The sequence below is a fragment of the Pelobates fuscus genome, chromosome 11, assembly GCF_036172605.1.
Source record: "Pelobates fuscus isolate aPelFus1 chromosome 11, aPelFus1.pri, whole genome shotgun sequence".
NCBI classification, from domain to species: Eukaryota; Metazoa; Chordata; class Amphibia; order Anura; family Pelobatidae; genus Pelobates; species Pelobates fuscus.
The window spans coordinates 29,187,908-29,259,996 of record NC_086327.1 but is presented as its reverse complement, the minus strand read 5'-3'; the positions used below and the strand labels follow the sequence as shown (position 1 = coordinate 29,259,996).

The window sequence follows — 72,089 nt, the reverse complement described above, 5'->3', positions numbered from 1 at the left end:
AGTCCCTGGCCTTATCTTATAGTTAGGATAGCCTTATGCCTATCCCATGCATTCTTAAACTCCTTTACTGTGTTAACCTCTACCACTTCAGCTGGAAGGCTATTCCATGCATCAACTACCCTCTCAGTAAAGTAATACTTCCTGATATTATTTTTAAACCTTTGTCCCTCTAATTTAAGACTATGTCCTCTTGTTGTGGTATTTTTTCTTCTTTTAAATGTAGTCTCCTCCTTTACTGTGTTGATTCCCTTTATGTATTTAAATGTTTCTATCATATCTCCCCTGTCTCGTCTTTCCTCCAAGCTATACATGTTAAGATCCTTTAACCTTTCCTGGTAGGTTTTATCCTGCAATCCATGAACCATTTAGTAGCCCTTCTTTGAACTCTCTCTAAGGTATCAATATCCTTCTGAAGATAGGGTCTCCAGTACTGTGTACAGTACTCCAAGTGAGGTGTCACCAGTGTTCTGTACAATGGCATGAGCACTTCCCTCTTTCTACTGCTAATACCTCTCCCTATACAACCAAGCATTCTGCTAGCATTTCCTGCTGCTCTATTACATTGTCTGCCTACCTTTAAGTCACCACAATAATCACCCCTAAATTCCTTTCCTCAGATGTTGAGGTTAGGACTCTACCAAATATTCTGTACTCTGCCCTTGGGTTTTTACGTCCAAGATGCATTATCTTGCACTTATCCACATTAAATGTCAGTTGCCACAACTCTGACCATTTTTCTAGTTTACCTAAATCATTTGCCATTTGGCTTATCCCTCCTGGAACATCAACCCTGTTACATATCTTAGTATCATCCGCAAAAAGAAACACCTTACCACCAAGACCTTCTGCAATATCACTAACAAAAATATTAAAGAGAATGGGTCCAAGTACAGATCCCTGAGGTACCCCACTGGTGACAAGCCATAGCTTCGAATATACTCCATTGACTACAACCCTCGGTTGCCTGTCACTCAGCCACTGCCTTACCCATTCAACAATATTGGAATCCAAACTAAATGATTGCAGTTTATTAATAAGCCTTCTATGTGCAACAGTGTCAAAAACTGAAATCTAGGTAAGCAATGTCTACTGCACCACCCTGATCAATTATTTTAGTTACCCAATCAAAAAAATCCATAAGATTAGTTTGGCATGATCTCCCTGAAGTAAACCCATGTTGTCTCTGAATCCATGTGTTTTTAGATGTTCAACAATCCTATCCTTTAACATGGTTTCCATCACTTTCCCCACTACTGAAGTAAGGCTTACTGGCCTATAGTTGCCCGACTCCTCCCTATTACCTTTCTTGTGAATGGGCACAACATTTGCTAACTTCCAATCTTCTGGGACTACTCCTGTTAACAATGATTGGCTAAATAAATCTGTTAATGGTTTTGCTAGTACACTACTAAGCTCTTTTAATAGCTTTGGGTGTATTCCATCAGGTCCCATTGACTTATTTGACCTTACTTTTGACAGTTGAAATAGAACCTCTTCCTCTGTAAACTCGTGTAATAAATTACTCATTTATCCATTTTCTTAACTGAGGTCCCTTTCCTTCATTTTCATCTGTACATACTGAACACAAATATTCATTGAGGCAATCAGCTAGACCTTTATCCTCATCTACATACCTTCCTTCTTTTGTTTTTAATCTAACTAATCCTTGTTTTATTTTTATTTTCTCATTTATGTATCTAAAAAAAAGTTTTGTCCCCCTTTTTTACTGACTGTGCTATTTTCTCTTCTGTGTGTGATTTGGAAGCTCTTATAACTTGCTTAGCCTCTTTCTGCCTAATCTTATAGGTCATTCTATCTTCCTCACTCTGGGTTTTTTTATAATTACTAAATACTAACTTTTTGTTTTTTACTATTTTGGCCACATCTGCGGAGTACCACCGTGGTTTCTTGAATTTTTTGCTTTTACTGACAAGCCTAATGCAATTTTCTGTTGCCTTCCGTAGTGCAACTTTTAAATAATCCCATTTCTGTTGGACTCCATTTAAATTGATCCAGTCTGATAATGACTCCTTTACACATATTCTAATTTTAGAAAAGTCTGTTTTTCTAAAGTCTAAAACTTTTGTTTTTGTGTGGTGTGACTCAGTCACTGTTCTTATATTAAACCAAACTGACTGATGATCAGTGGATGCTAAACTTTCACCTACAGTAATATCTGATACCAAATCTCCATTTGTTAACACTAAATCTAGTATGGCCTCTTTACGAGTTGGCTCCTCAACGACTTGTTTTAGAGACAATCCTAGTAGGGAGTTTAGAATATGTGTGCTCTTGGCACAAGTAGCTATTTTTGTTTTCCAATTCACATCAGGAAGATTAAAGTCACCCGTGATGATAACTTCCCCCTTCATTGTCATTTTAGCTATTTCTTCAACTAGTAGATTATCTAACTCTTCAATTTGTCCTGGGGGCCTATAAATCACACCTACACGAGTTACTGTGTGATTACCAAATTTTAACGTTACCCAAACGGACTCTATGTTCGCCTCACTAACCTTTATTAGGCTAGATTTTATGCTATCCTTCACATACAGGACCACCCCTCCCCCTTTCTTGCCTTCGCTGTCTTTTCTATATAAAGAGTACCCTGGTATTGCTATGTCATTTTTCTCATTATACCATGTCTCAGTAACAGCGACAAAATCTACACTATCAGTTGCCAACATTTGTTCCCTTTTGAGAAAGATGCAAACCATCTTTTTTGTACAGTTTATTTCCATTCCAAACAGAGCTACCATGAGAAATAAAGCCAAATCCTTGCTCCCGACAGCATTCACCAAGCCACAAGTTAAAGTCCCTAATACGCATCCGCCTGTCATTCTGAGTGTTATGCACAGGCAGAACTTCAGAGAATGACAGTGTGGAAGCAACCTGCCGTATATCATTGGCAAAAACACTAAAAACTTCCTTAACCTCTGAAACCTCATTGTAAGCCAAGTCATTTATCCCTAAATGGACAAGTACATCCAATTCCCCTTCCTGCTTTGCTTGCTTAACAATATTACAGATACGTCTCCTGTCTCTGTGAGCAGTATCTCCGGGAAGACACCTCACAAGATCACCATTGTCCATCTCCACACCTCTTATGATGGAATCCCCTAACAACAACTGCTTTCTATTAGGCCTCACCATAGTCTTCAAGCCTCTCTGCACAACACCACTAGCCTCAGTGCCTCTCTGCACAACACCACTAGCCTCAGTGCCTCTCTGCACAACACCACTACCCTCAGTGCCTCTCTGCACAACACCACTAGCCTCAGTGCCTCTCTGCACAACACCACTAGCCTCAGTGCCTCTCTGCACAACACCACTGGCCTCAGTGCCTCTCTCCACAACACCACTACCCATAGTGCCTGTCTCCATGACACCATTACACTCTGAAAGTGCAGAAAATGAATTAAGTAGAGCAACAGACTGTGCAATATGCCTTTTATCCACAACTCTAAGTCTACCAGATCCTAAAGTAATCCATCTGCCATTCCTAGTATGTCTCTGCGGCAGTAGCTTTGCAGAGGGTGGTAGGAGGGCCCGACGTCCACAGGTAGGGGTTGTGCTTACAGCCCAACACCGTGCAGGACATTTGGCATTTGCCAGAGAACACCAAGATTGACAAATTCGCCACTGGCACCCTGTGCTCTTCACAGATGAAAGCAGGTTCACACTGAGCACATTTGAGAGACGTGACAGAGTCTGGAGACGCCATGGAGAACGTTCTGCTGCCTGCAACATCCTCCAGCATGAACGGTTTGGCAGTGGGTCAGTAATGGTGTGGGGTGGCATTTCTTAGGGGGCCAAGCAGCCCTCCATGTGCTCGCCAGAGGTAGCCTGACTACCATTAGGTACCGAGATGAGATCCTCAGACCCCTCGTGAGACTATATGCTGGTGCGGTTGGTCCTGGGTTCCTCCTAATGCAAGACAATGCTAGACCTCATGTGGCTGGAGTGTGTCAGCAGTTCCTGCAAGATGAAGGCATTGATGCTATGGGCTGGCCCGCCCGTTCCCCAGACCTGAATCCAATTGAGCACATCTGGGACATCATGTCTCGCTCCATCCAGCAACATCACGTTGCACCACAGATTGTCCAGGAGTTGGCAGATGCTTTAGTCCAGGTCTGGGAGGAGATCCCTCAGGAGACCATCCGCAACCTCATCAGGAGCATGCACAGGCGTTGTAGGGAGGTCATACAGTCATGTAGAGGCCACACACACTACTGAGCCTCATTTTGACTTGTTTTTTTTTTTTTTAATTCTTTATTTTAGTCGTGCATACGAGATGACATCACGCATGAGGTACCCCAAAGGCAATCCTCACGCTTTTTCATAAACATTTGAAAACAGAGTGGGGTATGATAATGCATGCACATTTTTATAGTTAATATTACATGCTGAAGTGGTATAGCATTAAGACAACGATTAGCATTTCAAAGACATGCTGTGAGCAGGATTAGGTCACGTGTGTGTTGAGAGGATCACAATTAGCGTATGACCAAGGTGTTGCAGGTTTATAATGCTGGGTACTTTGCTCATCTAGTGTGTATTGATTAAAAAGAAAAAGAAAAAAAAAAAAAAAGAAGAAGAAAAAGAAAAGGCAAGAACAATTGCATAACAAATTAGTCAGTCAGAATGAAAGTATAATCGCCTATTACAGTGCTGATGGTGGAAGGCTATGGGTGGAATAGCATCTAGCAGAATGGCTTAGCTGCCTCAGAAGCGTTATGTTAGGAAAGAGGTGTTGGTATTCTAAGATGAGGCAACATTGTACATCTTTCAATACACTAATAATTATAATACAGATCTATGTAGCATTCACAAGTACATAACGATTCTTTTCAAACCTTGAGAATATAAAAAGCAAGGGTAGATTTAGAGAGGGTTATGTGTCCGCAAGTCAGTCTCATTTAGCCCATGCCCGTTCGGGGTAGGTAGACCTCAAGGGCACGCAGGCAGAGTGGGTCAAGGCATCGCCGTGGGATCAGTCCAGAGCCATTGCCCATGCTTAACCAATCCCTTCTGGGTGCTGCCCGGCATCCTGGGGAGCCCTTGGCGGTATGTCGCAGTCCCGTTTAGGATCGTCTGCCTCATTTCCACTGTTTGGGTAGAGGCTTGGTAGGTGAGCTCGGCCCTTGGGACCCTTTGAAGTAGCAGTTTCGTTCCTCTCCCGTTGTGGCCCCGGCATTGTGCTGGCGTGGCGGACCCCTGAACCTCTTATCTGGGCCGGGTGCCGGTACTTGTAGGGGGTCATAAGGCGTTGTGGTGATGGGTGGTCCCCTCTGCCCCGGGACTGTATTGGAGCTAGCGCCCTCTTGCCACTGACCTGGGATCCGTAGTGGCCCATGGTCGTCCCTGTCGGGAAATGGCGGAGAGTTGTGGTACCTTTCCGCCGGTGTGGTCGGCGCTTGCGGGGTTTACCCCTGGTTGCTCCCAGCCCGGGAGGGTCTCTTTTGTGGAGCATCGCTTTTGTCCATTCTTCTGTGCCCTGAGGTGGAGGCCCCATTTTCCTCCCGCCATATGCCTTCTCCTGTGGGGACGGTGTGGATGGAACTGACCCTGCTTGTAACCGTGGTAGCCATTTCGCCCAGAAGCGGTCGAATAGTACATCGATGGGGTCATCAGCAGTGTCATTGGTGCTTGGGGTTGGATCTGGTCGTCGTTGGTCTCGAATATTTGGTGCTGGCAGTGCCGCCATCTTGGGGGCCCTCACCACCGCGTTGCTTGGAAGGCTGACAGGAACCAATGTTTGGTGCGGCGCGTGGGGTCTCCCTTCAGGCGGGGACCGGGATGACCCCCACCGATCCATAGGGGGGGGGGGAAGCGAATTTCGTACGCTTGGGGGCCTTTGAGTCGGGCGGGAAGGCGGCCGTCCTTCCCCCTCACCTCCTCCGGTAGGCCCAAGCCAGCTGTAGCGTTTCCCGGGCACGTCGGGGTTCGATACGGGTATCGTTGGTTGCACCGGCATTATGTGAGTCCAATAGTTTTGGTTGCTTGCCTCTGTCATCGCTGTGTCCCGATTTGGCAACGTTATTGAGCGCTGAGAGCCGGAGCCCATGCGAAATGCGACCAGCCGGCTTGCTTGCTCGGCTCCGCCCCCCATTTTGACTTGTTTTAAGGACATTATATCAAAGTTGGATCAGCCTGTAGTGTGTTTTTCCACTTTATTTTGAGTGTTACTCCAAATCCAGACCTGCATGGGTTGAAAATTTTGATTTCTAATTTTTTCATTTTTGTGTGATTTTGTTGTCAGCACATTCATCTATGTAAAGAACAAAGTATTTCAGAAGAAGATTTAATTCATTCAGATCTAGGATGTGTTATTTTTGTGTTCCCTTTATTTTTTTGAGCAGTGTATATATAATTTCATTCTAAGTGTATTTTAAAATAAATATATATATATTAATATCAAAATACAGTTAGAATAAAATTACATATATATATATTTTTTTTTTTGTAAAAAATTTTTTGGCCCAGACAATCCCCCCTAAGAAGAAGACCGATCGCCGGCGGATGAATGGCGGAAATCAGTAAGTACATGGGAGGGAGAGGGAGGGTAGGGGTTAATTTTTGTTTTAAATTATTATTTTTTTTTTAATTATTATTTTTTTTTACATAATGGCCTCCGATGCTCTGCCTCACTGCCCGGGCTCCACGTTTGCTCCTAGATTTTTGTGCCTTCTTTTGGATCAACAGTAAAAACAGATATGAGAAAGGCTGAACTTGATGGACACATGTCTCTTTTTTAGCCTTTGTAACTATGTAACTATGTAACCAGGTAAATAAGAATGGCATATTTAACAAAAAATAGCCCATGACGTGTTTGTTCACTTATACAAAGGACTGAGGCAAATAGATGACAACATTTTAAAAGCAAAATTAACATAAATGAAACATAACTAACTAACTAACAGGGTTATTTATTAGACTAGCAATAGATGTGGATTGATATGTTTCTGTCAAAATAAAGCTAAATTGAAGATAAATTTTTTTTATTAAAGTTTAATCTAAAATCTTTCTCTATTTGCCCAACTTTGCTGTTTTTCTGCCTAAATATCTAAGGAACATTCAGGAAGATTTCTTCAGAAATGTATGCTTAGACATTATGTTGAATTAATAGAAAGTACGGTATGATGCCATTTGATTTGGGGAACGTGCATTTAGAAAAAAAATTTTAATAATAAAATTTTTTTATATTTTTTTGCAACTATAAAAACTAGAATTGTGGTGATTTTCACGTACTTCCCAATAATAGCGTTGCTTGATAAATGTCCAAGAAAATATGGTGGTTTATTATAAAAAGGCCAACGTACTAAATAAGGCGTAATAGACACAGAAACAAATAAAATGCCCTCTCTATCTTTACCCCAGAATAGCACTGGCTTTGCCATGATACACATGGTCCATTGTTATTGAAGGTTTACTAAGGTAACATGTTGGATACAGAATGTCCCATTTCACAGTGACTCTCCCGTTTCCATCCTTCCACATAAGAATGGCTGGTGTGATGGACTAGGAAGCCTGCTCCTGCTGCTTTGTATGCATTCTGAAAAGATAGGAAATGCATTTCTCGCTGCTTTCTGGGGAGAGAGGAATTCTATAGGAGGGGACATTAAAACTGCATCCCAATGCACAATCCATAGCGACACGATTTTATTCCAGAGCTTCGCATTGTCCTGTTCGGGGTCTGATCGTGACATGGGATACATGTTAAAACCTAGACTAACTGTGTTATTAGCTAAAGTGAGCGTTGCCGTAAATTCACAGTGAGTTTAAAGTGAATTTTAAATTTAAGACCAAACTAGCCGAACTGGAAATATTTTTTTTAGTAAGCCGTGCTATAAGTTTGGCTACCTTGGCCTTAAGTTTGAAATTCACTTTGAATAGCCGACAATTCTCACTTTGGTAAATAACCTTGTAAGAGACATTCCATCCCGAGAATTTTGGGTTGCTTACCCACACATCATACGAGTCTTTTTTTTTTTTTCCTGTAATGCACTTAGAGTGTTAAACCACACAAACAGCTCTAAGTGAGAATTACCCAGAAGATATAAACACCTCATTAATACCCTGCTCCGTATATTATCAGCCACAGTTGGGTGCTTTGTCAGACAGTCTGTCATGTAACTCTGGTAGAAACCAAACAAGGACAATTGACAAAGAAAAACACATTTTACATCATAACCAAACTTTGCATTGTTTTCCGATTTTGCTATTTAGACTTAGAATTTGAAAATTCCTTGCTGTTTAATACACCTGTCTCAAAAGTACTTTTTGGTACAGTTAGACTTTTTATTTTAACTTTTTGTTTTGTAACTATTTTTTTATATTCATATTGCATCTAGAGATGTATATCACTTTAAGTATTTATACTACAAGTATTGATATCACATTATATTTTTGGTATTTATGTGTGTAATGTCATGTGTTATAAGGCATCCATTTTGAATAGTACCCCATTGATTTTGGGGATTTATGGATTAATTTTGTCTTAGATGTACTTTCTGCTCAACATTGTATGAACGGGACAAGGAACTGGATAAGTTTTCATTGACACTTCCTGTGAGACCCGAGCAACTTCCTGTCAGGCATAAAACACGTTAGCATCCTCTACATAGTGCACCAAACACCCTCTGCACCTAATATTTTTCTTCTATGGATTTCAGATAATCCAGTTTAGGAATTAGCATTTTTGGAAATCTATCATCATTGTTATCTACTGTCTATTGTTATCTACAAAGTGAATTTTAAATTTAAGGCCAGACTAGTTGAATGAAAAGCATAACTGACAGAAGTATTTCCAGTTCGACTATTCTGACCTCATGTTAGTAAATAGCCCTGAATACACTGTCTTTGTTTTTATTACATTTATGCAAGGAAGATCTCTATTCATTTTTCTTTATTTCAGCATTGTATGTTTCTTTTAATTACTTAGTGTTTAAATTCTGCAATTGAAATTCCATTTTATTTCTATTTGTCTTTATGCTATTCAATAACGCATTTTATTGATGTGTACTTCTGTATTTTATCTTTTTGTTTAAAAATCGTACTTGTTGTTATATTTTAGGTTATTTATCGTATGAGGCCCTGGGTAATGTATGTGCAATGTATGCAGGGTATTTAACGATTGTGTCCTCTATAATTTATATCTGGTGAAGTGGACCTTGTCAGGGTTATATTAGAGTTATACACTAAATTCGAAATTACACAATCTGAATAAAAAATGTGGGCTATAATTCCCAAACACTGATTGTAGCAGTCTTGGAGAATGGTTCCAGATCAACTACTTTATCCCAAGTTTTGCCATACAGATTTTAATTTCCTATGAGTCTGAGTTTAGTGAATGAACTCCATCATTTACAAATTGCGTACGGCTGCGAGGAGGGGACGTGTACACCTCTGAAATGCGAGCTGTTATTTTGTCGCAAGCGCTATTTTGTCGCCCGGTTTATGGACTAACCAAGCCAATCAAACCAAGACAGTCACATTGCAAAATGTATATAAGCATTTTGAAATTAATTTGTTAATTCGCAACTTTCTCTGCTGGTTAAATACAATTCTGCCTTTCGTACAAATGAGAGCAGCTTAGAAAATAAAAATGTTTAGGCCCTGTTACATTCCCTCGAGCAAAGAATACCAAAAATTTTGAATACATGGGACTTTCCTTTGGAGTTTGGTATTGTACAAAATTCTATCCTTTTGTGTGTTGAGGATGTCCAACCTGCAGTGAATACGAAGCAATGCTTTGTCTTCTAATTCCTCGTCGGGAGTCTTTAATAGATAACTTCTGAGGTTTGAGGTCACTTTGAGAATGAGTGTTGATGGGCAGTCACTCTGTGATGCACTTGTCAGATTCACAATGGGGATCTCGCTGGCAGGGGTAATCTGAGCAGCTACCACCATGGGAAATCCATTCTTTCAGATGCAAAGCATTTTGATGAATAGGGCATGCTTCCCTGGAAAAGGCAAGTGGAACTTATTAAATTAGCTCTATCTTTGTCCTAGTGTTTACCGGTAAAATTATGATCGTGTACGGAGGAAAAAGCACTATTTAATGATCTTATTATCCAATTATCCGCCAGTGTGGTCCCGTATGTTCAACAATCTTTATTTGCTCCCGGTTTTGCTTCATGCTACTCTGTTAGAAATCTCTTGTGCAAAGGAGTGCAACAGTTTTCACACCTGTTTGCAAGCATAGATTTAAGGAGACAGTACTGGATAGAGAAAATATTAATATAGCATTTTATCACGTGCAATGTAGAATAGTTCAGTGTTTTTTATTTTGTTTTAAAAAACTTTATAGTTCAAATTTCTATATTTTTGTGTGCAAATTAATCAGATTGTATCCTGCGTTGGTTCCCTGGCTGCCTAAAAATACAGCTTGATCTAATTTGGTTAGCGTTTAAACTGAGATTAAAGGGACATTCCAGGTTGGAGTTAAACCATTCTTTTTAGAATGCATTATATTTATAATGCAATAAAATAGATTAACTGTAATAATTAAATGTTAAAATATACCCATCATAGTTTTTGCAGCATATGTAATGAGCACTTAAAAAAACAGGAAGTTACTGATTGCTGAGCAAACCCTATAAGCGGTAAGTTACATGTACTGGCTTGTAGGTGGAGTTTAACTGTCAGTATTCTACTGAAGAGATTTTTCAACAGTTAAGATACAAAATATCAAGTTGTGATGTCATATATACCAGTGTTTTAGTGCAAAATTGGAAACACGGCACATTGGGAGAGAGGGGCACAATATGTGGGTTTATGAAGCTTACCTAATTATTAAAAAAAAAAAAAAAACATAACTAACTGTAAACGTACCTCCACATTCCACCTGACGTCTGTTTCCTGGAGTGTCCTTTTAATTTTAATTTTCCTGGAGTGTCCTTTTAATACTTGTGGACTCATAACCACTCTTGAAGTGTTCCTACAAGTTTTATTTAACTTGTTATAGGAACAGGAGTCTCTGTGCAACATCTTAACATTTTTGCAACAGTTTTAACTCAGAGTTCATCTCTGCTTCCTTGCTATCTTCCACCAAGGCTACCTTCTATTCTTAAAATTAATCTGTAACAAGAATGTGAGGTGTTGGAGTCCAAACGTATCTCTCGATGTAGTCTGTCCCAGTTTCACTAGTATCAGCGACCACCACAGCCATTCTTTAAGGTAGGGCCTTTCTTTTCCCCTATTCAATGGATTGGCAGAATATCATCCCCTCTGTCCAACCATTGAGCCAAACTAAAAATATTTTACCTACAAGTCCCCTCTGACTAAGGAAACAACTGCATTTTTAAAGTAGAGCCTCAGAACTGACTGGAATTCATATAAAGACCAGGCTTAGGTCATTGTTCCAAGTAGAATCTTTATTTATATTTTATTGAATAGGTAATTGCATTTCATAACTCTACATTCAACTAATGGCGAGAAAAGTTAAACAACGCAAAATATATAACAGTACAGGGAAACATGTAGGCAACAATATTGCACAATAAAATGTAACTCTATCACAAGAAAGGGGATGCAGGAGAACATAGACAATAAAAAGTCAGATCATGCTGTCTACATTGCCTGTGGTTTGCAAATCTATTCAAATATGCAAATCGTTTCAAATAGCAAATAGCTTGAACATTAGGCAATGGACATAACTGGAGCAAGGTAGCCTTCAACCAACAGATGGCGCTGCACCAAGAAAAGTCCATGTAGCAGTCAGGTTAAATTATTTAGGCTCTGGACTCTCGGAGTTCATTTAATCTCTGGACAGGAGGATAGCGCGTCTCAAGCCCATCCATACGTCGTCAAGTCTTTTCAAAGCTTGTTTAAGATTATGAGGGACGAAGACCTCGTATTAATAATGTTGGATAAGCTTTTGCATTTTTGTTATTAAAAATGGTTTAACCACTTAAGGACTGGACTGTTTTTGCGATGTTGTACATTTGCGACCAGGCCTCTTTTTACACTTTTGTGGTGTTTGTGTTTAGCTGTAAATTTCCGCTCTCTCATTTACTGTTCCCATACAAATTATATATTTTTTTTTTCAGGACAAAAAGGGCTTTCTTTACATAGCATTATTTATATAATCTCATGTAATTTAATTAAAAAAAATTAAAAAATGATGAAAAATTGAAAAAAATAAGTTTTTTGACTTTCACTTGAAACATATTTTACTCATCTACAAAAGCGAAAAAAAAAATAGATTAAAAATAGATTAAAAATGTTGTCCTGAGTTTAAAAATACCCAGTGTTTACATGCCTTTTTGCTTTTTTTTTTGCAAGTTATAGGGCTATAGGTACAAGTAGGATATTGCGGTTTCAAAACATACATTTAAAATTTATCAATAGTGACATTGTAACACTATTATCTGTCATAAATCTCTGAATAACACCCCGCATGTACATATTTTTTTTTAAAGTAGACAAGCCAGGGTATTCAATATGGGGTATGTCCAGTCTTTTTTAGTAGCCACTTAGTCGAAAACACTGGCCAAAGTTAGCATTCATATTTGTTTGTGTGTGAAAAAAGTAAAAAACTAAATTGATCGCTAATTTTGGCCAGTGTTTGTGACTAAGTAACTACTAAAAAAGACTGGACATACCCAATTTGCAATACTTTGGGTTGTCTTCTTTTGCAAATGTTATGCCATCATGGGGGTAATTCTCATTGCTGGGCTACCATACGCTCTCAAAGGCAACGTAACCAACCTGGCCTTTTTCAATGTAAAAATATTTGACCCATATATTTGACCCTGTAACTTTCAAAAACGCTATAAAACCTGTACATGGGGGGTACTGTTATACTCGGGAGACTTTGCTGAACACAAATATTAGTGTTTCAAAACAGGAAAACGTATCACAACAATTATATAATCAGTAAAAGTCCTGTTTGTGTGTGAAAAAGGCAAAAAAAGTCACTTTCACTGACACTATCATCACTGTGATATGTTTTACTGTTTTGAATTACTAATATTTGTGTTCAGCGAAGTTTCCCGAGTAAAACAGTACCCCCATGTACAGGTTTTAGGATGTGATAGAAAGTTACAGGGTAAAATATAGTGCTAGCAAATTAAATTCTCTGGACTTTCGGCCTGGGTTGGCAGGCAGGTCCCTCAAATTGCAATCAATAAAATTACTCAATTATGTAAAAATATTACATAAATATGCACGTAGAATTTAAATATATATGCATATCTATATATTTGAAGTCTACGTGTATATTTATATAATTATTTATGTAATTTTGTATATGGACATGTATATTTCGTATTAATTTTATTTATTTATATATACATAGATATATATATCATTACATTCTAAGTGTATTTTGATATAAATATATATATATATTACTATCAAAATACAGTTAGAATAAAATTTCATATAGATATATATTTTGTAAAAAAAAATATTTTTAAGTTTTTATTAAATTTAAATCACTTATTATTTGTATTTTATAATAATATTTATATACAATATATATAGTTACTATATATATTATATATATATATATATATATACGTGTGTAATTTAATGATACGTGTATTTTTATATTAATATAAGTAACGTATATACTCGAGTATAAGTCGACCCGAATATAAGTCGAGACCCCTAATTTTACCCCCAAAAACTGGGAAAACTTATTGACTCGAGTGTAAGACTAGGGTGGGAAATGCAGCTACTACTGGTAAATTTCTAAATAAAATTATATCCCCCAAAAATTATATTAATTGAATATTTTTTTACAGTGTGTGCATATAACGAATGCAGTGTGTTTGTGTGTGTGTATATAAAATGCAGTGTGTTTGTATGAATGCGGTGTGTGTGTATGAATGCGGTGTGTGTGTGTGATGCAGAGCCTTGGTGGGGGGGTGGGCATTTTATTTTTTTATTATTATTATTTTAATATTATTATTATTTTTTATATTATTATTTTATTTTTATATTATTATTATTATTTAAATTTGTATTTATTTATATTTTTATTCGTCCCCCCTTCCTGCTTGATACATGGCAGGGAGGGGGGCTCTCACTCCCTGGTGGTCCAGTGGATGGGCTGTGTAGGAGGGGGCTGGCAGAGAGCTGTAACTTACCTTCACAGCAGCTCCTGTCAGCTCCCTTCTCTCTCCTGCGGTCAGCTCCACTGCAAGTCTTGCGGCCGCGCGGAGCGTTGCCACGGTAACCCGTGGCAATGCTCTGACCCCGCAGCTCTCGCGAGACTTGCAGAGGGAGCCGACCAGAGGAAAGAGAAGGGAGCTGACAGGAGCTGCTGTGAAGGTAAGTAACAGCTTCCTGCCAGTCCCCAACAGGACCGCCGGGCTTGTAATGAGCCCGGCGGTCCTGACTGTATTATGGCAATGTAAGTTGCCATAATACAGACATTAACTCGAGTATAAGACAAGTGGGGGTTTTCAGCACAAAAAATGTGCAGAAAAACTTGTCTTATACTTGTCTTATATATAGTATAGTATATACGGTACATATTAATATAAAAATACACTTAGTATGACATTATATATATATGATATATAGACATATGTTATGTCTATATATCATATATATATACACATATATAATTTTATTTTTTTTATTAACTTCAACTTTAATTTTTTTTATGATTTTACAGTTGCAGGGAGACTGCCTGTCAGCACAGACAGTCCCCCTGCAGACACATGGACACCTATTGTGACCATGTGATCGCTCTGTTGAGTGATCACATGGCCCCAGGGGTCCTAATCCGCCGCACGCATTCTACATGCACTACGCCGCACGCATTCTACATGCACTACATAGAAACATAGAATGTGACGGCAGATAAGAACTATTCGGCCCATCTAGTGCCCAATTTTCTAAATACTTTCATTAGTCCCTGGCCTTATCTTATATCTAGGAAAGCCTTATGCCTATCCCACGCATGCTTAAACTCCCTGTGTTAACCTTTACTACTTCAACTCGAAGGCAATTTCATGCGTCCACTACCCTCTCTGTAATGTAATACTACTTGAAATTATTTGTAAACCTTTGCCCCTCTAATTTAAAGACGATGTCCTCTTGTTGTGGTAGTTTTTCTTCTTATAAAAATAGTCTCCTCCTTTGCAGTGTTGATTCCCTTTATGTATTTAAGTGTTTCTATCATATCCCCCCTGTCTCGTCTTACAAACTGTTGTAATTCCTACACCGTTCACTTGATTTGGATGTAAATGCCCTCAAATTAAAGGTGAAAGTCTGCAGTTAAAGCACATCTTGTTTGTTTAATTTCAAACCCATTGTGTTGGTGTATACAGCCAAAAACATTAGAATTGTGTCGATGTCCCAATATTTATGGACCTGACTGTATGTGTGTATATATAATTGTTCCTTATATATATATAATTATAGATAATAGTAAATATATAATTATTATTAAAAAAATATCTTCATGTTTTCATTTGTTTTGCATTATGTTATAACTAGGGATTGATGCCATAAGCTCTATGCAGTAAGGAAACATTGAGAGCCGACGCATTCCACTCTTTTAAAATATTTCAATATATTATAATACCTCTCAGGGCACTTCCCATGCATACACCAGCCTTTCTGTAAGTCTAAGCATATTTGAATTACCTGAGTCTTCCAATTTCAGAACATGCTTTTTGTTTCGGCTCTCAGAAATTCTTCTTCCAAGAAATGTATTAAGTGCCTTAAGATATTTGAATTTTTTTCTATCATACCTCCCCCTCTCTTCTCTCTTGTCCGAGTTGTACATATAATACCAACTCTTGGAGTTTCCAGTTATTTTCTGACATCCCGAGTAAATGTGATCACTATAACCATAATATATTATTTCTCCGGGGTATAAATTCTTTAGTGAATTTCAACACGAAAAGGAGCTAGCAGGGGGCCCTCAACCTCATTTTACAGTTGAAATATACAGCTAGTTCTCTCTGCCTTACAAATTAAATCTAATGTTGTCAATTGTAGTGAAAGTAGAAAGAATTTCTTATCTTTTCACAGGCTCTTGTATTTCATTATAATATTTATCTCATTATAAGCCATGTTGTTTTACGGAGTTATTTCCCCAGACAAGGCAATAGATTCAGACAAGTCAAGAGATTTAGACAAGGCAATAGTTTTGTCTTGTTAATTGTGGTATCTCTATCTGTTTTGCTTGGTCTACTGTATGTTTTGCACGGACCATATTATTAACGTATTTTGGACAATACCGTGTATTATATGTTTTAGTGAACTCTAAACTGACTTTATTGGAACACTGGTGGTAAGAGATCTAATGTGTAACCTCTTTTTGTTTTCAGGTTTAACTAAATTACATTTAAGTGGGTTTTAAACACAGGTGAGATCATGGTTAGTTGATATCGTGTGGGTCATTGGCAATTTGGCATGGTGCTTGGTTAAAATCTCCCATTATAGAGAGGCAGGCTCCTTAAAAAAAGGTTTATTGTAAAGGAATACTCAGGGCACCTTGACAATTTTACTGCAATAAAGTTGTTATGGTGTCAGGAGGTCCCTGTTGCCAGTTTACATTTAGGGACTAAACTATCCATCCATGGCTTGATCACTTTTCCTCCTGTCATTCCGCTATTCAGAATATTGAAAGATAAAGCCTCACTCAGGGACACTGCTAGCTGGCTGAGAGAACACTCTAATGTAGTTGTTTTGGTACCCGGTGTTCTTTTAAGAGACAATTAATTTACAGAACACATGTGGGTTTGTCACTAAAGGATCAATTTTTGGGAACCCAAACTGAATTTCAAAACTGACAACAAAGCTGACATGGAGTTGGATGTTTTACATCCAGTTGTGTTTTCCTGCAGTTTGAATTCTATTCATGATTTACCGAATAAACCTGTTAAGGTTCAGCGCGCTTTGGTCATACATAAAGTAAATTTTCTTGATAGAACTATTAGAGAAATTACCTGAAACTGGTTATCCTGGACCCATTTTGTACATCCTTCGTAACCTTGGTGAGTAAAAATTTAGCCTTGACTTGTGTGTTATGTTATGAGGCTCCTCTGTATAGCCACAAAGGTGATAAAAACGGCAGCCATCAGGAGTGGGGTTCACTTTAAGAAATCAAATAGCTGCATTCTGTAGTATAAAAGAAACCCTGGACCATTAAGCTTTGCCAGTCCTGCTTACTTATCTCCTATTATTCTTATTTTATTTAGCGCCAGCAAATTCCGTAGCGCAAATGGACGCACATGAACAGAGGGGTTGAGGGCCCTACTCAATGAGCGTACATTCTAGAGGGAGGGGGGCAAAGTGACACAAAGGGTATAAGTAGGGATAATGAAAGAGGTTGCTGGAAAAGTATTCACTGAGAACTTAGTAGGTTATTTTTGGCAGTTACAGGAGAGGAGTTATGGGGGGGGGGGGAGGGCAATGAAAATCCGCTAACAGTTTAAATGATATGATTTCCTGAAGAAGTGTGTTTTCAAAGATTTTTTTTGAAGGAGTGGAGAATGGATGAAAGTCTAACGGAGAAGGGAAGGGAGTTCCACAGAAAAGGTGCAGCCTTGGAGAAGTCCAAGCATCAGATGTGGAGAACGGACAGAGGATAAACGTAGGTCTTCCTACTAACCACAATGCAGTTACTATGACAGTTCTTGATAGGAAATCATTTTTCTTCCAGTTCCTGGCAGTGCAGAGGGGCACTGGTAATTGAAACTACAGCAAAGAATGGCAAAATCTGTTGGTCAGGAACTAGCCATTACCTGACACAGACACTGTGCATGGCATACTTTAAACATTTAAAAAGAGAACATGAACAGCCTGCATTCCTCTCAGAAAGACATTTTCCCGTTATTAGATTTGCATGTGAGAGAGATCACAAGTAAGCTCCTCTCTCATTTTCCTCATATTCATATATGTAGATGTACACGAACAGCTAATAAAGATATATGTGTTAGTTGTAGTTAATGTATTTATCTCCTAACCACTTTGATTAACTTCCAGGTCACGTAACACATGATTAGAACTCTATCAATACATTATGCTAGTCCAATTTCTTGCAAATGTATAACCAAAAAAATAATGACTTTTTTTTTTCTGACTTTCTTAGTCTTCTTTGCTATGTTATAGTTAAATTTTTTTTTACAAATATGGTGTGTATAACTCTTTTGAGGACAGGCCGGCTGTGTATGGCACTGCCCTGTCCATTACAGGAAGAACTGTTAGCCTTGGCTAGCAGTATCTGACTTTAATAGGGCTTCAAATTTTTACGCTGGTATTCAGTAGCCAGGTTCTGTTATACCTCACTGTGCGCCACATCACAGGGCACATGCATTGAAAACCTGCTTCCTTTTCTTCATTAACCACTCCATTTAAACAATGCACAGGCAGCAAAGACAGTATAATGGCGCTCTGCGGGACTTCCACCGCTGTCTTTTTTGATTTACAGTAGTTCCATTAATAGGTTGGAAGAAAGGACATGCATTCTGTCTGGCTGTTAGCTCCTTTACAAATATGCAAAATATACAAAAATGACAGTGTTTAAAAAAAGTGATAATAATATTATTATATAATAAAAGTAGTAATAAGTAATAATGGACTGTATATACCTTGAAATGTTAAAAAATATATTAGTGATTAACTAAACCATTCTTATTGCCAGTGTCATAAAACATTTTATCAGGAAGTTAAAGGACCACTCTAGTGCCAGGAAAGCATACTCGTTTTCCTGGCACTAGAGTGCCCTGAGGGTGCCCCCACCCTCAGGGACCCCCTCCCGCCCGGCTCTGGAAAGGGGAAAAGGGTTAAAACTTACCTTTTTCCAGCGCTGGGCGAGGAGCTCTCCTCCTCCTCTCCGCCTCCGTTCCTCCCCGTCGGCTGAATGCGCACGCGCGGCAAGAGCTGCGCGCGCATTCAGCCGGTCGCATAGGAAAGCATTCATAATGCTTTCCTATGGACGCTTGCGTGCTCTCACTGTGATTTTCACAGTGAGAATAACGCAAGCGCCTCTAGCGGCTGTCAGTGAGACAGCCACTAGAGGGAAAAGGGGAAGGCTTAACTAATTGATAAACATAGCAGTTTCTCTGAAACTGCTATGTTTATAAAAAAATTAGTTAACCCTAGCTGGACCTGGCACCCATACCACTTCATTAAGCTGAAGTGGTCTGGGTGCCTAGAGTGGTCCTTTAAATATGATTTGTTTTAGTGTAACAGGTTCATTTAAAAGATCTAGATTTCATAACTTCTGCCAAATCCGTCTTGAGCTGTCCAACATTGGATGGCAATGATTGCCTGTGAGCCCTGGGCTAACCAATCCCCCTTGCTCTCAGCCTATGATTGTCACTCAATGTTGTATGGATAATGTGGAAGTTTTTTTGTCCAAGTTGCAGTAGATTTGTCAGATTTGTGTCAATCTGGAAATGTTTCGACACAGAACAAGGACATGTCCAAAGAAGTTCCGCACCATAACTACTACAACCAGCTGAAGTGGTCATAGTGTTTACCATTTAACAGATTCTGCAAGATATCAGAAGTTACGTTTTCATGCGGTTTTTCCTTGAAAGGCCTACATCCTACTCTAGTTAAAGTTCTCCAGCATTACAGCTTACCACACAATTTACTCCTTTAGAATCCCACACGGAGAAAGTTTGAATTAAAAGAAACGTGCTACTAGCAGGTCCTTTTTATTTAGGAATGATGAAGTGATCTTGTGATTTCAACCGTCTCTTCAGCAACAATGGAGCAGGCTTAAGGCCCATTATATCCTTGTATTCCTTCCAGTCTGTGCTTGCAGGGAACATAAGGAAAGGGAGTGACCACCAAACGCTCAATGAATGGAACGGTCCTCTATTTTCTTCCTAGGTAAAAAGACTCACATTTAATGTGATAAATGAGCCTTGTTTGAAAAAAAATTGCTGCACACAAGGAAAGCACCATGTATCAGTCTGCCCCTGCCACAGCAGACAAAGGTCTATGACTACCTCCCTAAAAAGAATTGGGATGGAAGCCTTGGCAAAAGGCTGATCTCCAGCTGTTAGCTCCTTGGGTTCTGAATGCCTCCCTAGCAACAGTAAACCTATGAGCCCAGCAGGGAGGGGAACAAAACCTCTAATTACAAGGGTCAAGGGTCCTACGTGGCGTGAAAGGAAACATTATATGTTAGTGATTTTCACAGTAAATGGAATAACTGCAATATACTTTTAATTAAGCCTTAATGTAGGACATGAGCTTTGAAATATGATAATTCTAACAAATCATATGATTCCCCAGACTCTAGGGATATAATATTTCACTGGTAATTATTTATGGATGTCGAGGCAAATAAAACACAATTGTTCATATTTTTGAGTTTCTCTGTAGGAACTTTTATACATTGTATATAAAATGGATTTTGTCACCCCTCCGGGTGGTAATTCATCATTCTCAATACTCAAATTTGCAATCATTTTACATTTTAAGAGTTTTGCTAACTTTTATTGGAGGTAAAAGCCAGGGACTATTTAAACTACGCAGAACTAACACCTAATTCCTTTTTTTTTTTTTACTTGCTAACTGTTCTACAAATTAGCATTTTTCTATCTGAGCTCCTGGCCCATCTTCCGTTGCCACCTTAAGGCTGTAATACATTAACAGGATAAAAAAGTACAAAATATTAAAAAAATTATGAACCCATGAATTTAAGCATTTTTTTTAAAAGCTACAACCTGTTAAATCTATTTGCAGGGGTAGACCTAGATATGATGATATAATAACAACTCCTCTTAGGACAACACACCGTTAGATGGAATACAGTTTTGTCTTCCTAACATTATAATGTTCCTTTAAGCAACAAACCCATAGCTAACGTCACAGAGGAAGACCTATTTACTAAGGTGAGAATTGTGAATGTGAAAGGGAATGCAACGTGAATTTTAAATTCAGGTCGAAATAGCTGTATTAGAAAAGTTCTCTTGGTCAGCTATGTTTCCAGCATGACTGTCTTGGTGTAAAATGTAAAATCCACTTTAAATTAATTTTAAATTCATGACAATTCCTTCTTTAGTAAATAATAATGAAAGAGGCTTAGCACTAGACTAGATCAATGTTTTCATTCGGAACAGTAGTTGGGAGACACGTGGGAATAAAGGTAATAGATGATCAGCTTTCTCCCAATTGCTTGAGGCACATCCTACTCAGACAGGTACAATTCTTTTGTTCTGGTACTTTAACAAAAATGTACCCTGTCTAATCACAAGAAGTGGCTAACCAAGCACATATGGTGATATTGTCTTTCGTGCTTACAAACCAGTACCATGTACACAACCTTCTCAAATTTCACGCATTGCTGTGAAACTTCTATCTGATTAAATTACATGTATTTTTAACATCTAAATCCAATAATAAACAAATAAATATATTGGACAGGACAAATTTCCCATAAGGCAGAGCAGGCACCTGCATAGAAACAACTCATCTGTATGGTTGCCTGTTTTCAGTGCTTATAAGGTGTATTCTAGGTGCTTAAGTGGACTGGTGAGTGGAGATCATTACTAGGAGCCTTTGCCAGGATCCAATGCTTGATAGCAGAGCTACAGGAACAGTTATAGTGGGTGTACTCAGGGCTGTCCCAGCTTTTCCAGTGGGTCAATCCAATACCATACACCTCACAGAGAAGCATTGGGGTCCTGTGGCACACATGTGACAATCACTGCATGACAACAGTAGAACACTTCCAGTAGAGAGGCATGTACTCCAAAGAGAGTGTGGAGAAGCACCCTCTCGTCTATCTGGTTGAAGGCTGGGAGGGCGCAAAATATAACTTCACAGAGCCAGTGTTTTATGTGTTTGGAATATCCTTTAACACCCCACCCAACTTGCTGATAGGGATTTTACTAAACAGCAAGTATCTACTTATCCTTTAATACCCCTAACCCATGATGGATGGGATGGGGCATTACAAGAATAAGGGAAAGGGGGTATTTGTCTTTGGGCCTGTCCACATATATCTTCCCACTGATCATCAGCTGTGGGGCGGGGATTAAACATAAGCATTGGGATTGTGCCTGTAATATTTCAAGGGGGTCATCCGCCACGGCTGGTCCCCTAAAGCCGTAACCCAATGGTGGTGAGATGGAGATGTGTAATCATATAAATAAGGGGGACCTACCATTTCTCCCCCCTGTGAGTGGGGACACTTGCAGATACTTCCCCCCATTTGTAAAGCCTCCTATAGGTGCCTGTAGGGGGGGTAGGCTGTAATGACAAGTCCCACCCTTAGAAGCTCCTACCTTCGAGGGACTACTGACAGGCAGGGCCTGTGCCACCTGTAAGGCGACCTAGGCAGCCGCAGGGGGCGCCGGATCCCTGCACCCGGTCATCACCGGTGCATCTCCTCATGCTGCGCCGCCTGAGCGCTTTAGCAAGCCCCAGGTGGCGCAGCAATGCTGTGTGGGGGCGGCCGGATTTGAGTGACCGGCAGGAGGGAAGCACAGAGCGCTCCCTCCTGCCGGTCTCTCAATGTAGCGTGGCCGGGCGGCGCGGAACGCGGGACAGGTACCTCTGTTTCCTGTACCTGGCCGCTGGCGGACTGACAGGAAGTGCTCACTTCCTGTCAGTCCGCCGGTGGCCGGGTACAGGAAACAGAGGTTCCTGTCCCGCGTTCCGCACCGCCCGGCCACGCTACATTGGCAGGAGGGAAGAGGAAGAGGAGGGTAAGGACCACTGGGGGAGGAGGGAGGGGGGACCCTTAGGACCACTGGGGGAGGAGGGGGGGGGGCTAAGGACCACAAGGGGTTGGAGGGGACTAAGGACCACAAGGGGGGTGGAGGGGGAGGGGACACTAAGGATCACTGGGGGAGGAGGGGGGACTAAGGACCACTGGGGGAGGAGGGAGGGGGGACACTCAGGACCACTGGGGGAGGAGGGGGGACTAAGGACCACTGGGGGAGAAGGAGGGGGGACTAAGGACCACTGGGGGAAGAGGGGGGGGACTAAGGACCACTAAGGGGGGAGGGGACTAAGGACCACTGGGGGAGGAGGGAGGGGGGACACTAAGGACCACTGGGGGAGGAGGAGGGGGCAAAGGACCACTGGGGGAGGAGGGGAGGAACTAAGGACCACTGGGGGAGGAGGAGGGGGGACTAAGGACCACTGGGGGAAAAGGGGGGACTAAGGACCACAAGGGGGGTGGAGGGGACTAAGGACCACTGGGGGAGGAAGGGGAGGGGACACTAAGGATCACTGGGGGATGGGGGGACTAAGGACCACTGGGGGAGAAGGAGGGGGGACTAAGGACCACTGGGGGAAGAGGGGGGATGACTAAGGACCACTAAGGGGGGAGGGGACTAAGGACCACTGGGGGAGGAGGGGGAGGGGACACTAAGGATCACTGGGCGAGGAGGGGGGACACTAAGGACCAGTGGGGGAGGAGGGGGGGAGTAAGGACCAATGGGGAAGAGGGAGGGGAGTAAGGACCACTGAGGGAGGAGGGGGGAAGGTCCACTAGGGGTTTGCCAGAGGGAGGACCACCAAAGGGGAGGGAGGGAGGACCCTTAAGAGGGGGAGGGGGAGTGAGAAGACCACAGAGGGGGGACTGCAGAGGGACAGGGGGCCAAGGGAGAACACTGAGGGACAGGAGGGAAGGGGAAATCACTAATTGACAGGAGGGGAGAGCACTATGACATTTAAAAAAATTAAAATAAAGAGCTGCTCCCCTCTCAGTCCCTATCCTATCCCACAAACCCTCTCTTTTACACTACACACATACACAATTCATCCCCCCACACACACACAGAAACATACAATGCATCCTTACACACAGACACACCCGAAACACACAATGCATCCCTTACGCTCACACAAACACTCATTCTCTTACACACAGAAACAAAATGCATCTCTTACACACTCAATGCAACCCTTACAGACACACACTGCATTCAATTACATACACAGAAGCTCCTACCTTCGAGGGACTACTGACAGGCAGGGCCTGTGCAACCTGTAAGGCGACCTAGGCAGCCGCAGGGGGCGCCGGATCCCTGCACCCGGTCATCACCGGTGCATCTCCTCATGCTGCGCCGCCTGAGCGCTTTAGCAAGCCCCAGGCGGCGCAGCAATGCTGTGTGGGGGCGGCCGGATTTGAGTGACCGGCAGGAGGGAAGCACAGAGCGCTCCCTCCTGCCGGTCTCTCAATGTAGCGTGGCCGGGCGGCGCGGAACGCGGGACAGGTACCTCTGTTTCCTGTACCCGGCCGCTGGCGGACTGACAGGAAGTGCTCACTTCCTGTCAGTCCGCCGGTGGCCGGGTACAGGAAACAGAGGTTCCTGTCCCGCGTTCCGCACCGCCCGGCCACGCTACATTGGCAGGAGGGAAGAGGAAGAGGAGGGTAAGGACCACTGGGGGAGGAGGGAGGGGGGACCCTTAGGACCACTGGGGGAGGAGGGGGGGGGGCTAAGGACCACAAGGGGTTGGAGGGGACTAAGGACCACAAGGGGGGTGGAGGGGGAGGGGACACTAAGGATCACTGGGGGAGGAGGGGGGACTAAGGACCACTGGGGGAGGAGGGAGGGGGGACACTAAGGACCACTGGGGGAGGAGGGGGGACTAAGGACCACTGGGGGAGAAGGAGGGGGGACTAAGGACCACTGGGGGAAGAGGGGGGGGACTAAGGACCACTAAGGGGGGAGGGGACTAAGGACCACTGGGGGAGGAGGGAGGGGGGACACTAAGGACCACTGGGGGAGGAGAAGGGGGGCAAAGGACCACTGGGGGAGGAGGGGAGGAACTAAGGACCACTGGGGGAGGAGGAGGGGGGACTAAGGACCACTGGGGGAAAAGGGGGGGACTAAGGACCACAAGGGGGGTGGAGGGGACTAAGGACCACTGGGGGAGGAAGGGGAGGGGACACTAAGGATCACTGGGGGATGGGGGGACTAAGGACCACTGGGGGAGAAGGAGGGGGGACTAAGGACCACTGGGGGAAGAGGGGGGATGACTAAGGACCACTAAGGGGGGAGGGGACTAAGGACCACTGGGGAGGAGGGGGAGGGGACACTAAGGATCACTGGGCGAGGAGGGGGGACACTAAGGACCAGTGGGGGAGGAGGGGGGGAGTAAGGACCAATGGGGAAGAGGGAGGGGAGTAAGGACCACTGAGGGAGGAGGGGGGAAGGTCCACTAGGGGTTTGCCAGAGGGAGGACCACCAAAGGGGAGGGAGGGAGGACCCTTAAGAGGGGGAGGGGGAGTGAGAAGACCACAGAGGGGGGACTGCAGAGGGACAGGGGGCCAAGGGAGAACACTGAGGGACAGGAGGGAAGGGGAAATCACTAATTGACAGGAGGGGAGAGCACTATGACATTTAAAAAAATTAAAATAAAGAGCTGCTCCCCTCTCAGTCCCTATCCTATCCCACAAACCCTCTCTTTTACACTACACACATACACAATTCATCCCCCCACACACACACAGAAACATACAATGCATCCTTACACACAGACACACCCGAAACACACAATGCATCCCTTACGCTCACACAAACACTCATTCTCTTACACACAGAAACAAAATGCATCTCTTACACACTCAATGCAACCCTTACAGACACACACTGCATTCAATTACATACACAGAAACACACCTTGCATCCCTTACACACACACACCCCCAGAAACATACAATGCATTCCTTACACGCAAACACACACTGCATCCACTATACACACACTACATCCCTTACACAAATTGGTATCCCTATACACTACATTCTATAAGAACACACACATTACATCCTCTACAATAACACATAAAACATCCCCTACACACATACACTCCACTACCTTGAGAGAACTCATGGGTGGGCCATGTAGGTGGATTTATGTGTGGGCATTGTAGGCATACTCACGGTTAAGCCCTGGGGGCCCAGACCTTGAGCTGTGTAAGGGGCCCCAAAAAATGGCGCTGCTTCCTGTTCTACACCAGACCTGTGGAGCCAGACTGAGCCCATCATCAGCCTATTGTCCTCATCTGGTGGTAAGTAGGCAATCCAATATATTATTAGTGGCACTAATCTCTAATTTACCTCACATTAAATGGATACTATAGTTACCAGAAGCACTACAGCTTAATGTAGTGGTTCTGGTGTCTATAGCCTGTGCCTGTAGGCTTTTTAATGTAAACACACTGTCTTTTCAGATAAAAGACACTTTGTGCAGACTGACTTTGGCCCATATGGCAGAGCATATGAGTGGGGCATTGTGATGTCACATGGTGGGCAGGACATATGAGGGGGGCGGCAATTCTTTTTTTGCCTAGGGTGGCAAAAATCCTTGCACCGGCCCTGCTGACAGGTGTTTAGTAGACATGCCCCCACTGCAGCTAATGGAAGTCTTTGTCTTTCAAATTTTTAAGATTGATGTCATGTTGACAACCATATACTTACCGTGGACACCATCATGTTGCCACAATTGTTAACCCTCGCACTGCCAAGGTTTGTTTTATTATTTATTTATATACAGTGGAACCTCGAACGGTACCATTCTCGAACAATTCGGAAGTCGAAAAAAAATTTTGAGTAAAAAATTTCTCTGTACGCGAACGATCTTCGGTACCCGAACATACAACAAAGAGCCAAATGTCTCGATACGCAAACGATCTTCGGTACCCGAACATACAACAACGAGCCATGTCTCATTTTCAAGTCAGACAAATATTATAAATAATTGTAATAATGGCCAACAGTAATTTTTTTAGCAATTTGGAAGGCAGAAACCACTCAAATAAATGTAAAGTGCTTATTGTTAGAGTGATCTCTGCATTTTCTAAGCATACTTATAAAAGTAAAATGCTGTAATTTTTTGGGTCTGGAACGGATTAATCAATTTTACATTAATTCTAATGGGAAATGTTGATTCGGTTCTCGAACACTTCGGGACTTGAACAGCCTTCGGGAATGGATTAAGTTCGAGTTCCGAGGTTCCACTGTGTATATATATATTTTTTGTGTTACTGTTTCTTCACTTGTAGCACAAGCAGATAGTCTGGATTTTCAATATCTAGATCTGGATTCCAGCCATCTGATAGTTTTAGGACAGGGTGAATTCAGACAGACATTTATGCCCATTAGAAACAGACAGTCATAGAGAGACAGAGAGTCTGTCAGATTACTACAACAACAACAACAACAACAACAACAACAACAACATCATTTCAAAACAAAATAAAACAAAGTTACCACACATAAAATCCCACTCTCAGCTTTTTTTGTATGAGTTTTATTTATATCATTATTATTAACAGTATACAGCATTTTTCATTCAGATTGCAACATTATACCTTATAGATAGATAAGGAACCTGCAATTGGAGCATTTCATAGTAAATACAAAACAAAGTGTCAGCCTAGTGGGAGGGAAGGTGCTGCTATCTGAGGAGAAAGCGATCTGTGTAACGTGCTCTATAAGGAAGTGCAGGAAGAATTAAAAAAAAAAAAAGACATGTCACAACGGGCTGACAGAGGGGAGTTACCTCTTTTATAAAGATCCAGCCTCATTCCAGGATACAACTCAGCAAAGGAAGGAGAGGACACAGAATAACCCAGGGACTTGGGACACACTGATAGCACAGAAATGCATACCTTCTGTCAGGGGCTGCCATGACATAGTAAAGATTGGTTTATGAAATCTTCTTGGACCTTATTGGCTGCCACCAGAAGATCCAACATCCATTCTATGACCTCACTGACTGCTACCATCAGAAGTTCCAACATTCCACCACACTTTCTAGGATCGTGTTGCCTACCACCTACCACCATACCCAACTTTCCATCATCCCTTCTAGGACCTCACTGTCCACCACCAAAAGATCCAACATTCCACCATCCCTTCTAGGACCTCATTGACTTGCTAAGGGCAGCACCTGCTATATCCAGGTGTCTGGAGCAGCCCTGCCTCCATCATGGACCTCCCAGAGGAGCAGAGTTTGCATTGCACAAGCCCTGAGAGGCCAACAAGGGGACATCGCAAAGGTGGGGCACGTTCAGGATCTCCCCAACGGTTAAGGTGCCAGAAAATAGTTAACCGAGGGCTCATGTCTTCTACCTCTGAGAGGCGCAATGAGAGGGAAAGGAACAGGGTGAAACTGGTCAACATGGGTTTTGCCAAACTTAGGCAGCACGTGCCCCAAGCCCAAGGACCCAACAAGAAGATGAGCAAGGTGGAGACCCTGAGATCAGCTGTAGAATACATCAGGGCACTGCAAGACCTTCTGATGGATAGACAATCTTCTGGAGATGGCCAGGGGGCCAGGACAGGCTCTAACGGGCTCTCCCCCTGCGGCAGCAGCTGCTCTGGAGATTCGGGGTCCATGCCCTTGTCCCCTGGGTCCTGCTCATCTTGTACATCTGAAGAGTGCTCCCAGGAGGACAGTAGTAACGTATCTGATGCAGACATATTCCTAACACTACACGGCTGGGGATAGCTAAGAGGTTAGTGCACCTGACTGCTTTTTACTACATTGTATACTGGGAACCTTCTGTGCCTTGATAATAGAAATACGTTTAGATGATGATCTTTATCAATAATGACCAGATAACAGTTATATGTGGACCACCAGTGTATAGGAATAGGTAAAGTATATTTTCAGCTGTAGTTGGGGTACAACTCTCATCACCTTCAGTCATGTTGCAGTTGTTTGAGGGTGCTGGGAGTTGACAGCCATAGTTGGAGGACCAACTTTTAACTCTTTGATTTTGTATTGCATTTTTATTAAGAACTGCACAGCTCTTCTGTAAGCTTATTCAATATCCAGGTCCATGCTAAACCAAGACACCCAGACTTTCTCCATATCACACACACACACACACACACACACACACACAGAGTTTGATGGCTTATTTTACCATCAGCCAATATATAGAATCATTTGAATTTGTTTTTATAAACTAACTGCAGGTTCCACAACACTGTGCAACGTAACAGATTTACAAACAATAAAAAAACTACATAAAATATATAATATACACAGAAGTAGATGGGTTGGAGGGGGTGGGGGTGAGATTGAATGGATAAGAAGGAAGAAATGTATTTACTATAAATACTCTATCAACCCAACCCCCTCCCCAGGTCAATAAGGATAGACTCCAGGCAGATTCGGAGTTATAGCAGTTCAGTTGGTATTTTATCATGCAACAGCGGGTTAATAAATGCACTAATCAGACTGCTCTCTCTAAACTGCAGAGCTAGGAATTCAATGAAGTGTAAGTTGTCAGCATACTCAAAAACAATGTCATTTTTAGGCTGCAGTTAAATGAAAAAAAAAATGAAAAAAGATAATTTTGGAGATTATTTTTCCAATCTGCCTTTTGTGGCCTGAAAAATTGAACTCACTTTCAATTCACTTTAAATTCTTGACATTTTTCACTTCAGTGATTAAACCTGTCAGTGTCTTCTAGTGACTCCTTAAACATCATTGCCAACCTTTGTAAATAATTTCCAAGGACAGTTTGTGGCAAGTATTCACACAGATGTACACAGACGTACACAGACACACACTAACACACACACACAAACATAGAAAGACTCAAAGAGATACACACATACTAATACACACACAAACTCCCTGACATACACAGACACACACACACACAACAAGACTAAAAGAGATACACAAATACTAATACACACACAAGCACCCTGACATACACAGACACACACACACACACACACACACACACACACACACAGAAAGACTCAAAGAGATACACGCATACTAATACACACTCAAACACCTTCACATACACAGACACACACAGCAAGACTCAAAGAGATACACACATACTGACATACACACAAACACCCTGACACACAGACACACACACAGCAAGACTCAAAGAGATACACACATACTAATAGACACACAAACACCCAGACACACACTGAGAAAATCTCACACAGACATACCGAAATAAATAAAGATAACGCATATTCCTCTCCATTTTCCCATGGGTCCTGAAGCAGCTACATTGGCTGTAGTTCCCCCTTGAAATGTGGGACAAGATGTTTAGTTTTCCTGGGACTGTCCCAGCAAATTCAGGACTGTTGTCAACAATGCTTATGGCTGGGGTAACGCACAATAGAGTGCGTCTGATTGTCGAGAGCTGTATTACAGTACTATTAACATCTTATTAATGATATCACAGTATTATTATTTTTATTATTCGATGTACTCATTTATTGTCAGGTTTCAGACTTTATCACAAAGTTTATATTCATTTGCTATCAAATAATAGCAGATGTAAATGTTGATTTTCTGCAGCACATTTTACTAATCCAGTCTGGTATTATTTTTCTTACTTTCAAAACATGTAAGTGGACTTTGGCAATGTAGTCATGCTGGGTACTTCTTTATATTTATCAATGACATATTAACATCTAAATGGAAATAACTCTGCACCATATACTACTTTATTTTAATAGTGGGACTTTGTGTATACATAGGCATAAGTTTTCTTTTAACTTGATAAACTACCACAAACTGACACAAAATGTGCACTAGAGAACTAATGGGAGGGGAAGTGAGGGCTGTTTGGACATCCGTTAGGGCAACGGGTATTCAACCTTCAGCACTCTAAATGTTAAGGACTACATCTCCCATAATGCTTTTACAGCCATAATGCTGGCAAAGCACCAGATGACATGTAGTTCACATCATCTGGCGTGCCAAAGGCTGCCTACCCCTGGACATCAAGCACACCTCTAGCACATTCCTCTGAGTGCGAACATCGGTGGTTATAGATTCATTTTGCTGGAGGGGAAAACGCAAAGTTTTTTTCTGTTTTTTTTTTTTTTTATAAAGGTGCTGGAGGGTAATGTTATGAAGTTAAAGTTTGGAGTTATTCGAGGTAGGTTTACAGAATATTAAAATGAGATTGTTAAATTATTTTTGAGTTTTTAGAAACTGGAGTTTAGGATTAATTGTCAACATCGGGGTTTCTGGGAGCTAGATTTAGGATTAAACGAACACTGGAAGCACTCTAACAACCTCATCTTATTGGAATTGTTGTAGTGCCTGCAGTATTGTCCCCCGTCCCCCCCTCCCAGTCATACTCACCAAAACTCAATATTAAAATAATTAGCTTGGAAGTCACAAATCCAAGTCCTCTGGGTATAAGAGCCTGGAGTCTTACTTCTTACCGTAACATACCATGACGTCACGCGCATGCGCAGTGCCATCACGGCTACCATAGAGAATCAATGGGTACATTTGAGTTCAATGATTTTCAATGGAAGAATCGAAGGCACATCGCTCCACAATGCTTTATGAGGACCATTGGATTGGCCCGTCGTCCTGAAGGCAGCTCTCAGGATGACATAATCTGAGGAGGAGGTCACGACTCACGGCAGCACTGAGGGAGACTCGGCGATGGAGAAAAGGGGAGTAATTTGTTGATTTTTAATTTATTTTGTTATTTATTTAAACAGTTGGGGGGACTTAATTGCCAATTGACAGGGCTGTAGCGTTAGAAGTAAGATATGTATTCCTAACACTACAGTGTTCCTTTAAGGATTTGATGTCAGGGGTTATATGGGTACATAGGGGGAGGGGGGTATTAAGACAAAACCAATGCTATCGATGCTATAGTGGAGCAAAGTGCTAAATAAAGAGCAGTCACCATGGTAACTAATGAAATGTATCTCAGCATTTAGCACTTTGGCTCAGAAAGCAGCACCTGTTCTGCCGTAATAAATCTCTAGAATGAACATTCCCTCACCTGATGCAAACTATAACAACTTATATGGTTGTTCACTAAAATGAGAATTCAGAGTGAATTTCAAATGAAAGGCAAAAATAGCCAAAGTGCAAAAAATCTCTGAGTCAGCTATGCTTCCAGTTCGGCTAGTTTGACCATAGATTTTAAATTCACTTAGAATTTTCGCTTTAGTGAAAAACCCTGGTAATCTTGAGATGAGCACTGAAAGTACGGAGCTAATACCATAGTACTTCAAATACTACAACCCTCAACCAGCCGTATGCAGCATGAAATGGAAAAACCGAGAACAGCAAGGGACAGTGTTTATGGTAAATAGTTGTGACAAAATTCTCAGAGAATAAATGAACATGCCCTTTCAGTGGTCTTACCTTTTGACGCCAAGGGCAATTTACCTTTACCCCTCTGAATGACAGTGGCGTCCACAACGTGCTATGGACTTTCTCCAAGCATACATCATCATCAGATTGTCTTGTGACTTAGATTAATGAGAGTTATAAAAAAATAAGAAGCAGAGTTCATTGATCATGCAGCCATACTGTGCCTGCAGAATAGTAAAAATCACAATTATTGTAATTGTAGAACTTCCCTTGAATTGAAACAACAAGCTTCCTGATGTCAATAACTTAAATTCCACTGAAAGATATATATATTTTTAAAAATGCTGATTTAGATGGCAGATAAGAGATAAGAGATAGATTGCTCATTCTGGCATTCAATCCATACTTAAAAAGCACAACTGCTGTTCAACTTTGTCCGTTACCCCCTCCACTGGAAGGCCATTCCACACTCGTACATGCCTTTCTGTAAATATACACGATCAAAATTCAGTTTATTTTGCCTTAACCTCCAAACATATCCATTTGTTATTAAATATATGGTCCTATATTGCTTGCCTACAATGTCACAGTGATATTTTATTTTGAAGTCCTTGCACGATTACGCTAGAGTTTCCTTCACATTGTTTCAATGTCTCGGATAAACTTGTAACTAAATATATTATTGTTATCAGCATCTATCTAGCGTCAACATATTCCGCCGCGCTTTATAATTTTATAAAGGGAAAAATTTAACAATACAAAATGTTACAGGAACAATAGGTTGATGAGGATCCTGCTTAAAAGAGCTTACAGTCTATAAAGTAATGATGAAGGTGCAGGCCAAACTTTGGGACCTGGACTCTAGAATTGAAATGTATTGTGTCCTGTAAAAAGCAGTTATTAATTTGCATAGATCTTGATTGTTGTATTCATTGCATTATGATATCTGTGCGTTTGTAATTTCTATCTCTCGAGCCTTCGTGAGTGATTCCCAATATAGTTTAACTTTACTGTACCTGGCACGTGGGTTGCGAATGAATGCGTATTAACGGCCATCAAAAATATTTCAGTTGTCAACTCACTGCAAATTACAGGGGTTTATTTTGTAAACTCCGAACCGTAGCACAATAAAATCCGAATGCCAATTTTTTAGGGCCCAAAATTTGACCTTCACATTCAGGATTACATATCTCCCAAGCGTCCCTATTCAGGAGGGACAGTCCCTATTTCAAGCCCAAATCCCTCTGTCTATTTTTTCTGTCCTTATGTGCCTCTTTTCTAGGAGCTCCGTCTTGTTGGTGTGTCTGAGTGTATAACAGAGCTCCACAGTAATAATACTCGCAGTAATGTGTCTTTAAACTACAATTAATGTGTTTAGAAATCAGTCTGTGTAAATAAGATACATTGTTATTTTTCTAAATTACATTTTAGTTGTTTTTCGTAAATCACCTAAAATTTTTAAAAACAGCCCCGCCACTGATTACACCCCCACACACACCCCTAAAATTAAAATGTCCATCCCTTGTCCATTACAAATTTTGGGAGGCATGGAGTCATTCAGTAAACATTTAATTTTAGTGAATTATAACCAAATCCACTCACAAATTCTGGCTACTCATTTGTTGTGAGCATGGTGTCATTGTCCCCATACCGACTGGGGTCTAATCATTAAACACTGACAATGTTATTCACTAGAGTGTGAAAAAACAGGAATTGAAAATAAATTAAACAGGGTTATTTACTAAAGTCCAAATTTTAGTGAATTAAATTCAAATAATTCAAATTTAGGCAAAAATACACAAACTGTGTGACTGTGAATTTGCTCCCAAAACTGCTATTTTTGTTTATATTTTGCCATTGTAATTTAATTTACAAAAATTCATAGTTTAGTGAAACAACGTTCTTCAGCTAAATTTGAATTCTAGACAATTCACACTTTAGTGCCTATATTCTGCTGTTGGGATTTAATTTACTGAAATCCAGAGTACATTAAATAATCACGTTTGAGTTCTTGAATCCATACTTTAGTAATAGCGTTGTTACTGTATCACTAGACCCCAGCTTTAGGGAGGCACAATGAAACCATCCTCGATAAACATTAATTTTTGCGTTTTGCATCAATGGAGAGTTTGTCATATGACGAACATACAAATGAGGGATTATTTACACAGCTCTAGTTTATGCAAATTCGAGAGACAAAAAAGGCAAGCACGGTGCTTACTATAACCTTTATTCACCACTGAAATAGTCAATGCCTTTCTACCGTTTCTGATACTTTAAAGGACAACTGATTAAAAATGTTATTAGAGCTCTCCATGCGGTGTACCTCATTTTTAGATTTATGGCCCCCACCCCGCCACAATAACTCAATTTCACGTCAGTTTAATATAATATGTATCTGCATGTATTTCACAATACTTTTCTTTTTATTAAGCATGTAACTGCCACCATTTAACGCATTTAAGTCAAATTTTTCTATTATTAGTTACCAATATACTAGTTTCCGTTTTGTCATTCCAGGCACACACACATGGCTGGTGCAAGGGGTAGGGAAGGTATGCATTTTTTTAAACTTTTTTTTTTTTTATTGTAAATACTGTAAATAAATAAATCATTATGTATGCGGGTGGGCAGAATAAATCAGCTTGGTCCCTTTTTTTTTATAATTTAGTGTCAGAGCTGGACTACCCATTAAGCAACCAAGGTGGTCGCCTAGGGCCGGTTTCGGACAACTCTGGAACTCTGACTCTGAGCAGGCCTGGCTTGAGCTGGCTTGGAGATCAAAAAATCTGCCTGCACGGCCCTGTGCTCCCTCACTCTGTTGGTGTAGTGTTGTGGTATGTTCCAATATCAGATACAGACCACTTTAAGAGCACCCTTGTGATCCCCCCAGGCATTCTCGATGACTCAGAACGCCACAGCAGGAATCTGAGTCGTTGACTGGCCATCAGAACTGTGAGCGCACTCTTAAAGAGGGCTGTACCTGATATTGGTGTAGGCAATGTAGCTCCTGCTCAGCCACAACATACACATAGCAATCAACTATCACACATACACTCAAACCCTCTCCCCCCCCCCCCCCCCCCCACAGCACTCAGAACACTCAGCCAATAAACACACATGGCACTCATTCAACACATACCACTCACAGAAACAGAGCATAGGGCTCTAGGAGGGGGCCCCAGTCTTGCACCCTGCCTCGGGCTATTTGGCTATTACTATGCATATGCACGCTCTACGACAGCCTGTACCTTGATCACAGGTGGCCAGTGAAGACGTGATAGCCTCTTCTGTTGTGCTCCTCACAATCCAGATTTGACTTCAGAATAATCCCACGAGGATCAAGTGTTAGTCATATGGTTTTAATTAAAATCTTTATTATCATTATTATTATTATTATTTTAATATTATTTATATAGGGCCAACAAATTCCGTAGCGCTTTACAATGGGGCAGGAATAATAATTACGATTTGATGCACATGGTCCATTTTTGATACTTTAATAGTTTGATTTGCTTGTGCCCATTCCTTAACTTGCAATCACAGCATTCTAATGACTGATTTAGGTTGAAAATATTAGTTCAGTTCTGTGAAAAAATTCCAGGAATTCAATTATTGGATTCTTTATACTTTTACTCAAATTCCAATTATTCTTGATGTTTTAAAGTGAAAGTAGACGGGAGTAGGTTGCTCATGTCTTCTATTGCTTCTTAAATCTTTGTTTGGTCAAGAGAGAAAGTTCTTACTTTTAGAGATCACTTAATGTTTACTGGAATGTTTGTCTGTGTCTGCTTAAATCCCCTCTTGTTGGAGACTAATACCCTGTGACTCCTCTTTGAGAGGTGCCTTGTTGTGGGTGTTTTTCTTGCTCGCTTTATCTAACATCATTGGAACTCTCTTTGTACTGTTGTATCTGTCTGTGTTTTGTAAGATAATGTGGGAACACAGTCTATTTTCTGGACGTTAAACAGGACTTATTTATACTGTTTTTACGTCTGGCTAATTTAAAATGGTCAGATATGGGGAACTTAATTAAGGTCTACTTGTAGGGGTTAAAAAAAAAACTTCAAATGAATACCTTATTTGCCTGTATAGTTTAAATGTATTTGATTTTACACTTTTAACATATCAAGGTTTAAATAACAAGAGCCTTAAAAATTTCATAATTTGTTTTAAAAATCCACCTTTTTGGTTTTTAAAATAGCAAAGAAAGGCCTGTACTAGCATTTACAAGATTAAGTTTGATGGTTTCATTAATGGGACAAAAGGCCATGGACTCTCTCTCTCTCTCTCTCTCTCTCTCTCTCTCTCTCTCTCTCTCTCTCTCTCTCTCTCTCTCTCTCTCTCTCTCTCTCTTCAATGGGTTGTATAGCTAAATGCATTAAAAATAGCAATAAATACATAGATACTTCACTTTTGAAGGTCCGAATTTTTAGGAAAACCCCTGGAACTTTAGCTTCTAATGTGATCTACAACTATATTTTGCTGGGTTTCATGTGATTCCTTTGTGGTTAGAACTCGACCTATAATTGCTCCTTATACATTACCCATTTGGACTATACTGCATGCTTTTAATAATGCGATCTATTTGTTAATCTCACAATTTATTTTATTTTCTACCCACAGACTCCATGACTGAAATCCTTTTAAGGTCTCTATGATCAACAAGGACACGAAAATGATGTTCCACTTAAATGTTCCACCGATGCCTTGAATCCAAATATAATATAATATATTAAGACAGATATTTATATGAAACGTTGTATATAGGTGGTAGCATTCTATTCTGCCATTTTAAAAAAAATTTTATTTAATGCTATTCCAGGTAATATATTTAGTTAAAACAGTATTTTATGCCTTGATTTTAACCGATAACCGAGCAAGAAGAACTTGATGTACATTGTGGGTATTTGTGGATAATTTTCCTAAAAACTGTGCAGCGAAAAAAAGCCTTTACAATTCACAAAAGTCTTTAAACATTCTTTTCTTCAATGGAATCAATTGTATTATAAAAACCTCTTCTTTTTTTCTGCCTTAAAAAAAAAAAAAAAAAAAAAAGTACTATTTGCTAGAAGTCTTTAGTCCCTGGAGGTTACATAAAAGACTATAAGACTTTTAATGGATTTAAAGGTAAACAGACCCGCAGCTTAAAAAAAAAATGCAAACATTAAAAAAAGTGGAAGAAATTTTTAAAGATCTCAGACGTATTAACGATTGCAATAACATTTCTTTATTTATTTTTGCTTTTTTTTTAAATTTTATTTTATCTGTCAGGTGTTTTAAGTTGGGCAGTTACTGTTTTAAAAGGACCCTATCATAATAATTTCTATACAGACACAGTGGTTTTAATGGCGAACATACGTTTTCATTGTCTGTTTCGTTTGTATGTTTTCTTTATACCTGTTTTATTTTAAGATTGCTCGTAAACTGGTCCTGTGACATCTATTTCATAGGACTTTTAATTAATTATTCTTTGTTACAAAATGTACACTATGGGCTTAATTTATGGCCACCGTTGTTTAGAGATTCTGGTGAAGTCTCGTTTTTAAACATTGTATCAATAATGTATGTTCTTAAAAGATAACTGCATTTTATTTTCTAATCAAACCTGTAAGATTAGGTTTGAATCCGATTTTCTGGAAAATATAGATGAATGCAAAGAATTTATATGCACACAGATACCTATTGTATAGTAAAATCTGACTTAAAGGCACACTATAGGCACCCAGAGCACTGCATCTCATTGAAGTGGTCTGGGTGCAGTGCCCTTGTCCCTTTAACCCTGCAATGTAAAACATTTCAGCTTTGCAGATACTGCAATGTTTATATTGCAGGGTGATGACTACCAGGCAGCCACTAGAGGCGCTTCCTACAGTTTCACAGAGTTTAAGTACGTGAAATGATGCTGGATGTTTTTACACTTTGCAGGAGGACATCCAGCGTCACGCAAAACCCCTTAGGAAAGTATTGATATGCTACACATTAGGTTCCCCCCATCGGCGTGACATTGGAGGATACAGAGCGAAATTTAGCGCCAAAGGACATTCTCAGTACCTGATTCAAGTAACTTAAAAATTGTTTTTTAACTCATTTATTGCTGCTGGGTGGGGAGTGCGAAGGCAGAGGGACACTTTAGTGCTCGGAATATAGTTTTGTATTTGTAATACTATAGGGAGCCTTCCTTCTGTCTATGCAAAAGAAATGAAATTCTGAATTGAGTTTGCTAATTCAGGAAACTTGGATGTAGAAATGAATTGTGCATCCCGGGGGAAGCACTATTCATGCATTGCCCATCATCATGTAGAGGTTATGTATGTCCATGAAACATGATGAATCATGTAATCCAATATGCAACCTAAGGATCTTAAACCAATGTTAGTACCATCATATTTGGGAATTCCGTACCTTCCCATTTCTTTACAGGATGCAGTACAGCAGCCATAAGCCAATCAGTAGCCTTTAACATGGACTGGTAGTCTCAGCAATCTAATCAGGAATTTGGGCTATTTTTTTCTGTTCTAGGGTATTTTGTAAATATATATTTTTATTATATTTGGTAGATATTTATTGCTAGTAATGGTCTTATTTTGTATTTAAGTGATGAGTGTCCCATTCCATTGCAGCCTACTTTTCCAATACCAATTCAGGCAGTAGTGAATTTAAATACCCATCAGTCTTGCCCAACCAATAGCATGCTAAGGATTGTGAGACTCGCAGTCTCTTAAAACAGGACTGATAGTGGTTGTCACTCTCTGCCTGGCTGTGACACCGTTAATGCCACACAGGAATATCCACTAACGTGTAATTTGACAGGAATTCAAAGTGAATTTTAGATTTTAGATTAAAATATCTCCATGTCAGGTTATTCTACCTAAAACTTAGAATTCTTCTTTAATTTGCAAAAGCGTGCCTCCCAAGTGTTCTTTTTTAGGAGGGACAGTCCTATTTTGTATCCCAAATCCCTCTGTCTCTCTTTTCTATCCTAATGTCCCTATTTTCGAGGAGCTCCATATTGTTAGTGTATTTGAGAGTATAACAGAGCTCCATGACAAAAATGCTCCCAGTAATGTGTCTGAGTGTATAACAGAGCTCCACAGCAATAATACTCCTAGTAATGTGTCTGAGTGTATAACAGAGCTCCGCAGCAATAATACTCCCAGTAATGTGTCTGAGTGTATAACAGAGCTCCACAGCAATAATACTCCCAGTAATGTGTCTGAGTGTATAACAGAGCCCCACAGCAATCATACTCCCAGTAATGTGTCTGAGTGTATAACAGAGCTCCGCAGCAATAATACTCCCAGTAATGTGTCTGAGTGTATAACAGAGCCCCACAGCAATCATACTCCCAGTAATGTGTCTGAGTGTATAACAGAGCTCCGCAGCAATAATACTCCCAGTAATGTGTCTGAGTGTATAACAGAGCTCCGCAGCAATAATACTTCCAGTAATGTGTCTGAGTGGATAACAGAGCTCCACTGCAATAATACTCCCAGTAATGTGTCTGAGAGTATAACAGAGCTCCGCAGCAATAATACTCCCAGTAATGTGTCTTTAAACTACAATAAATGTGTTTAGAAATCAGTCTATGTATATAAAACACATTGTTCTTGTTATAAATTACATTGTAGTTGCACAAATAGTTATTAGTAAGTCAACTTACATTTCTCAGAATCCCTAACTCAGCCACTGCCTCACCCCAACTCACACCCCTATAATGAAAGTGTCCCTCTTTGTCTATTTGAGATGTTGGGAGAAATACAATTGTTCCCAATGTAGTGAATATCCTGTATGCGTGTTATGGTGGAAGGAATGAGGAAATCAATAAGGACTTTAATTAATATATTTTTACCCCCTCTTACCACTGATGTTGGTGATACCATCATATCCCAATGCTTCCAGTGTGTAACAGTGAGTGATAAAATATACTGACAGATCCCACTCATGGCAGCAGCACACCGTGTGGCCTTTATGGGTATGGCACACGACATGAATGTTACACTTGGTTGATCCCTAGGGATAGGGACTCCTAAAACATGGTTACATAATAATAAGAGACGGAAAGGTCTAGATATTCAAGTTCAGCCTTTAACACATGATGTTACTACTGCTGAGCAAAAAGAAGGTACAAAAACAAAAATGTTTGTTTTGAAATCGAACAATGCTGCCTTCTGAACGTGCCTCTTTATAGTACACGTCTCTGATTTTCCAATTTTGGGCATTAGACTGTCTCATTTTACTGAATGGCAGCATCACAAAAACACTGGCACTCCATGGCTACAACTAAATGAAGAGCCTTGGTTTGTCTACCACACTCTGCTGGTGGTGAGAAGTTACTGCACGCGCCTAATGTACCAGTTCTGTGTGGAGTCACAATAACTCTATATCTTACATATCTACCTCTAACTACTTGTTAGTTCAAAGTGCCAATCCTATACAGATGCAATGGTTTTGGATTATATGGGTAGTCTACTGTAAATGCAAAATGCTTTGTTGTTTTTTTTTTATTTGTTTTACATTTTGATTAGTTTATTGATACTAGATATTTTTTTTTTTATTAATTTTATTATAAAAATATCCAGTAATGTTTTGTTTTATAAAGCTCTGCTGATCTAAAAAATACGAGTTGAAATTAGGGGATTTAATCCACAGATTCTCCACAGAGATCGGAGATGGGTGACCTGACGATGAAGATGGTCTGTTCTGGCATGAAAGGGTTAATTCTGCGTTTTATGTCTTTTAAGAAAAAAAGGGAATATTCTGAAATGTATATTGCAAAACTGTTGGAGAATATCTCATGTTGCAGAGACTCCCTCAGTCCCAGACTTAGTGAAAATGATGTCTAACAGATGCCTGTATTTGTTGAGCTAATTCTCTTTACATAAGGAATGACCTACAAATGTGCGCCTTGGATATAAACTCAACGACTCTGGGTGAATGTGCCTGAAATTTATTGGGATCCACAAAATCTAATCCAAAAGCACAAAATTAATAGAACCTCCGAGAGGATTTAGAATAATGTACTTTAAACAAGACATTAAACTGAATATATATATACTGGAATGTAAAATTATTTATTTGTAGATATATAACATGTCTGACATTTTTCTAGATGACATTTTTCAAAAAAACTTATTTTTCTAATAAAACCTTTAAAACATTTATTTGTTTGTGTAATTTATATCGTTTCTGGTTTTCAATATGTAAATGCGTTTGTTATATGTGTGCCATATTTATCTATCTATCTATCTATCTAGCGTGTGTGCGTGCGTGGATTTATTTGGGCTTGCATTTTATGATTGTTTTGCAATTCATGAAACTCGGAATTTCGGAGAACTGACAAATTGCAATAATAATTGCACGTTTTAAGTCCTATATAACTTAATTGGAAAATACAATGTATACTATGCTATTATTTTGGCCCCAAAAGTTGAATTCTCTTTTCCTTTCTCCAACATTTCTCATTTAGTAGACATACCCTAAAATGTTATCAGTTGATATTAAAGGTACACAAACTGTTTCTTTCACTATTACAAGCAAAGGATGGGTTCTGATATATTTATGCTGGTATCGATGAAGATGGGTTGGTGGGGAAAGGCTTCTTGGGTCCCTGGATCTAAGGGACCCGGCCATGTCTGTACATCTTGTATTCTTCATTGTGATACTAGTAGCATACCATTACTTACGGTACTTAAGTTAACTTACTTAATTCTGGCCACAGTCTTTAATATTTAGCACGAGACAGTTGGAGATCTTTCCTTGTAATGGAAGAGATCTCTTTCCCATGTGTCTTTTATATGGTTTTGCTGTAATTGTTAAATCCCAACAACTTTATTCTGTAGAAGAACAAAATAGAGGAAGACTGGGGAAGAGAAATCTATGCTTAGAATACTTTGTATAACAACGGTGCTGAGTTAATTGCCCGTAGCACAGTGTTAATTTTTGTAGACTAACAATTTTATTTCGACTAAAAGTAGACTAAAACTAAAACAAATCAGATGACTAAAATACAACTAAAACTAAAATGGCTTTTAAGTCAAAAGACTAACTAAAACTAAATCGAAATTTGCCGCCAAAATTAACACTGCTGTATCACTCCAGTATCAGTGATGACAGACATTATAGGCAAGTGCTGCATACAACCTCAGTGCCCACTGAGTGGCAAAGTGTTACCATATATTTACTCTCTTGGAATTGTTTGAACAACAGGGCTTTTCATTGAAGTGAGAATTTTTAAGAATGCAAAGTGAATTGATAATGTAAGGCCCACATAGAATGAACACGAAAACTTCTTTACTTTCAAATCTCTTTAAATTCCAGAGACTTCTCGCTTTAGTCAATAGCCCTGATTGTGGCAGACAAGTCATCTTGTCTGTACATCAGTCTACAACGGTTGATGAAAAACAAAGCCACAAAATTCAAGGAATGAACCCTCTGTCACAACCAGTGGTGTATTTTGGATTTGTGCTGCTTTAGGCATGATGGAACCTTGCCACCCCCTAATTTAAATTTGCCCCACCCCTTCCTTCCAATGCCCCACCTCACTTTGACTGACAGTAGCACACTGATACACCCACTCACTGACAAGCACACACTCTCAGATACACTGACATATACTCACTGACAGATGCACACTGACATACACTCACACACACTCACTGATTTGACACAATCTGACAGACACACGGTCACTCAGACACACACTGACAGACATACACACACACTCACTCACTGACAGACACACACAATGACTCAGACACACACTAACAGATACACACACTAACTGACAGACACACACTCACTGTAAGACATACTCACTGACAGACACGTACACACTCACTAGCCGACACGCACAGACTCACTTACAGACACAATGACATACACACATTATCACTGACAGATACACACTCACTCACACACACACAGACACACACTGACATACACACACACTCACAGACACACACTTGCAGACTTACACACACATTCACTGGCAGACACACACAAAATCACTGACAGACACACACTTACTCCCAGACACACACACTCACAGACACACACTGACAGACACATTCACTGACAGACACACACATATATACACACATTCACTGACACACACACACTTACAGACACACACTGACAGACATACACACACATTTACCCCCCACACAAATTATTGTTATTTTGGGGCATTTAGGAGCAGTGTTTTTTGCCGCCCCCGGAAAGTGCCGCCCAAGGCAAATGCCCTGTTAGCCTTGCAATAAATACATCACTGGTCACAACCCCTCAGGCACGAAGTAATTTTAAGTTATTTTTCAAATAAATGTCACCCTAATTACCCACCTCAACTCCTTCCGCAAAAAAATAAATAAAAATAAAGACAAAAACTTGAAGTACAATTCTTCCAAGGAGATTTTTAGCACAAAGGAAGATTGTTAAGAACCACATCATAAATCAAACACATTGTAAAGCTAGTACATTCAATTGTGTGATTGATTACTCCTGCTACAATGTGATCACGCATTTTTTGTATTCCTCTCTCAATCATGCCATGTTACGCAATAATATGTCCAAATCAGCTTTAAAATCATAAGGCAAGAAAGCTAATTCTGCCAAATGACACATATTTATTTGTGCATGTATAAAAATAGATCACACGTATGGTACCTCCCAAATTAAGCATGATTAAATTCTCACGCACAGTGAGGTGCATTATAATGACTCAAGAATCCACAGTGGTTTTGATTGGCAGGTCAGATTACAGATATAGAAAGATCGAGGAAAGTGATGCGTTTTAATGCAGTAAGACTGATTTCCGCTTTGAATCGTAGCACACATGGGGGATTTATTCTGTGAGAGCAACTTACAGTAACTTATAAAGAAAATTTTTAACTTTCAGAATTGTGAGAGAAGCATTGCACTCTACGATGTATTAACGAAATCCACATAAGTTTTGCGCTCAAATCCTCATCCCTACATTTTGCAATTTCGATTTTCTTGTCTTTTGAACATAGTGTGAGAGTCGACCGGTAAAGGGTTATATACCGGTAGGTTTTATAGGATTGTATTGTATATTTATATTTACAATATACCACTCACCCACAAGTCCTCGTTAAGTACTAAATACCAGGAATCAAGTCACAAAACTCTTACCAACTGGTGTAAAAGTTAACTGGGCACTTTATTCCATATTTGGTGGGTGTGTTCCCATTATACAGCCATTTTGGAAATCTATCCATTCAGTTACCACCACATTTTCTGATGCGCACATTTCCTTTTCTCCTGAATTTCTCTTGCTACACTCTCTCCCAACGCCTCTCACACTACTCCAATATCTCAGCAATGCTGCCCAGAGAAGGACTAAGATACAACGGAGTGTCAGGCCCCTTTCATTCCTCTCGATGGTTAATGGGGCCAAGCAAATCCATGGTCCTCTTATAATCCGCGGGTCATAGGTGGACATCTAGGATAACCTTATGGTTATTCCTGATGCTGCCCGTTTGCCAGGGTTTTGGAGGTGTAGTGTGGACCCTACTGTTAAGGATTAAATCGGGAGGGTTGAAGATATATATATAATCGATTGAGGAGTTCATTTTGTCTACCTCTGATGGTCACCAAAAATATACCTTGACTTGGTTTCACTGGACATGGTAGCTGTCCTCTGGCTCTGCTGGGTCTACCTCGGATCATCAAGCTTGGGCTTCGTTTAATTTTCGGGACTCCTGATGGGACGTATCTCCCACCCTGTAGTTCGACTATTTTACTGTTTTACTCTGGTGCTTCTTTTTGCTTTACGCCTCCCCACTTTTTCTTTCCTCTATTTTATTTCCCACCCCACCCCACCTCCAACCTGTTACTTACTTAATCAATGCAAATGCCAGTTCAATGTTCAATTACATATATGTTTCTATTGATGAAAAGTACTATTTCTTTCTATCTACTGTAACTACACTGCAGCTGTTCTCCTGCTTTGGTCTTTGTTTAAGATGTGGTGTTACATACTATATTTCAATTAAAATATTAATTCATTGTCTGAAAGCAATAGTGATATCTGAAAAGGAGATCAGAGCAGAGAAGTCTGGGACTCTTCTAAGGAACTGACCATTTGGAAACAGTTTGACTACTTAACATGAGATGGCACTAGGGGACTTCTGGCTCCATAGCCACTACAGCAGACTAGTTTGTAGTGAGAATATCCACTCCTGTCTCATTAGAGATTTTGTCTGTGAGCAGCAATGTGAACTGTTAGCATAGGAACTAATCAAAGAGGTTTGCGTTGACGTTGGCAGGTGAGCTTACACTATGCGGCTGTTACAACAGAACTAAAAATCTCAGAACTAAAAATCACAGTCATGGTTCTGGAAGCCCTGTCCAACCATAAGCAGTATGCAGCCACCTAAGGTCACCTTATGGGCAATGTTGCTCTGAGTGGGGCTGTAATATACAATGTAGCACACTGAGCGTAGTGTTAGGTTGATTGTACATTATCTATGATACGTAGAATTCAATAGACTGAGATTGACCTTGCTCGTGGCTATAAGAGTGTTTAATGGCAAAGGAGCGGCTCTAATTTCAGACAGAGAAATTCAGTGTTTTACACAGAGAGATCAGTGATATCGGCCTGTCCTTCTATGACAAATGGGCCTGTCCCAGCTTGCAGGTCTCTGCGTGCTGCAGGAAAGAATGTTATTTTTCTTTGTACACAAATAGTAACTTCTTTCCTCACCCCCTCTCCACGCCTGATATATCGGTCATGAACTGGATAAACTGACTCTGAAACCCATATCCTTTCAGAGCCCCAGGTGTAACGTGCTCAAATAGCTATGCACGCAAAAAAACAAACATAAAATAATTGTGAAAAAACTATCAGGAGTGCCCAGAGGAGGGCGCCACAAACGAGCCTGGCAAGACTCACAGACTAACCCACCCATTCCCCGAACACAATGACAAATGTTCACGAAGGATCATTCGTAGGCAAATCCAGCCATAGGCAAACACAGAACCAAACAGACAAAAGAATAAGAAGACAAGCTTTTCTGCGATTTGTAACCCTTTACTGCCTAGAAGAAAATGAATTGTTGCGTTTGATTATGTGCACCACTGCAAGGGTTAAAAAAGAAAATTACCTTTTATCCCACGGAGTGCTGGTCTTGCGGCGGTCACCCTGCCTCCTTGGCTGAGATCGTCAGTGCTGATGTTCTCAACCAATCCAATGCTCCCCACAGAGAGGTACTGGGAGGCTATTGCGCTGGCACATTCTGTGCCAGTTAAATTCTCCCTACGAGCAGCATTTGATTGAGAACCAAGTCTGACTCTAGTGTCTAAGCGTCTCTAGTGGCTGTATAGTGGTGCTGTGGTGTATTTTTATCCCTGCAATCAGAACATTGCCACCCCTACAAAACTGCAATGTTAAACACTGCGGTGTTAAAATGTCAGGGCCATGGAAGCCAGACCACTTCATTGAGATGAAGTTGTTTGGGTGCCTTAAGTATCTGGGTTGTAACTGAAGTTATCTGGGTGCTTTAAATAACCCTGTACATGTATCAGACTTAGCCAAGAAATCTCTATTAGTCCATGTGTTTGAAGCATAGGATTCGTTTTAGTTTTTTTCCATATAAGTAATATAATTTGGTGGGCTATTAACCTTTACCTGTCTGACTAGTCACTTTTTCTTCAAACAAGTATTGACTGACTTTTTCAATGCTACGGCCACTATGGAAGGGAAGAGGCATTATCCAGTCATCGCATTAGGCAGATTAAATCATAAAACGGAAAAACCACAGCTGCTAAAAATATCTGACATCCTGCGCATGCACACCACCTTATTTTATTTTTCCAAGGCGCACAAGCTAACACTCATAGGCAGGGACACTGGAGCCATGCCATTACATAGTATAGATTAAGTATTGGTTAAATAGACTCAGGATTATATTTTAATGTTGTTCTAACACCAAATAAATACACAGTTAAATATAAAGATTGATAATGTGTCTACATCAGTAAAACAAAAAACTGAATACATGTTCCCCTGTTCAATTTTCCGTCTCTGGCACGGGGGGCGTGCAAGCTGCACATTCACAATGGGCTGTAATATGGTGAATCTTCATGAGTCTGTTGATTATATGGAAAAATCAACGGCATAAATCAAAGAATATTTAAATCTATATGAATGACACCCAAAATGCTTCAAATAACCATAGCAGGGACAATTTTTTTAGGAGGCATGGCTGGATACTTACTCATAGCTATGGATCGGAACATGTTATTTAAAACAAACGCACAGTAACTTTACAGACATTTTGAGTTTTAATGAGCACTCCAAGCCATATCCACTGCAATGCCCTATAGTTGTTATGGTGCTTGGCGTATTCCTTTAAAGATATATTGTGAATTGTATAGCTATGACGTTAAGTTATACACATTAACATTCAGAATTCTAGAATTTCTAAAAAAAAAAAAAATAATAAAAAAGAACATTTAAGCTGCATTGTAAAAAGGTAAAATGAGTGGTTGCTCAAAAAAAATAAAAATAAAGCATAGACAGGCTTAAATGTATAGCCAATAACAATCAGCAATCATATATATTTAAAGAGAATACAAATACAAAGAAACTAGTCCTGCACTCAAACTCCCATTACTCCTGGGTGGCAGGGGTCCATAGTAAACATCAGCCAAAATACATATAGTAAAAACCAAAGAAAAAAAAGTTACCTGCGCTCTCTCCACATCCCTGTGTATTTTTAAACAAATAGAAGTTTTTAGTTACCTCCAATGGCCATAAGAGGGTATGCCCACCTGCCACATCAAGGTGGGCATACCCTCTCATGGCGATTGGAGGTAACTAAAAACCTCCATTTGTTTAAAAATACATAGGAATGTGGAAAGAGCGCAGGTAACTTTTTTTTCTTTGGGTTTTACTATATGTATTTAAAAATGTAGTTACATTCCTCTTCCTCTTCACCCAACAGAAAGACCAGTTGTACGTGCAACCAATGGCTCTACCCCAAAACGATACAAGCTGGGAGATGTCTGCAAGCTTTTGGAGGTGTGGTGGCTGTGTGAGCAATCACTCGAAACCTATAGGCATAGTGGTAAAGGGAATGAAAGTCAAATTAATGTACAGTCTCAGTGAGAGCCCAAGAAGATCAAATTCATATACAGTTAAAGGGACACTGTAGGCACCCAGACCACTTCAGCTCATTGAAGTGGTCTGGGTACGGTCTCCCTATTGCCCTTAGTGCTGCAATGTTTACATGATAAACGACAGTTGTACTTTGAAACTTTTCTTTAGTAGGTTTTTAAATATCAGTAGATTTTTATGTATCAGGTGTGAATTGTTGAGAAATATGCAGGTGTGAATTGTTGAGAATTCAAAGTAATTCCAAATGTCCAAAGTAGCCAAAATAGAAAAATTCACTATTAACTCAGTCTGAGTTCCCAGCAAGGAACATTTTAAAGAAATGTAGAGTGTACTGTAGACCCTAACCATACTGTAAGTAAGTGAAAAATACCAACAGACGCAGGAACCTGCAGAGACTTGGATCCTGCACAGCAAGTTTGTATCCAGAGGGGGGATGATATACAGCAGGGATGTGTCAAAAAGGATTCTGTGTTTATAATCAGATTATAATTAATAACTCTTCACTCCATGACAGTTCATTCAGTTTAGATTCCTTAATAGCTTATATGTACACACAGTCACAGTTTATATAATGGTGCTTGACACAAAGTTGGCAGGTTCAAGTGGGTAAAATATACAAATATGCCTCATGACTTAGTCAATTATACCTCCCAACAGTCCACAGTTTTGGGGTTAAGTCCCACGTTTTTTTAGTTTTCTGTTCCAGGAACAGGCGTCATTGTGGTTGCCTGAAGCAGTTTAGGTTTTTCTACATTTTGATCTTGTCATATTTTATGTATTAACAAATAAAATATTTCCAGACAGCGGTGGAACTCCCACCGGGACAGTCGGTGTGGCTGCTCTTGGGCCTGCATGCTCATTGTCCCCATTGGGTGGCCCATGCACTTAGGGTCACCCGATGAGTATTGTTGAGAAGGGGTTTGGTTGGGTGCCACAACCCTTTAACAGCATGACCGGGCCCCTTTCACATCAGCAGTGCTGGGTGGAAGTGAGAGCCAGTTACAATTATAATTTACAGCTATGGCAGGGGAGAGTTGGCATTTGCAGCAGGGGAGGGAGAAGCAAGAATATAGAAGCTCTAGACCCCACACTCCCATCAGCCTCAGCCAGAAGCAGGACTCCAAGCAAGCCATCCGTCTGCACATAAAGAGGTATGCTAACAGGATCTTGGGATTAAGATAGTATTTAAGGATTACTCCAAGCACCATAACTACTGCAGGCCTCTGTAGTTGTTATGATGCCAGGAGTACCCTGGCCAGAAACCGATGCAGTCGCCATTCATTGGCCGAGAGCGTCATCTGCCCACTCTCAGCCAGTGAGTCGCACATTTGCACAGAATTGACATTAGCCAGCCTGGAACCGGTTTTGGGCTGGCGGCTGACACCCAACAATCCTGCGAAAACACTGCACATACAAACTCTAGACACCATGAGCACTTCAATCGCTGAAGTGGCCATGGTGCATGGAGAAGCCCTTTGACCAAGTTACTGATACTTACTTCATCAAAATGAAAAGGATGAAAGGCTGCAAAGGCTTGACACTGTATGAATTGCCCTAGCCTGGCTGCAGCAGTGCGAGCCTCCTGACAATTTATTTCTACAAAGGAGTCTTCCCTTTTGTATGGTTTCTGTGTTCTGGGGGACTGATTCCAGCATTGATGTCTTTTTATTCACGTTTCCATTCTCACTTTCTATCCAGAGATCCATCTGAATGGAACTTTTCTACTTTGCCAGTTGTCACTATTATATTCCAGATGTTTGATCACTCAACGACTCTGATCACAATGCAGATTCTCTCTTTTGTTCCATTGCTTGTACAGTCAATACAAGAGGTGAAACGCTCCTTTTAAACAAAAATCTGGTATCTGGTACAATTACAAAGCAATGATAAAAGGGACAAATCAGAGGAAAAGGTCATGTGCTGAACTTGCAAACAAAGTAGTAAATATTAGACACTTCAGGCAGACTCTCTAAGCACCATAATCACTACAGCTCAGTGGATGGTCTCTGACATTCATAGCCACCCCTGTCTCCAGCCATATTGATTTGATCATGGATAATTTACACTTTCATATCGCCAGTATAAATTCCATTCAATCTAGAAAGCAATGAATGGCTGAGAGTACTGGGGGTGGATTAGACCACAACACCCAGTTTATCACTGCATTTTTAATATATTGGAGGGGGTGTAGACTGTGTAAAACACTGAGAAAGAATCCTGCTTTTTGTTAAATTGCTCCAAAACATCCTCATTGTGGTGCTGAGACTGTCCCTTTAAATGAACACTCCAAGCAACCACAGTTCATTCTAGTGGTGGTTATGGTGCCATCAGTGCCCTGGCGCTTTGCCAAATGCATTTAAAAAAGTTTTGACCTTGGTCCCACCGGGTGATAGCACCTCATCTGGTTTTCTCCTGAAGTCGAAGCTGGATGTCTTCAATGAGTTGAGCATGACCAAAGCATGACCAAAGCAGGACTCTGTTTACTTTCTCAGGCAATGATTGTGGTCACGAACGAACTTGCTTAGCTCAGTGGAGCTAACTAGATTCTCCTGCAAGAAGAATCCAGAAGAACAGACAACAGGCACAGGTGGGATCCAGATAAGTTTTGAAACCATTGTAAAACAATTTGACAAATTACATTGTTAGGGCGGCAAGGCATTTCTGGCACCATAAACACTACAGCATGCTGTAGTGATTATGGTCCTTAGAGTGTTCATTTAAAGTGTAATGTCTTTAGCTTTGTTTAATTCTCCAATGAGTCATAACCCCGATAGGTTCTTCTTCATAGTCTAGTTTTTCTTGTAACTCCATTGCTGTCAAGACTGAGTCATATTCTCAACCAAAAAAGCCCAGAAATCGGATCCAGAGCCTATTTGATCTGAATTCGAGGATGAAGCTAACTGTATTTTAGCAGTAAGACTAAAGAGCTCAGCCTCAATTCTGTACTTTCACGACCCATGTTTCAAGTGACCCAGTATGTGTCTATGCCACACCTTTACAAAATAATAGGCTGTATAAACATGCCTGAGGGCACAAAACATGTAAAACATGCTTGTTTTCCTCCCCCATCAATATGACATTTTATAAGTATTGATTTTTTATTTAAAGGGACACTTAGAAAGGTGCCCAGACCAATTCAACTCATTGAGGTGGTCTGGGTGCAGTGTCCCATCACCCATAACCCTGCAAATGTAATTATAGCATGGGTAAACTCATTCTCTCAGCCACTAGAGGGATTTCCGTGTCTTTACGCGACTTTTGGTTGCCTAAATGACGCTGGACGTATTCGCGCTATGAGGACTTCCAGCATCACCAGAATCCCCACAGGAAAGCATTGAATAATGTTGTCCTATGGGAAAATCCTAATGCGAGCGCGACCATTGCCGAGGATTGAAGGCTGACCTGAGCCAGTGCCGAGGGACATCAGAACTGGGCCCAGGTAAGTGACAGAAGGGCTTATTAATGGAGTCACACTCTGTTCATTGGATCCAGCTTTTACAATTATGTTTCCAGAACAAGGAGTCGTCCTTTTCTTGGACCTTAGCCCAGCTACAAGGTGGGGTACGAAATTCTACCTTAGAATATTGGTACATGACCAAGTTTGGTCATCTTTTTCTGAGTAAACATGCACGGACAGTACGATGTCTGCCAGTCCTTCATGCCATTAATTACTGGCCAAGGTTTAATATAAATGAAATAGGCAAAGCTACAGACGTTAGGGTAATCGCTAAAGATAAAAAACAGAACTGGGGTCCCATGGTTTGGTACGGATAGAAAAACAAAGTATGGGCACGTTTTGTCAGATTTGCAGAAATGTTTCAATGTCAGGAGAATTTGTTTGCAATATTGCCTCAACATTCTCATTACATTCAAATTTTTATATTTTATAAACTAAAATTACAGTTACACTTTGGTAACATGATGAATTTGATCTAACAACCCATAGGGACATTAAGTGGTTATAGTGCCATGAGTCTGTATGTGTAGAGTTGCACATTTGGAGTTTAACCCAGTTGCTGTCGGAGGTGTAACTCCACGTCCTGCAGTGTCAGTTTGGCATCACTAGACAGTTCTAAACAAGAGTTTAACCGCAGGTTAAAAGTCAAAGCATTCTAAAACACACACTATAGTGGTTATAGTGCTTGGAGTGTTTCTTTAAGAACACTGAGTGCTTAGGCACATCAAAACAGGCAACATCGTTTTGTGAGCTCATGCCTGAGGCAACAACTTAAGCAGTGTTAATATGATTGATTTCATATATTCCACGAAACATAACATTGCTTGCTGATACACTATTTCACAGAGCTTGTTTAATGGTTCTATGAGGGTACGTCCTCGCTTGTGTAACAAGAAGTCTCTAACAAATTGCAGCAAATTGAAATCAGAATAGCAAAATTTTGGCAAAAATAGCCAAGTTGTAAGTGTAGCTGATCAACTAATTTAGCCTAAAATTGTCCACTAGCCGTTCAGTGAATAAACCCGTGGGAGATGAAAAGTAACCTGCAACTGAATTCTGTCCGTCTTTTTGGTCAGGTGGAAATTCAAGCAGTTTGAGTTTGGGGTGCGTCACGCACACATGAGCAAAGACCGATGGGCAATATTTTTTTCAGATAGCAATTGTGAATTTACTTACTGGGAAGTTATGGAGAGGGAGATCTGCAGAAATAGAGACAGTCTGCTTGACGCAGGGCAACGTTTTGCCGCGCATTCGCACTATCCTCTCACTGATTTCTTATGGGAAAGCCTGGAGAGAGCAGAGCGACCAAGAAAATATGGTGCAGCCTCAAACATGAGATGGCAGGCGGATGGATCCAGGGCATTGATATGGGAGCAACCATTCACCGGTGAAGGTATGGTACCCAGTCAGGTACAAACTCTCCCTCACCACCCCCGGGGGCCTAATGTACCCGGTCCTGGGAAATCCGGCGTTTCCGCCAGGCCTGGACGGGCGAGCGCTGGAGTTTCTACATGGAGGTTTGTCAATTCGTCTGTCATACATATGTAGTAATGGGAAATTAAAGCCCCTTCGGCACCTGCTGCCAGACAGAGCACCTACGACTATGGAAGCCTTCAGATACCTTCAACTTAATTACTTTGCCGCCTCTTTGGCCGTTCAACTACAACCCACCAGGCAACTGACACTGGTGGAAGACATGTGCAAAAGGGCAGAACCCCTTTATCGGGTCATATCTACGCTTTATCAACTGCTGATGTCGTCAGTTAAGCCCTCGCCTCCCAGATTCCAATCTCTTTGGGAAGAAGCACTCAACATGACATTCACAGACCAGGAGTGGGATAAGATGACAGCATTCATATACCTCAGTTCACTCTGCGCAAACCACAGGGAAACAAACTACAAGATTCTAACCCACTGGTATGATATGCCAGAGAAGCTCCACAAATTTTTCCAGGACAAGCCTACACCTGCTTGAGGTGCGAGGATGGACCAGGAACCTTTGTATACATCCTCTGGGACTGCCCCCTGCTCGTCCAATACTGGAGAGAGATCCACGCAGCGATACTGAAAGTGGCAGGCGAGAGCCATTCTAATCAACTGGTCAACACTTCCAGTTTCAAAGTTTAAGAGGTCACTTTCGAGACACTTCCTGACGGTGACACGCTCACTGATTCCTACATTTCAGAATTGGCTTAGGAGAGTGGAGGAGATACGCCAGATGGAGGAGGGGGTGGCAGTGACCTGGGGTAAACGACACAAGGAGGACGTGGATGGTAAACTTGTGCACCCGAGACTAAACATGCTATAACCGTGGGTGGTGCCGGCTCGGATTTAGGAGCGAGAGGCGGGTTTGGGGGGGTCCTATTTGGGTCTGGGCGGTGGACGGTCATGCCGGGGTTGCATGCTCACTCTCTTCACACACCTCTTATCTCTTCTCTCTATCTCGCTATTTCGCTCTCTAATGCCCTCTTTCCCTACACCACATGATCAAACACCTGCTCACTCTTTTACAACAGCACACATACTGAGACAGTTAAGTCGGAGCACGCTGAACTCCCCATACTTTCCTCCCTCTATACAGCTATACTAACTTACAGCTACATGGTCTGCTCATAGTGGAGAAAGTCATTCACCAAGCAGGGTAACATCCTCCTCTGAGCATAAGGAATCACTACCTCAAGGGGAAATTAGGGCAAAACTGAGCGTCAAAGAAAGGCTGCGGCTGCAGAGGGCTTGATGGAGACCGCAGCAAGGGCCAGACTCTGGGAAGCTTATATGGGGACTTAGTAATGTGGCTCTTTCAGACTAACATGTGTAAAATGTTCCTCTCCACTCGCACACCTTACAGAGACACTGGGTTTCGAACTCTTTCGGCAGCTGCGGACAGCTCTCCAGTTTCCCCAGTAGCGACAATCACTAACGCACAATCCCCTTGACATAAGGCCAGACAGCACATACCTGAGCAGTTAATAATGTCTTCCTGTAAGGTCAACTAGCTAAAGATACCCGTAACATGACTCTGGGAATTCTAGAAACATGTCTGTTATGCCGATGGATCATGTAATATCTCTACATAACTGTTTGAAAGTAACTTCCTGTTACTTCCTGTTTTCATTGTCCTTTACCTCTTGTTTGTATTACTAAAAAAAAAAAAAATGTAATAAACACGAGATTGTCAAAAAAAATGTTGAGAGCAGAGGGATATGGGATGGACAGGTGAGTAAAATATATTTTTATCCTTTGCTGAGGAGGGGGGCATGTTACCTAAATAGTTACTAGGACACTATAGCATTAGGAAGACACTTTTCAATTCCTAATGCTATAGTGTTTAACCCATTAAGGACACATGACATGTGTGACATGTCATGATTCCCTTTTATTCCAGAAGTTTGGTCCTTACGGGGTTAAGCCGATCTGTCACTTGTGTGAAAGTGACCAGAAGTGATAAGTTCTCATTTTCTCACCCGATAAATGCTATTGAAGTATTTAGTGGGATGGCTAATTCAGCAGAAGTAAGTAAAAAACATACTAACGTCTGCAGCAAGTCTGTGTTCAAGGCAACTTCACTGACTCGAGATGCCTTGGGCACCCTTGAACATCTAAAGGGAAAGTGAGCACATATAAGGCCTGGCCATTCATTGTGCATTCCCTGTTTGTACAGTACAACCTGTGAATTAAAGGGACACTAAAGGCACCCAGACCATGTCATCTTATTGAAATGGTCTGGGTGCAGTGCCCCTGTCCCCTTGACCCTGCAGTTGCAAACATTCCAATTTCAGAGAAACTGCAATGCTTACATTAAATGGTTAAGACTGCCTCTAGTGGCTGTCCACCAGATTGCCAATAGAAACGCTTCCTGCTGTTTCACGGAGTTTGACTCCGCAAAACGATGCTGGACTTTCTCACGCTTTGCCTGAGGAGTCCAGCGTCTTTAAAAAAACAATATCATTAAGTCAATGTTTGCCTATGGGGAATGTCTAATGCTTGTGTGGCACTCGCTGCTCATGTGCATTAGGCTCCTGAAACTCCATGACGTCGGCAGAGGAGGAGCCCGACTCATTCTAGCCCGACTAACCCTTGGCAGACGGCACTATAGTGTTAGGAATTCTGTCAAACCATAGGCTGACTTGATGTTGCTAATGTGAAAATAGGGTCGTACGCACTAGCAATATCAGAAAAGAAGGTTGAAGCGAGGGACCCCGGACATTGTCAATCAGTTTGAAAATAGTTTTACTATTACCGTGGTTATTATTATTATTGCAATTTATATAGCGCCAACAGATTCCGTAGCGCTTTACAATATTATGAGAGGGGATTTAACTATAAATAGGACAGTTCAATGATCTCACTAGATAGATCTCAAACTAATTTCTCTTTTTCCAAGTGAGTTGTTTTAAATGAATTTTTAGGTTACGTAATGATGCATCACAGAAGGAAACTTATCTTATTTCAGTTTTCATGATTAATAAGTTAACTGATTCCCAAGAACCCATTAAATATAAAAGAACAACGTGTTATTGCACAAGAATCAGGTTATACAACTCTTTACTAAACGTTATGACCGTTAAAAATTAGAACTCATCTATCCTTCATGGGATATCACCATTCCCATACCAGGTACAGGTGGGGTGAAGTGTTATCTGAATCTGTGAATATTCCTTATTTCACATGCTGAATACCCTCTTGCTTTTTTTTCTCCCTTTGCACAGTTTTCTGTATTTCGGAATTGTTTCAACAATACGATCAATAAAGATTGTAAAAAAAATAAAAAATGATTACCATTATTCAGAGTTTGCTAGAGGGTAGGAGAACACAGGACCCTAGAGTAGGGCTGGCCAGGGTGACTGGTACGTCCTTTCCTCGCATCATGACATGCCAATCAAATCTTGGCACCATAAAGGAGAATAGTGGAACGTTTTGGAGCCTTTGTGTGGATATTGTAGAATACTTTTGTCAAAACTGGGTACAGGCCCATCAGAGACTACAATTTATCAGAGCTCTATGCGTTCCCCTAGGAACAGTTGCAGCAACTAGTTAGTGCCATGTTTTCTTAATGTATTATTATTGTTTTGTGGGGGGGGGGGGGTTCTACCCTTTTTTTGATCCGCAGGGATTGGTAGCTTTAGGTACACACATATCAATTCGATAAAGAAACTTATCTAAAAAAATTACAGGATTGTTGTAAAAAATAGCAACGTCTGATGTGATAATTTTTCTGACAATCCTGCATTTATTTAGATATATTATTGTATCTATTAATAAGATTGACATGAATTTTTTTTTAAATGTACTTTAAGGCCTCTGGCCATCTGGATATTGTATTACAAGATAAATGAAGCAAGATTGGTGGATTTTGAAGGTGACATTGAGCTCTATAAAGGACCCTAAAAACTTAATATGGCAGTTGCCCATGCATAGCCTAGACCAGGGATGCCCAAAAGGTAGGTCCCGATATTTTTTTTTTAAAACTACAGCTTCCATGATGCTTTGCCATTCAAAAGACATTCAAAAGGCACAGTGGTGTATCCTGGTTTTGTGCTGCCCTAGGCATGACAAAACTCAGGCACCCCCCACCCCCCTGCCCCGCCTTCTAAATCCACATACACACTCACTGACAGATACAATACACTCAGTGTCAGACACACACATTTCACTGACAGACACACATACACTAGCTAACAGACATACACACTCACTTTCACACATACACACTCACTAACAGACACACACTCTCACTAACAGACACACACTCTCACTGACAGACACACATACACTAGCTAACAGACACATACATTCACTAACAGACACACACTCTAACACACACATAGACACACACTCACTAACAGACACACACACTCACTAACAGACACATACACTCACTAACATACACTCACTAACGCTTACACCCACTAACAGACACATACACTAGCTAACAGACACGCACACACTAACAGACACACACACACTCACTAACAGACACATACACTCACTAACAGACACATACACTAGCTAACAGACACATACACTAGCTAACTCACACACATACACACTAGCTAACACACACACACATATACACTAGCTAACAGACACACATACACACTCTCTGACAGACACACATACACACTCACTAACAGACACACACTAACAGACACACACACTCACATTTTTTTTTATTGAATCCCCCTAGCCTCCCTACCTTTGGAAGTGCTTGATTCTCGCTTTCCCTGGGGTCCAGTGGGGCTGCTGGGCGGGCAGCCGGTCACTGTAGTCGGCGAGGGAGCACTGATCCTCCTGTTCAACTTCCTTTGCACGCCGCGTAGTGATGCCGGGGGCCTGGGTGACGTCATATTCCGGCTCTGGCATCACTGTGGTGCGTGTGAGGGAGCTGAACAGGAGGATCAGTGCTTCCTCGCCGCCGCCCGCCCAGAAAGTGCCGCCACTGCCAGCCTTGGGGGGCCCTGAGGTGGCCAGCCGGTTGTACGGTATATCCCTACCAGGAGTAAAAGAAGGAAATGTTGGCACTTTACATGTTCATATTTATATGGTTGTTATATATTGTTAAGTAATGTTTATGTTATGTGTCATTGCCATTGATTTAAGATGGAGAAAATGTTATAATATTGGGGGTTGGGGCAGGCAATGACCTTAAGGTATTAACTATTTTTTATTAAAGCTGCGGACATTTTGACCCATGCATAAGAGTGTCGGTGTCTTATTGGGTGGGTTTGGGTTTAGGTTCAAATATCCCTTCCCTGCCCATCTGGCGACTATGCACTGTCAAGGAGACTCTATGTAGTCAATCTATGGGAGTTTTGTTCCATGTTTGAAGGCCCTCCTAACCCAGAGAAAGTATTAGTCTCAACCAAAAATTATGAGACAATGGAAGAGGGACTTAAAAATAACATCACTGCTAACATCTGTATGAGCCTGGCCTTTTCAGATTTTTAGATATATTCTGAGGTCAAAAGTTAAACCAGACCCACGGACCTCGTTAATCAATAGACCATTAAGCGGCATTAAGGTGGCAAAAGTATTAGATAAATTAAAAAGCTAGAATATGTACCGCCATGCATTTGAGCATAGCTAAATGTTGGAAATTGTTTACTGTCCAAATTATACATTTAGAGCTAGATAATATTTAATACGTTTATTTGTTCCTATTGAATAGTTTTGTTTTTTCCCAAAGACATTAGTGGGACACCTTATCCTATCCGTTAGGGGGACACCTTATCCTAAAGAATCTAGCCCATTGAAATTTGATACATATTAAATGATTTTTTACTACTTCTAAAGCATTTTTTACTACTTTACGATCAGATTGGGAATGCTAAGACATGGACAGCTTCTGCAGTAGTGGACGTCAGTTGCACTAGACCATAAAGCATGCGCCACAGAGTTGGGTAAGCATTTTGTATTGTTAGATCATAATTAACTACTGGCTGATAGTAATAAAAACAGATTACAGCTGATTTCTAATAATGCTGGAAAGAAACCCTGAGCTAGAAAAATAAAAGGAATATGGGATTATCCGAATTGAGCTATACTTGCCTTCAATTTGCAATTCAATTTTGAATTCACAAAAAAATATTTGGTTAAAAAAAATGCCACATTTGGAGATTGGGTTGGGGTTAAAAATAAGTGGTGAATTAGGAGTCTACAATCTAGTCTTGATCAAGAGTTTTGCAAGAGATAGTGTGTATTGCAACATTTCTATCGGGGGTTTTTAGAAATTGCTAGGTCAGTGTTTCTCATTTCCTTGAGTTTGGAATGTAGAATTCCCGATATTTTCAATGTACATTTTTCACTGGCTTTACCGGTTTCTTGTTCTGTTTCCTTGTGTGAATTTGATCTCTTCTTGCACGCACTATTTATAACACTTCTGTAGATGAGCATGATAATCGGATAGAGGGAGAGATTTCGGGTCCCAAATGCTATCATGGTAGAAGTCTCTATAAGAGGTAAATTAGAATGGCATTATTAAAAATATGTTAAAAACTGAAAACCATTAAAAAAAAAAAAAAAAAAAAAACCCTATAAAACTCGATTCTACACAATTCTTAGTTTGGAGGACAAACATCTTTAGGTTTATTATTCAATGTGGTAATTCAAATTAAATAGAAACTTTTAGGCCACATAGACAAACTTTAATTTAGCTATGTTTTCTGTTTGGTTATTTTGGGCCAAAACGTTAAAAGGACACTATAATCACCACAACCACTACATGTTAATTTAATGGTTCTAGGGCATATAGCCTGTCCTTACAATGCCGGCAGTGGAAAGGCAGTTTTTACATTGCTGACTAAATCCACCTCTAGTGGCTGTCACTCAGGCAGCCACTAGAGGTACTTCCTGGACAAAGTGCTTGATGGGTAAGATTTGAGAGAGTGGGTGAGTGTGGCAATGGGTGGGCATGTGTTTGGGTGGATGCATGTTACTGGTTGGTGTATATATGTAATCCAGTTGGTGTGGTGTATGTGACGTGATGGGTGGCTGTATGGGGGTATATGTTGAAATAACCCCAAATGTAAACATAGCAGTTTCTCTGAAACTGAATTGAGCTGAAGTGGTCTGGGTGACTATAATGTCCCTTTAAGCTAGTTGGGTGGGTGGGTGTTTTGTACAGAGAACCCAAAGAAGAGGAAGAGGAAGTGCACTTTCAAAAGTGAGGTGTCTGTGTGTACTGCTCATTGTGTACCCCCTTAGCTCACATCTGAGTACACTTACAAACATAGAGTAGACTCTAAAGATTGCAAATAAATAAAGCAGAATAAGTAAATAAGGTTTGAAGTGCGATAATTGTGTAAATATCCATCCAGGCCATGTTTTAGGAGTGGCAATTAGAAATAATTATCTGATGATATTATTTAATAATTGACTTAAATTCACCTGACTTACTGTTATCTACTGTACCTCTCCCAGTCACCCACTCACATTTCTTCCAAAAATAAGACTACGCCTGCCCGGGAGTAATGAGTATCGCTATTTGTGTTCTATGTTCCTTTCTACAACAGGGGCAAGCTGAGACTCGTCGACATTCAAAACATTCCTCAGATATTACTATCATTTATATTATAAGCACCAGAGGCAAGACTCTCCTGCCGGCCTGTCCCCACGATGTGAACGCAATAATAGATGAGTAAGATGGTTTGATAACATCTTGTACACAGACTAAAGCACCAGAGGAGGCTGTTAAGAGCCCATGCAAAGCCTTGAGGGGCTGAGAATCCATCTCAAGCGGTACACTAAAAATTGACAGGTCATATTCATTTGCAATCATCACTTAAAATGTGCCATTAAGTAGGACTGAGAGAAAACAGTGCTAAGAATGGCTCGCCAAAGTTAATACAGTAACATATCACAATCTATGAATTTAGGGTCAGGCAAAACACAGTTCAATGTCAAGTTTACTAGGTTGAAGGTCACAGAGTTAGATAGGTCAACGTTCAAATGTAGGTGGACAGGCCACAGGTGTATGTCTAAGGAATGCAAGGAGTATGTAAGAGAAATTATACTATTTCTTAAAAGGGAACGCTAAGCACTGTAACGTCCTACATGTTATTTTAGTGGTTATGGTACGCATAGTTTTTAATTGCTGTCCGCTGATGTGAGTCAAACCTTTTTTGAGTTGTTTAATGAAAGTGGGGTTCTCTTGGCATCTGTTATAGCTAGGCTAATACAGAAGTGAGCATCCACATTAGCCATATTAGCCATCCAGGTTTGGAAATCAATGATTGGCTGAGATTGCAGTTGTAAATTGAGACCAGAATCATTTTGCAGAAAAAGCAGGAAATTGTGAGTAGTCTTGCACACCAAGGCACTGGGTTCAATTACTGAGGGGCTTACAGAAGATCAAACAAATGAAGTAGCAGAAACTCAGGAATAGTTATGATAATGTTCTGTATGCTTTGTGCCGTTACACACAGTGGAGTGACATTGCCATTGTGACACATGGTGACTGTCGACTCACAATTAACACTCAGATAAGATTATTTGGGCCTCTGATAGGTCACTGAGTGTAACACAGAAAGTCACACTGAGCGTGAATAAAACAGCGACTAAACACTGGGACACTAGAATCACTATAACAACTACAGCTTAATATAGTTGTTCAGGTGAGTCTAATGAGTCCTGCGGGCATTTTCATGTAAAGACTGCATTTTCAGAGAAAAGGCAGTATTTACTTTTCTGGCTAGTAACACCTCCAGTGGCAGTCACTCAGACAGCCACGAGAGGTGCTTCCTGGGTCAATGCTGCACAGTGTGCAACACTGCCATTCAATGTCTCCACGCTCTGCATGGAGGTGCTGGATGTTCCTCATTGAGATGCATTGATTCAATGCATTTTTATTAGGAGATGTTTATTGTCACAGACAGCATTTTGCCATCCTTGCACATTAGCCTCTCAAAGCTTTCCTGTGGGAAAGCATTGGATTGGCTTAGATCATCAGAATTTTGGTGGTGGAGCGTGGGCAGAGCCAGCCTCAAGGAGAACTGTGCAGCACTAGAAATTATTAAATAAACTCACAATTTCTCAAGGTGGAAAGGGGTTGGGGAGTCTAAAAGGTGTTTAACACCTATAGTGTCAGTAATAGATCAGGGTGGTGCAGTAGACATTGCTTACCTAGATTTCAGTAAGGCTTTTGACACTGTTGCACATAGAAGGCTTATCAATAAACTGCAATATTTACGTTTGGATTCCAATATTGTTGAATGGGTAAGGCAGTGGCTGAGTGACAGGCAACAGAGGGTTGTAGTCAATGGAGTATATTCGAAGCTTGGGCTTGTCACCAGTGGGGTGCCTCGGGGATCTGTACTTGGACCCATTCTCTTTAATATTTTTATTAGTGATATTGTAGAAGGTCTTGATGGTAATGCATATCTTTTTGCTAATGATACTAAGACATGTAACAAGGTTGATGTCCCAGGAGGCATAAGCCAAATGGCAAATTATTTAGTTAAACTAGAAAAATGGTCAGAGCTGTGGCAGCTGACATTAATGTGGATAAGTGCAAGACAATGCACCTTGGACGTAAAAACCAAAGGGCAGAGTATAGAATATTTAATACCCTACTAACCTCAACATCTGAGGAAAGGGATTTAGGGGTGATTATTTCTGATGACCTAAAGGTAGGCAGACAATGTAATAGAGCCTCAGGAAATGCTAGCAGAATGCTTGGTTGTATAGGGAGAGGCATTAGCAGTGGAAAGAGGGAAGTGCTCATACCATTGTACAGAACACTGGTGAGACCTCACTTGGAGACCGTATCTTCAGAAGGATATTGATACCTTAGAGAGAGTTCAGAGAAGGGCTACTAAACTGGTTCATGGATTGCAGGATAAAACTTACCAGGAAAGGTTAAAGGATCTTAACATGTATAGCTTGGAGGAAAGACGAGACAGGGGGGATATGATAGAAACATTTAAATACATAAAGGGAATCAACACAGTAAAGGAGGAGACTATATTTAAAAGAAATGAGGAGTCTATATTTAAAAGAAAAAAAAACTACCACAACAAGAGGACATAGTCTTAAATTAGGAAGTATTACTTTACTGAGAGGGTAGTGGATGCATGGAATAGCCTTCCAGCTGAAGTGGTAGAGGTTAATACAGTGAAGGAGTTTAACCCCTTAAGGACACATGACGTGTGTGACATGTCATGATTCCCTTTTATTCCAGAAGTTTGGTCCTTAAGGGGTTAAGCATGCGTGGGGTAGGCATAAGGCTATCTTAGATATAAGAGACTAATGAAAGTATTTAGAAAATTGGGCAGACTGGATGGGTTCTTATCTGCCGTCCCATTCTATGTTTCTATAATACACCTTTGTATTCCTGACACTATAGTGTTCCTTTAGCATAACTTTTATTTTATTATTTGAGAGATTTGCACCTTGTTTAGTGTCCAACAAACCTATTCCATCAATATAGTTTTTTTGGACCTTGTCCAGAATTGTGTGTGTGTTTTCAACACAATGAACAAATATTGCAACCTTTTCCTTCATGTTGCATCAAAGTTAGAAAATGTTATCGGGCTTAACTTCAGTTGCCATTGTTAAACACAACAATCTCGAAATCGACGCTCTGAGATTGTGAGCTTAACGGCAAACAAAATAAATCCCTCTCGGAAAAATCTGACCTGCCTGTTTGACTTGTTTTATAGTGCTATAGTCATGATAATCGATGACAAATGTATCATTAACCCATTGCGTTCCAAACTGGCCTTAAAATAGATGCATGTTACTTTAAGCATGTTTAACGGAATATTAAAGCATTAGGCATATAAACACTATGTAAGTGTTACCTTACATCACTCAGCGCACTGGTCCATGTGCTACTGATACACCTCACTGGCTGAGATCATCAATCTTGATGATCTCAGCCAATCTAGGAGGAGGAGACCACTGGACCTCCAGGGAGGAGGAGACCACTGGACCACCAGGGAATGAATTGCACACACACAAAAATAAAAAAAGGTATTTAACTAAGCTACAGCCTTCCCACGTGCTATCCCCCTGACTACCACCACCCCCACTGTCACCATCCCCCATTGTCACCACTTCCCACACCGTCACCACCACCCCCACTGTCACCATCCCTCCAGTGTCATCACCACCACTGTCATCAACTCCCCTACTGTCACCACCTCCCACACTGTCACCACCCCACATCGTTCTCATCCCCACACTGTCACCAACCCCCTTCTGTCACCCTCCCACACACTGTCACCACTCCCCACACTGTCACCATCCCTCCATTCTCATCACCACCACTGTTATCATCCCCCCCACTGTCAGCACTTCTTCACTGTCACCATCCGCCCCACTGTCACCATCCGCCCTACTGTCACCATCTCCCACACTGTCACCACTACACATCGTTCCCATCCCCACAGTGTCACCAATCCCCTACTGTCACCAACCCCCTACTGTCACCCTCCCACACACACTGTCACCACCCCCCACAGTGTCACCCACACACCATCACCATCCCACATTGGGGGGGCTAGTGCACATACTCAGCGAAACTGCGCTGCACCAATTAAAGTTATTTGATCTATAGGCAGGTTTAACTCGCTTATAGCTGTAGAAGCACCTCTAGTAGCTGTTTTCCTCACAGCCATCATAGCGTGTTAACGCTGCATTGAAAACATTCCTGTTCCTGTAAATCTGCATGTTTTCAGCTGCAGGGCTAAAAAGACAGAGGCATGGTTCCCAGGCCACTTCATTAAGATCAAGTGGTCTAGGTGCCTACAAAGCAGGGTCGTCGCTACCTGTTAAGCGGACCAGGCAGCCGCCTAGGGCGCCCCCTGGGAAGAGGCGCCCCCAGGAGCGCCGGCCCCCCTCATGCTGCAGCTGCCCGAGCGCTCTGTAGAGAGCCTCAGGCGGCTGCAGCTTTGCCCGGGCTGGTGCGTCCATGAGGGCGCACCGCCCGGGCGCAGCATGAGGAGAGGGGCTGACTGGAGGGAAGCGCTCAGCGCTCCCTCCTGTCACTCCTTTACTGTATGGTCCGCCGGTACAGGGAGCATCTGTCTCCTGTACCCGGCCGGACTAACAGGAAGTGCACACTGAGTGTGCACTTCCTGTTAGTCCGGCCGGGTACAGGAAACAAAAGTTCCCTGTACCCGCGGATCATACAGAGCTCGGCCACGCTACAACACAGGTGGGGGGGGGGGGAATAAATAGAAAGGGGGGGAGATAAATAGAAAGGGGGGGAGATAAATAGAAAGGGGGAGATAAATAGAAAGGGGGGAGATAAATAGAAAGGGGGGAGATAAATAGAAGGGGGGAGATACATTGAAGGGGGGGAGATAAATAGAAAGGGGGAGATAAATATAAGGGGGGGAGATAAATAGAAGGGGGGGAGATACATTGAAAGGGGGGAGATAAATTGAAAGGGAGGGAGGGGAGATATATTAAAAGGGGGGATACATTGAAAGGGAGGGGGGAGATAAATTGAAAGGGAGGGGGGGAGATAAATTGAAAGGGTGGGCGGGGGAGATACATTGAAAGGGAGGGGGGAGATACATTGAAAGGGAGGGGGGAGATAAATTGAAAGGGGGAGATAAATTGAAAGGGGGGGAGATAAATTTAAAGGGAGGGGGGAGATAAATTGAAAGGGGGGAGATAAATTGAAAGGGAGGGGGATAAATTGAAAGGGAAGGGAGAGGAATTGAAAGGGGGGGATAAATTGAAAGGGAAGGGGGGATACATTGAAAGGGAAGGGGGGATACATTAAAAGGGAAGGGGGGAATAAATTGACAGGGAGGGTGGGGGGATAAATTGACAGGGAGGGTGGGGGGATAAATTGAAAGGGGGGGAATAAATTGACAGGGGGGAATAAATTGACAGGGAGGGGAGGAAGAAATTGACAGGGAGGGGGAATGAGAGTGACAACAGGGGAGAAGAGAGTGACAACGGGGGAGAAGAAAGGGACAAGCAGGGGAGAAGAGAGTGACAAGAGAGGGGGGGAAAGAGAGGGACAAGGGGGGGAGAAGAGAGTGACAAAGGAGGGGGGAGAAGAGAGTGACAAGGGAGGGGGGAGAGATTGACACCCATCACACACACACACAATGCACCCCTTACACACAGAAAAACACACAATGCATTACACAAACAGACACACACACACACACAAGCAATGCAACCCTTACACACAATGCATCCCTTGCACACACAGAAACACACAATGCATTCCTTACACACACTCAATGCACCCCTTACAGACGTACACACTGCATCCCGTACATACACAGAAACATACCTTGCAGCCCTTACACATACAAACACAGATTCACACAATGCATTCCTTACACACATATCAGGACATCCCCTACACATTCCACCCCCTGTGAACAAACTCATTGGTGAAACATGAAGGTGGACCCTGGGACCCAGACCTTGAGCTGTGTAAAGGGCCCCCAAAAAATGGAGCTGCTTCCCGTTCTCCCAGAACATTGATTTTTGTGACCACAGTTACAAACCGCCTCCAGAGAGCCTGTTCTACACCAGACCAGTGGAGCCAGACTGCAGCTAGAGCCCATCATCATCCTCATCTGGTTGTAAGTAGGCAATCTAGTATATAATTTGTGGCACTAATCTCTAATTTACCTCACATTAAAGGGACACTATAGTCCCCAGAACCACTTCAGCTTAATGTAGTGGTTCTGGTGTCTATAGCCTGTCCCTGCAGGCCTTTTAATGTAAACACGGCGGCACTGCAGCACTGGCGTTAACATGGCAGATCATATGGGTGGGGCATTGTGATGTCACATGGGGGGAGGGGGGCGGCAAACTTTACTTTTGCCTAGGGCGGCAAAAATCCTTGCACCGGCCCTGCTACAAAGTGTCTTTAAATCATACATTTTGGGTATAATGCACATATTAATTTCATGTGTTGATTTCACTACATTATATTAGTGTATATGATGTTAAGTTGTTCTGTATATGATGTCATTGATCAACCAGGAATCGTGTAGGGAAGTTTTGTGACATAGTAGCTTCCACACACCTGTAACTCAGGGCTGTTGATTGTAGTGTTTGTTCTGCTAATCTGCAAAACCATTTGCTAAATTTCTGTGTGCTGGTGAATTAGATGAAAAGTGTCTTCAGTAACTTATCAAATCCTCGTGGTGGTTGAATTCAATAAAGTAATAATTAATTGCAAAGTGAAGTGTAGCCCAGGATTGGGAGGGAAGAGGTTATCTCTGATTAGGAGAGTGAAGCAAAGCATTGCACAGATCACCACTCTGGTATACCAAGCTACAATCAAAAACATGTTTGTCACCCAGTTGGATTGACAGAGGTTAGCCAGCACTGCTTTAGGGCTCAAAATGTAAAAAAAAAAAGCAGCCCAGCAATGCGCATTTTTCACAAGCGTCCTTATAGAATGCTTAGAGGCTGTGATTGATTGACTTTGAAAGATCAGCATTTCATGGTATATGTCCAAACTGAGTGTTCACAAGAAGATCAAACAAACAAAAAAATATTAAACCTTCCAGTTCAGAGGATATCTACCCTTTGGCTGCTGGATAGATTTGCAAAATAAGTCCTAAGCTATGAATCAGTTCATTGTCTTATAAGGGACAATTCCAGTTTGGAAGCACTGATACATAGGCAGCAGGATAACCCAGCACTCAGAAAGCCAATCTGGCAACTTGGCCTTCATTTCCCATTAACTAAATTTTGTCTTGTGAGTTATGCCTCTTCTGCGTAGCTGTGAGTTGATTTTCCACCGTGCAAAGCCTTTTGCTGCCTTACACCTTGCAGAGCCTTGTGCTATCTCCTTCCTGATGCAGAGCCTTGTTCAGTCTGTTTGCCCAACTTTGTTCTGGGCTCTTCCCCACGCAGAACTTTGTTTTTTGTTGTTCCTTTTGCAGAGCCTGAATTCGGCGGGAACAGTATCTGTTTGAGGTTTCTTGCTAAACTGAGCTTGCATTCTGGTGTCTACCAAACTATCGCATTCCATGCTACTCAGACCTCAACTACCATTCTTTTTTATCTTTTATTCTTTTTTTATTATCATTTTTCATTTCAATGCTTGTTTAAGAACTATACATGACGTAGACATTTTAATACATAATACAATAATGTATAGCATTTGGCAAAATTAGGTGTTCCCAAGAGTGGGAGCCAAGCATTAATATTTTTGATCAGGAATGTTCAACTGTGTCTGAAGAGCAGCCTAAGAGGTAAATGGCATGAAGAAGGGTCAGTGATTCGGCTAGTGTGGATGCCTTGTGTACTGTTTTGCCATGCACGACTACAAGGATCCTTGGTGTCATCCATCATTATTCTATTCCAGCTGCTCTTAGTTGGCTAGTAACAGGGTTAATAGTGTGTTGCCATTGCAGAGTGGACCGAGTGAGGTCCTGGTAGAATGTGAGAGTGGAACCTTCGAAAGGGAATGGTGTCTTGCCCTTCAGTGCTGCCATTAGGATTCTATAGAAAAAAATAGTTACAGCGCACTCAGACTTCTAAAAATACGTAACTAAGAAGGCTACTATAAAATGCCTATCTAAGAGAATAAATATGGGGATTTAGTTCCACCATATGGCCATATGATGTTAAGCCCACCCACTTTGAAGCAGTGGTGGGCTTAACATCATATGGCCATATGGTGGAACTAAATCCCCATATATATTCTCTTAGATAGGCGTTTTAAAGTAGCCTTCTTAGTTATGTATTTTTAGAAGTCTGAGTGCGCTGTAACTATTTTTTTCTGTATGAATTATGGTCACTGCGGCAGCACCTTTCTTGCATAATGCATCTCGGGTGTGCCTCCAATCTCTTCTCTGTGCAAGCATATTAGGATTATTTAGTCCTGGGATAGCGAACGATGACATTATGCACCGCAGAGGCCGGTGCCCCTCCTGATTTCAGGAGGCGATAGGTCCCATCCAGGGAGAACTTTTTGGTCTGTGTTGGCGGTAAGACAGAGGCCACGAGGCGCCTGATGTAGTGCGAGAACTCCTCCAGCTTGATAGTGTCGGGTATACCCCTGATCTTAAGGTGTTTGCGTTGGGACCTGTCATTGAGCGCGATATAATGGAGTGACAAGGTAGAGTGCAATTTTGTAAGTGTTGGACAGAGTTCTGCAATATTGAAAGTCCCTGTTTGAGGGTGGCAATTTCCTCCTCCGAGGTCTTCACTCTTGTCTGTGACCACTCGTATGTCGTCCTTCATGATGGCCACATTAGCCGCCAGCAGATTTTTTATTTCCACTACTAGGTTGTGGAAGTCCTGTTTAGTGACAGGTGCAACCCACCTTGGGTGTTTGGCATTGTTACCTGAAGGTAAATCTGCTGTGATTTCCTGGACGTCCTTCCCATGTCTGATTGAGGTGTGGGCTGGTGGTTGCTAGGTGCAGGACCCTCCTCTAGCACCCCAGATGGCCCCGGTTCGCTGTATATGTCAGTGAGCACGAGGTCCAAGAATAGATGGTAGCCCAGATCTGCGTTTTTGCTGTTTCGACTTGGGATTCTGAAAAAACGGCATAGGTAGACATGGTAGGGTTCTTAGAGATGAGCTCAGGTGTATAGCCGTGTGGATGGTCAGTTTTGCTCACAAAATTTGAGTGTTTAGCAGAGATTCGTGCGGAGCTATGAGAAATGGTGTCTGCTCCAGGATAAGGTCAGGTTCGGCCCCTCCCGACTACCATTATTACCTTCCAGTGTTGGGCTGTACTATTCAGCATTAGGAACATCGTCCCTATTTATTTTGTTTTCTAAAAGTATACAGAAACAATTATATAATATATATCAGATTACTTTTGCTAAATCCATGTTTTCCATGAATGTAGTCTTAAATCTAACAAAGAGAAATAATTCCATGCACTTCAAAGTTCAATATAGCAAATTTATTGGAACCAAGAACACAGCAATGCTTTGACCCGAAATTGGGTCTTTGTCAAGCCAACATCCCAAGTGATAAGCGACATATTTAAAAAAACAGGTCTTTTCACTTTCTTGGGTTTAATATTGAGTGAGGAGTTACTTGGTTTGGTTGCACTTCATTTTTTTGCTGTACTGACTGAGTGCCGTTCCTTAATTATTGTTGGAACTCTGAGTGTAGCCTTATGTCACGGAACACCCTGTGAGCACATTTACGAATAAAAAAAACCTGTCGCCATGAAAGCACTAAAAAAAACCTGATGAAGCACTGTCAAATCCAGCTTCTTTCTACAAATATTTTAGACACATAAAGAGGAAGGTGAAACTTCTTCAAATTAAATCCCAGGCTAAGGTGGTGGGCCTCAGATGCTGGAGAATCCCCCATTTTTTGTCAAACCACCAAACAGTCCTTGCACCATAACTACTATGATAAGACAGAATAGTTACAGTGTGTGGAGAGTTCCTTTAATGTTGTCTTCATGTCAAGTTGCCCAGTCAATGCTCAGATATTATCTTATTACAGAATCTTTAAATAAGGCAGCTCTACGATCATGCATGGACATGTAAGCTTTCAAGGGAACCCACACCCACAGCACATAACTAATGTTCAGATAATATAAAAAGAGACCAGACGGACGCTCGGTTATAGAGCATTCCATAATAGAATTCTTCCTGGCACCAACATGATATTAGAAGGGAAGCTTGTCTGATATTATGACAATTTATTGCATCCTGAAGTCATGAGACATCAAAGTACTCATTATCCTGATGTATTGCTCGATATTAGCTCAAGTTGAACCAATCCAGTTATTGAGTAATACTTCACTTTTTTTTATTGTAACTCTTTAAAATAGATGTATTCTCACACTGTGTTCACATAAAAAAACATGCCGCTTGTTTTGACCAATTCCAATTTAACAGAGAATTGAGCAAACTTACTGCAATTGTTTGTTGTTTTCATTGCAAATCTGTCATATTTATTTTAAATGTTGGGTTACAAAAAACCTTTAAAGGAACACCATAGGGTCAGGAACACAAACATGTATTCTTGACCCTATAGTGTTAAAAACACCATCAAGCCCCCGTGGGCCCGCCCTTGCCTTCTTACGTTTATTCTGCTGATTTCTCTGCCCCTGATCTGCCTGCTTGGCTGGCATAATCAGAAGTGGTGATCTCAGCCAATCACAATGCTTTCCACATAGGCTGATACTTTCAAGGATGCACAAGCCAAACACAGCCCTGGTAAATCAACATTTCCTCATAGAGATGCATTGAATCAGTGCATCTCTATGAGTAAATTTCAGTGTCTCCATGCAAAGGGTGGAGACACTGAATATCAGTGCTCTACACTGTGCAGCACGGCCCCAAGAAGCACCTCTAGCAGCTATATGAGGAGTGGCCAGTGGAGGTATCCATAGGCTGTAATGTAAGCATTGTATTTTCTCTGAAAACACAGTGTTTACTGCAAGGAGCCTGGAGGGAATGAATATACTCAGTAGAACAAATACAATACGCTGTAGTTGTTCTGGTGACTATACTGTCCCTTTGAAATTCTTTATTTTTGCTGTCCGAGCATTAGCAACATGCTTGGATAGCCACGACAGCTACAACAAGCCCAATAGTAACAGAATATAACATCAGCATGGCATATATGGTGACGGCACAATATTTTAAATGTTTAAGAGTAGATTGCAGAATAAAGAGTTAAGATGTGGCAAGAGTAGTTTCCGCTCTGACAGTAGGACTAGTATTGGCATGGTGTCTTGTATGCGAACTAGAATGAGCGTGCAGATGGAGGCGTGATGTGCACTAGTATGTCACGTGTATTGATATCTAGTGGGAACCAGGCCCCCTAGGGGAGAAGGCCAATATGCCTTTGATGTAGGGGTACAGGGACACCTCAGTTAAAGGCTATGTGGGGGCCAGTGAGGCAATATAGGAGGAAGGGACTAACACATAGCCTAGGCTGCCGTAGGCAACAAGAGTTAACAGAGGGTACTGATGTGGTACCTGATGCGGTGTATCAACAGCTCCCTGTCAACAACCAAATTGAGAGGTGGTCGGATAGGAGCTGGGGGTAGGTGGTGAAGTGG

At 41.2% G+C, this 72,089-nt stretch overlaps 1 pseudogene; it reads left to right on the top strand.

Annotated features, from left to right (window-relative positions):
• The first annotated feature begins 27,424 nt into the window (after positions 1 to 27,424).
• LOC134576781 (achaete-scute homolog 1a-like) lies at positions 27,425 to 37,052 on the top strand (annotated as a pseudogene).
• Positions 37,053 to 72,089: the final 35,037 nt, after the last annotated feature.